The sequence below is a fragment of the Humulus lupulus genome, chromosome 5, assembly GCF_963169125.1.
Source record: "Humulus lupulus chromosome 5, drHumLupu1.1, whole genome shotgun sequence".
Taxonomy (NCBI): Eukaryota; Viridiplantae; Streptophyta; class Magnoliopsida; order Rosales; family Cannabaceae; genus Humulus; species Humulus lupulus.
In genome coordinates this window covers 142,897,209-142,969,297 of record NC_084797.1, presented here as the reverse complement: position 1 = coordinate 142,969,297, position 72,089 = coordinate 142,897,209, and the positions used below count along the sequence as shown (strand labels likewise).

General features: G+C 39.0%; 1 protein-coding gene, 1 long non-coding RNA gene and 1 other non-coding gene across 3 annotated transcripts; 1 reads left to right on the top strand and 2 right to left on the bottom strand.

Moving 5' to 3' along the window:
* Positions 1–45,012: 45,012 nt before the first annotated feature.
* On the bottom strand, positions 45,013–45,119 carry LOC133780954 (small nucleolar RNA R71). Its single transcript, XR_009869758.1, has one exon. It is a non-coding gene; the product is annotated as a small nucleolar RNA R71 (small nucleolar RNA).
* Positions 45,120–55,655: 10,536 nt separating this feature from the next.
* Positions 55,656–57,814, bottom strand: LOC133780643 (uncharacterized). The gene is made up of 3 exons (XR_009869469.1): positions 56,889–57,814; positions 56,404–56,486; positions 55,656–56,286 (listed from the first exon to the last, which is right to left on the bottom strand). It is a non-coding gene; the product is annotated as an uncharacterized LOC133780643 (long non-coding RNA).
* A 1,877-nt stretch (positions 57,815–59,691) lies between these two features.
* Positions 59,692–60,117, top strand: LOC133779546 (uncharacterized). The gene has a single exon (XM_062219498.1). It carries the CDS (start codon positions 59,692–59,694, stop codon positions 60,115–60,117), a length of 426 nt encoding a protein of 141 aa, XP_062075482.1.
* The last annotated feature ends 11,972 nt before the right edge of the window (positions 60,118–72,089 follow it).

Genomic DNA, 72,089 nt, shown 5'->3' with positions numbered 1-72,089 from the left:
CTCATGTCCTTTATGGACGCGTACTCAGGCTATAACCAGATCGCCATGAATCTGGTGGACCAGGAGCACACCAGCTTCATGACCCCGACTAACGTCTATTGTTACAAGGTCATGCCATTCGGGCTGAAGAACGCCGGTGCTACATACCAGAGGTTAGTAAATAGAATGTTCGCCAACCAGATCGGGAAGAACATGGAAGTGTACGTTGATGACATGCTGGTCAAGTCAAAGACTGCCGATAACCATGTTTCTGACCTGGAGGAATGCTTCAATATACTAAGAGAATACGGCATGAGGCTTAACCCTCAGAAGTGCACTTTCGGGGTCGCATCTGGAAAATTCTTAGGTTTCATCGTCAACACTAGAGGAATCAAGGCCAATCCCAATAAGATCAGGTCATTGCTCGAGCTTCCTTCACCCAGGTCGCGTAAAGACGTCCAAGGCCTGACAGGAAGGGTGGCAGCCCTAAATCAGTTTATTTCAAAATCCACCGACAAGTGCCTGCCATTCTACAACCTGCTCCGAGGAAATAAAAAGTTTGAGTGGACCAAGGAGTGCGAGGGCGCTTTCCTCGACCTGAAGGCACATCTGGCCGAGCCGCCCGTATTGTCCAAACCAAAGGCAGGGGAGCCCATTTTCCTCTACCTAGCTGTCACAGAGGATGCAACTAGTGCCGAATTGGTCCGAGAAGAAGACCGGGTTCAGAAACCGGTCTATTACATCAGTAAGAGACTTCTCAGGGCTGAATCCTGATATTCATTGATGGAGAAATTGGCGTTCTGTCTTATCACGGCCTCCCGAAAGCTCAGGTCGTATTTCCAATCCCACCCAATACACGTCATGACCGATCAGCCTCTAAGGCAGGTTTTGCAAAAACCTGATGCATCAGGACGCCTGTTAAAGTGGGCTATCGAACTCAGTCAGTTCGAGATTTTGTACACTCCACAGACTGCTATAAAAAGTCAGGCCCTGGCCAATTTTGTGGTCGAATGCACAGGGTTCAGGGAGGATCCTGTGGAAGACTCACCCTAGGTCACCTCGGCCCAGACGTCGTGGAAGATCTTTGTGGATGGCTCATCCAATGAGAATGGATTCGGGGCTGGAATCATTTTGATATCCCTTGAGGGACATAGATTCCACTCGGTGCTGAGATTCGGATTCAAGGCCTCCAACAACGAGGCCGAATACGAAGCTTTGCTGGCCGGGCTAAGAGTAGCCCAGGAGCTGAAGGCGAGCTCCGTTCAGTGCTTCTGTGACTCCCAGCTCATGGTAAACCAGGTGCTAGGTGAGTATCAAGCACAAGGAGCCAAGATGGCCTCTTACCTAGCCAAGGTAAAAGTTGAACTGTCTGCGTTCGGGTGAGGCTCAGTCGAGCAGATACTTCGAGAGCAGAACGCCAACGCAGAACCCCTCACCAAGATCGCTACCTCCGGGGAGACGGAGATGCTAGGGTTAGTATCGGTGGAGTTCCTAGAAAAACCAAGTATAGAAGAGGGTGGGGCGGAGGTCGAGATGATTGACGCCAGACCGACCTGGATGACTCCCATCCTCGAGTACCTCACCAAGGGGAAGTTACCCGAAGGACGTAATGACGCACGGCGGCAATTGTACCAGGCTCCAAGGTATACAATGGCAGATGGGGTGCTATACCGACGTGGGTACTACCTACCTCTCCTACGGTGTGTTCTGCCAGGTGAAGCAAAGGCCATCCTGCAGGAAGTGCACGAAGGTTTTTGTGGGGATCACATTGGGGGGCAAAGCCTGGCCCTAAAAGTTTTAAGGCAAGGGTATTACTGGCCCACTCTGTCAAAGGACTCTATCTCGTATGTCAAGAAGTGCGACAAGTGCCAGCGATTCGCCACAGTTGCCCGAGCTCCCCCCGTCGAGCTGAAGATGATCTCCTCCCCATGGCCATTTGCAGTTTGGGGAATCGACTTGGTTGGCGCCCTCCCTACTGGAAAGGGCGGGGTCCACTACGCCGTGGTGGCTATCGACTACTTCACAAAGTGGGCTGAGGCAGAGCCTTTGGCAACAATCACATCCAAGAAAGTCCCCGACTTCGTAGTCAAGAGCATTATCTGCCGATTCGGGCTGCCGAAGAAAATTGTATTCGACAACAGGACTCAGTTCGACAGTTACCTCTTCACCGAATTTTGTGAAAGATACGACATCATGAAAAGTTTCTCCTCCGTGGCCTATCCTCAGGCGAACGGCCAGGTCGAGGCTGTCAACAAGACGCTAAAGGCGAGCCTTAAGAAAAGACTAGACGAAGCCAAGGGGGTCTGGCCAGAGCAGCTCCCCTAGGTTCTGTGGGCATACCGGACCTCGCATTGGACCTCTATGGGTCATACTCCTTTCTCCCTGGCTTTTGGGAGCGAGGCGGTCCTTCCTGTTGAGTTAAAAGTATATTCTCATAGAGTCCAGGCATATGACCAGGATCGCAATCATGAACTGCTTTGCTCATCTCTCGACCTGATTGATGAAAGGCGAGAAGAGTCACAGCTCCAGCTCGCGCATTACCAACAAAAAATTACGCGTTATTTCAACTCAAAGGTTTGAAAACGCGCTTTTAGCATTGGCGACCTGGTCCTCAGGAGAGTTTTCTTAGCCAACAAGGATCCCAAAGACGGAGTACTGGGACCAAACTGGGAAGGACCTTATCAAATAGCCGAGGTCATAAAGGAAGGAACCTACAAGCTAGCCTGGCTTAGTGGAGAAGCGGTCCCACGGGCTTGGAACGCCACCCACTTGAAAAAGTATTATCAGTAACACCCTTGTAAGGCTTACTCAGAAAGGCCATGTTTTATATATTGAGCAATGAGAATGAACTTTTCGTTCATGATTGTATATATTTGCAAGTGTAATCTAAAGTAGCCACGAAAGACCCTTTCCTAGTTACTTGGGGGGCATATGGTGCCTGGATATAACCAGGTCGCCTTAAAGGCTTAGAAGTTAATCCAAATCGATTGATCGTTGTTTTTCTTAAAAAACATGAGATATTGATAAAGGATTAACGCGAACTAAGCTCTACCCTGGATATAACCATGTCCTAAAAACTTAGAAGTTAATTCAAAATTGATTGATCGTTGTTTTTCTTAAAAAACATGAGATATTGATAAAAATTAACGCGAACTAAGTTTTCAAACTAAGGTCCTGGACATAACCAGGTCATAAAGCTTAGAAGTTAATTCAAATTGATTGATCGTGTTTTTTCTAAAAAAACACGAGATATTGATAAAAATTAATGCGAACTAAGTTTTCAAACTAAGGTCCTGGACATAACCAGGTCATAAAGCTTAGAAGTTAATTCAAATTGATTGATCGTCGTTTTTCTTAAAAAGCACGAGATATTGATAAAAATTAATGTGAACTAAGTTTTCAAACTAAGGTCCTGGACATAACCAGGTCATAATGCTTAGAAGTTAATTCAAATTGATTAATCAGTGTTTTTCTTAAAAAGCACAAAATATTAGTCAAGAATTAACACGAACTAAGTTTTTCAAAGCAATGGCCAAAATGCATAGAGGCAAAAGGAAATAAACCAATTAAAAGTAAAAATGGATAAAACCAATTGTCTCGAGGTGGAAAAACCTCATGCCAAGTTACAAAAAAAAAAAAAAGAGAAACAAGGCAAGGCATGGTAATCAAAGATTATAAAAGGGTAAAGTCAGCTTACCATTAGAGCCATTCCCAATGAAGAATCCATTACATTCTCCGGGCTCCTTTTTTCGATGGTCCGCAGGTCTCTCTCGGTGGCGCGGTAGAAGTGGTCGACGGCGTAGCTCGCTGTCTCATACACCGTCCCCCGGAAGATGTCCAGAATCTTCTCCAAGGCCTGGGGATCCACGGGGATGCGCACATCCGGGACTACGGCCATCAGAGTCCCGGCCTCCGCCTCCATGTCCCGAGCAGGGGACATAACTCATGGAGGGGGCGGGGGCATCTTCTCCACTGGTGAAGGAGGAGGTACCTTGGCCAGGGCAGCCGGGCCCTGGTCTTTCCCCTTTGCAGGGGATTTGGATGTTGTCCCGACGGCTTTCTTTGCCATCCGGAGTTTCTTCACCATGGGCCCGGAAGCCCCAGCGGAGGAGCTCCCTCCGGCGAACTTAGCCCGCAAATCTTTGTTCCCAGGCTGAGACATCTCCTCTGGCAAAACAAAGACATTATTAGTACACAAGTTAGCATTTATGCAAACACAACAAAGATAAGGAGAACAGAATCCAAAAACATGTATCGTAAGGGATCCTACCCCCCGAGCTAGGAGAGGAATCTATGGTCACAACCATCGACCCCGGACCTTCTGTTGGGGAATCTAAGTCAATGATTACGCGAGCTGGCTCGGGCTCTGGGTCCGAATTTGGCTCAAGACTAGACTCTTCTACATACTGCCTAAGACCTCGAGCTACGGTACCCTCCCGGAGTGATGGCCATGACCGAAGGTTGGTCCCGTACTCCTCAAATAAGGCCAACCTAAATGCTAAGGTGCTGTCTACGACTACAGTACCCCTAGGGCGGCTACTTTCGTAATCTAGCACGAGCCGGTCGACACAATGAAGCAGGGTTATGTCAAGGTCAGGGTCGCTTTGGTGGCGCTGGACGGGCTGGTTGGGATTAAACCTAGCTAGCCGGGGGTCTGCAGTGGCCCTATCTAAGTTCCTAAACAGATATGGGTTACCTTGGCCGGAGGGACCCGCAGCTGCTCCGGACCGGATCCTCTCCTCATCCGTTCTTTGGGCGACCTCCAGCGCCCGCTTCCTCCTCATGAGGGGCACCTCGTCCTCCTCGTCCTCATCCCCCGCGGCCTCCTCCTCGGGGATGGGCCTCATCTCGCGAGCTGGGGGAGGCACCCGGGGTCTCCTCAGGGCCAAAGTCTGGCCTGGAGAGATCAGTTTGCATGCCAGCATCGTCTCGTCTGTCACGAGCTGGTGATAGTCCTTTTCACTGGGGGGCAAACCCGCCAGTGTCTCGTACTGACTCCCGAGGATCACATACTTGTCTGTCCTCGCGAAAATGGCGGCAGAGTTATTCTAAGTCAAAAACGGATAAAGGGGGAGCTAACCAATACTTAACTTATGAGCTAAGAGTGAAGGGAACTTACGAGGACGGTTGAAGTAGTGCAGTTCGCAGTTGCGAAACCCCTTGGACATAAAGGACTGGTCTTTGAAGTCGTTGGGGTGGCTAGGCAGCTCGATGACCGCAACCGTATTTGGAAACCGGGTCAAGTAATAGAACCTATCGCCTCGCCCCCGCTGCTCCGGGCTGGCCTTGAGGCAGAAAAAATATAGGATATCTGCTGGAGTGGGGACCTCCCACTCCTGTTTCAAGAACAGATATCTCAACCCCGCCAACAAGCGATAGGAGTTGGGGGGGGGGGGGGGAGATGGAAAGGAGCCAACCTCACGTAGTTGAGGAAGTTGGCAAAGTATTGTTCCAGTGGGAGGAAAGCCCCAGCCTTGAAGTGCTCGTCACTCCAGGCCGCAAACTCCTCGTCGAGCGGCGCGCAGCTCCGCTCACCCTCTACGGGAGGTCGGGCGATCAGAGCGGCCCTCCCCAGTTCGATGTTGTGGGAAAAGAATATCTTATTCACTTTCCCCTGGTTAGTGATCATCGAGATGATCCTCTCGGCCTCAAAGAAAGCATCGGGCGCCACCTCGAGCTCCTGCTCCACGACCGGCCCGAAGACAGGGATTGGGGAGTCTGTCATCACCTCTTTTCCTTTGGATCGTTGGGAGGACGAACTGCCTACGATCCTCTTAGGGGCGTTCTTCTTGGGTCCCATCTGGTCGCCTAGTGAACAAAAGAAGAAATTTAAGAAAAGGCGACCTAAGCATAAGGGGGAATTAGAAGAGGTGTTTCCTTTGCACGCACTGAGGTCATCTCAGCCCGTGGAGAGTGAGACCACGCGGTTCTATGAACACGTGCCTATGCTCCCAACAGATCCCCGATAACTCGAAATTCGTGTGTCAGGAGGGTCAGGATCAAATTTTCCTTGGAAGGAAAGTTTCAGTAGGCAAGAGGTGCAAAACCGCTTGTGAAGCGTGTCCCCTAAGCTACCTGGTTTTGCACCCAAAGTACGGGATATTTTAAACAAGCATACCAAAAATCCTACCCAGAAGAATTCCCCAGAAAATGTACCCAATAAGCCATGCTCCTTAATGGTTTTCTTCTACAATCGATGCCCTAAAGTAAAAACCTACGCCCTTCATACCCACAAAAAACCAACAGAATATTGCATGCATCTATAGGAACTATTTACATAGGCTACAGTGAAAGGAAAATTTAAAGCATGCACAGTCAGAGAATTTACGAAGTAGTTTGCTGTGGAAGTGATGAAGGGGTCGTCTGCGTTGGGGCCTCGGCGGAATGACTGGTTCCAAAACCTCAAAGGAACCCTTGCGCCTGACCTTCTAGAGTGCTGGGAACGGTGGCCGGGAGGAAGAGGGTTTTTCTTTTGAGGATGAGAGGAGAAAAGAAAATGGAAAGTTCAGAATATTTTCAAATAAACGGGTGGCCCATGCGTAAGGTGGCCACCCCTTTTATATACGAGAAAGGCCACGTGAGGAGGACCGTTGGATTGCCCTGATGTGGGATCCAAGGCTCTCCACTCGAAAGGCGAAACGACGACTGAGTATAGGCTAGGCCATTTAATGCGGTTCTTGGGAGACGTACCGTCACCAACCACGATGTTCCACGTATTCGGCGCCTGTGTAAAAGGTGGAATATGGAGAGTCCATGGAGAAGTCTAAAATCCTCTACTGTGGCCCAACACGACGTCGTGTACCACGAGCAGGGGCTTGGGGGGCAAATGTACACCCTAATTTTCCAACGGGCTATTAGCAAGCTGAGATATGGCCTAATTATATCAACCACGTGGATGCCTCATGACCGGAGCTGCTGTCGTCAGGTCCTACCTCGTTAGCTCGGGGTATCCAAAGGTTCGCCAAGATTACTTAAGGACTGAGTCAGGACTGTGAAGGCCGCAGGTCGAGGGGGCATCCAGCTCGTGGTACTAGCTGGAGTTGGAAACTATGACCTTTTATAAAGTCAACCACGTAAGGTAAACGTGCATATATCAGATATCACGTGTCTGATATATCCTTGACTTCTCGGACACGCAGCATGAACGTGCGTATTCAGGCGCCCACGACTGGGTTGGGCCGTGCGGCCCAATACCCCCCTTACCTATTGATTAGACCACACTTCATTTGTCAGGTTTTAGGAATTAATCATGAATGTCACAGAAGTGACATGATAGGTAAGAGGGTCATGGGATGACCCCCCTTTACCAATTCTCAAGTGCCCTCTCCTATAAATATGGAGACCCTGAGAGTTGGAGGGGTTGGATTCTATGATGTAAGGAAATACCCTGTAAAGAATACCGGGATATAGCAATAATATCGGCTGGTGGAGTAGAATGATTTTAACCTTTGAACCACCTAAAAACATAATTGTGTCACCAATCCTTCAAAAGATCATTCATCTATTTCGGTTCATTGTTAAGCACTAATTTCATCCTCTTATTCTCTTAATTACCTGTTGGCGAAGAACCGCGTCAACAGATCCTTTCCAGGATTTCAAAAGGTCCAATGAATCTAAGGCTTAGCTTGCACTTCTTGTAGGAAAAACTTATACAGGATCTTTATTTATTTTCATGTATATCTAATATTAAACAAATTAATACGAGATTGCCTAAAACATGTTTCTAAAATTGAATTCAAAGAGAAACAAAGAATAGAATACTTACAGTATACACAGCGGAATTAAGAGTCCTTCCTTCAGTTTCTCTAACTCTTGTATCCTTTCTGTCGCAGAGTATTATCAAGAAATTGAACCGATCTTCTATTTTCTTCACAATCTTCCAATGTATCCTTAGAACCACCTAGACTAGTGTGAGCGATTCTCAACACATGAGATAGATATAGAGAGAAGAAGATAAAATAACAAAGAGGCTTAGAAAAGGACTTGTGTTTAGAGAGAATCTAAAACTATCAGAAAACCTGACTTGTGACTTATCAAACTTCTTTTTGACTTCTCTCTAAGCACTCCTTTTATAGACTCAATTAGGCCATTTAATTTAATTAAAAAATCAATAAAATAACAACCATTTTGAAGCCCTAGGTCGAAATTATCATGGGCAATAGGCCCGTGAAATTTCCTATTTGATTATAAGCCTATTGGACTTAAAATCAAGGCCTGTATTATTTTCTATTGATTTAATTAATTAAATAATTATTTAAATCCTTTATCAAATTAATTATTTATAATTTGAACCTTGATTTAAACTTATTTATTAATTTAGATACCAATTTATCTTAATTAATAAATCTGCCATAATTTCTCTTTTCTTCTCAAAATTACACAACTCTATGAAACTATCCAAAATTGACCTGGTCAACTTTGATAGTTCTAATTGATGATTAAATCAATTAATTGAGACTATCTAGATGATTCTATCCAAGGTACAATGGGGACCATGGGCCTATGAAATCAAGCTCCAATAATTTATCATAAATCTAACAAATAAATTTACTAACTTATTAATTCCTCGTGACTCCACTATAGACTTGGAATTTCACTCTTGAATTCATAGAACGCTCTATAACAAATATAGATACGCTATTAATTATCCATTGTTACAACCATAATTGTCACTCAATCCTCTATAGACGGTCTACAATGAGATAGGACTAAAATACCGTTTTACCCCTCATTGTATTTTATCCTTAAAACACTTAGTTCCTTGTAAATGATATTTCAGTAAACTAATTTAATTACTGAAATGAGATCTCTATCAGTTAACACCTTGAACCAAACTAAAAGGAAACCATCGTTTCACTTCTTCATCAGAAGCTATAGATGTTCATATCTATGATTAACACTCCCACTCAATTATACTACCGAGTTCCCAAGATGTAAGTATGGGCTAGTCCGTAGGGTAAGCTGGTAACGAACAAGTCAAAGAACTTAAATAATACAATCAGTTAGAATACTAACCACTCAGAATTGAGATTGAATTGACCTGGTCAACTATATGATATGACTAGAATAGATAATAACGGTATGTTTACTTATCTTATCAACTGTCAATACCGGTCCTGTCCGATGTTACAAATACTTCCGATCTTATCTACTTTGCTAATGTTCTGGAAAGAACATAACACTGTAGTGTGTAAGTAGATCATATCGTAGATTGGCAAGTCAGTGTAAATCCAGTGCACTGACTAATCTTAGGACTAACTTATTTTGAACATATAATCATATTTATATTCCATTGTGATTACGTCACTATAAATAAGATTAGCTATATGCTCGAAATTTAATAGAAGTTTATATTAAACAAATAATCATTAAAATAAAACATGTGAGCAAAGTGATTGACCAAGTCAAAAAATGATTTCTATTCTTTTATTTATCATAAAATGAGATTACAAAGAATTTGGGTTTTAATTAGGGCATAAAACCCCAACACTTCTTTCCAAACCTCCTCACCCCTCGCAAAGGTGAGACTCAAAGAAACACGTGGTCCCCAACCTGGAACTCCACGTCCCTATGCTGTAACGCCCTACTTCCTTAGAGTCGTTACTAAGTGAGTTTTAAGACAAAACAGTGTGCACTGAACTCGCTAACCGAGGTTTTGAAACAAAAGTGTGACTAATTAAAAGTTAGGGCTGTAATCTTTGAAAATGCGACGTTTCATTAAAAAGCTTCTAGTATTAAACACTTGGGATCCCAAAATAAGGTTTGAAAACTATTTACATATTGAAATAAGTTTACAATTGTTTAATCATAAAATCATAGATTATTACAGCCATTTTCGAATAAACCCCCAACCAAAGCAGTCGGGCAGGCCAAACATGTACGCGTCGCTTCACGCTCTCCGTACTCATGGTTGGTTGACTCAGTCATTGCCTTTACCTGCAACACAGAGCACCCGTGAGCCGAAGCCCAGCAAGAAAACTCATGCAGAACATAACATATGCAATGTATACAGTTTATCATAACAGATAATCCACAAATAAACAAGTCAACCATTAGACTAAGCAAACACGGCCATGCCGCCCCAGAGACCTTACCAAAGCCTTGGGGTATCGGTTCTCACCGGGAGGATAACTCATGTATCCCTTGGGTCCCACCCTGAATATAGCATAACACATGTATCCACTGGGCCCCGCCCTGACTATAGCATCCCATGTGCTAGGTGTTACTTTCGGCCCACGGCCGCCCCGGCCTACGCCGTACTCGGCCCTTGCCGTTCATTTCATCATAATCACACATATAGTGCATTCGAAATAATCATTCACACACATCATGATTCATTTAAGGTTAAACATTTGCACATAATATAATCTGGGGCCACGCCCTACAATCACACAGTGGGGCCATGCCCTATTCTCGGGTGTTACGGTTTTCTTACCTGTATTCCGAGCCTCCTGATGCACTAAAGCCGCGAGCACGATCCACTAGCACGAGCCTCTCCAATAACCTCAAATGGGGAATCCACTTAGAAAGCTCCCTTGATCCTCCTCTTAGGTCTCAAAACTTCCGCCCCATCTACACCTCTTCTCCTTTCTTCTTCTTCTCTTCCAATTTTATCAAGGCATCAAATGACCCTAAATACCCAAACTGTGACCCACTAAAACCCAGCTGAAAATTGTATATTACCCTTGCCAAATGACCATGCTACCCCTCTAAATAATCCTTTCCCAACTAAGTTTGTTACTCACAGCAGTAACTAATGGTTACCCAGGTTACTCAATCACCAATAACCGTTACCCGCTAAATCTCAACTTAGCCATAAAATTCCCGAGGTACCCCTAGGCTCTTCCCGAGCCGGGTACAAAATCCCGTTGTGACTCTTAAGTTAATTTGCTCTCTAGGACCGTCTCGGCACGTGCATCACAACAATAACACCACAGTCACGTGGTACAAATCACGGAATACAATTATCACATATCAATGCAGTTATGCCCAACATGGCCAAAATTATAGTTATGCCCTTCTAACACGATCCGGGCCTACATGCATACTAATATACATAGTCATGCATCTCAAATAAATAAATAGTCAAATAACATGCTTTAGATCATAACCATACATTTAACTCAAAAAAATCACACACAAATCCCAACATGCCCTCCTGGCACACTAATCAAGGCCCTTAAGCCTTATTAGCGATTTTGGGTCGTTACATATGCTTAGGATCAGTGTAGCTTTTTTGTCTGCTCTAAGAAGTGAGCATCCTAGCTCGGATCTTCTCTATAGCTTCACTTGTTCTCTGAACCATATCTGGCCCCAAATACTTCCTCTCACCCATTTCATCCCAATGAATGGGTGATCTACACTTCCTCCCGTACAACATCTCGTAGGGAGCCACTCCAATTGTTGATTGATAACTATTGTTATACAAAAATTCAATCAACGGGAGATACTTACTCCATGAACCTTCAAAGTCAATCACACACGCTCTGAGCATATCCTCCAACACCTAAATCGTCCTCTCAGACTGTCCGTCAGTCTGAGGATGAAAGGTTGTACTGAACTTCAACTAAGTCCCCAAAGCCTTCTGCAAACCACCCCAAAACTTGGAAGTGAAGATAGGATCTCGATCTGACACTATAGACTTAGGAACCCCTTGGAGACGTACAATTGTTGAACCCAAAAGATGGTGTTTTAATATTTATACTCGCAAGTGCACAAATCGTTTCGGAATATAATGTTCATGTAAGTACGAGGTCGAACCCATGGAAGTTGACTAACATCAAAAGAAACTATTTCAAACAAAGCAAGAAGATCCTAACCTAGTTTCAAATATTTGATGAGATTTTGTTTTAGAAAAATAAAAGACAAGTAATAAAAAGATTTAAGATTAAATAGAAAAATGGTTTTCAAATGAGATATGTAAAATAAGATTATTAAGATATTAGAATCCACAAAATGCAAGTTCAATAATATTTATAAGTATATTGATTCCCAAGTTTAGATATATAGTTGAAATAAATCACACTATATTTTTTTTCAAAATACATTTTCTATTCAAGCACAAGTTACTTTAAAAAAGGTAGGTTTTTCTTCACTTATATAAGATATAATTTCTAAGCATTAATTGTGTTACAACCTAATGAAACTACAAAAAATCAAAGAGATTATATTTAGGCAAAATATGATACTTATGCTCTAAGAATTAGATGTGAACAATTTAATGAAAAACATTTAATCAAAGAATATCATATTTTTGCATAATGAAGAACTAAGTGTAATATGCTTTAACAATCAATAATAGATGAAAAATGCATATCTTTGATAGAAAAATCCATAAACAATGTTGCACAAATGGAAAATCAACATACAACAAAAAATACTATCTAGTTACATTTTGCTTCATCATCATCTTAATAATCTTGAAAAAGATTAGAAGCTCGTAACTAGATTGAAATAAAAATTACAAAATAACATACTTGACATGCTCTTCAAAAGATGAAAATGGTAGAGAGAAAATAGTGAAAAGAAGAGAGAAAAATATGAAGTGTAGAAGAGGTTGAAAAGATGAAGAAGAGCCCTCCAAATGGTCTTACAAGACTCTATTTATAGGCAAAATATGGAGATTAAATTAATCAAATTAAAATAAATAAATTGATTAATTTAATTGTGTGGGGAAGTGGTAGGATAAATAGATTAAGTGTAAGGGTATTGGAAAGATGAAATGTTTGGTTGGATGGAATATTAGTGAAAAACTAGGGTAAAAAAATGAATTAGGAATGTTTATTTAGGTAAGAAAAAATAGGGAAGAGTGAATTGATATTTGAGTGAAAAGAAGAAAAAAACATTGGGAAAAATATGATTTTTGGCCTTTTGTGGTTTTGACTATTTCAAAAAAAAAAAAAGAATAGTTTTTTTTCTTTTCAGGTGGCCCAACTGGGCAGGAATGGGTCTCAGATTGGGCTGGGAGACTGGGCTTCAAACGGGCTGGTCAACAGGCAGGTGGGCCTCGGGTGCTGGATGCGGTCTGGGCAAAGGGCCGGGTCAAGGGGCCAGGCGCGCGGGCTCGGGTGGGCATGCGGAGCAGGCTCAGGCTAGACCGTGTGAGAGACGTGGGCCTCGGGTGGAGTAGGCTGGGCAGGCGGGCCAGAGGACGGGCTGGCCCAGGTGGGCTTCATTCCTTCAAAAATAACACTTTTTTTCTCTTTATTTCTTTTTTCCTTTTCTTCACTCTTTCTTGGCTCTTCAAGAACAAAAAATAAAACCATTTCATACAAAATAAATATAAATTAAGTCATGATAAAATATATTTCAATTATAAATAATTCATATAAATTATTTGAAAATATTAATTATAACTTAATTTAACATTTAAGTTCAACAATACCCATTTATTTATTTATATAAAAAAATATATAATATTTTACAACAAAATAATTATAAAAATACATAAAAATCTATAAAAATTAAAATGAAGCTAATAAATTCAAAAAGTAATTAAAACTTAATAATTTAATTAAAAACTTAAGAACTGAATCATTTTTAGCTTAAAAAATGTGGTAAAATAACTCTAATTTCTAGAGTTATCAACAATCTCCCTCACATACAACTCAGCATACTGATCCACAGTATATGTCGACCTCACTGGAAGAAAATGGGCTGACTTGGTGTATCTGTCCACTATCACCCACACCGAGTCATGAAGCCCTACCGTCCTGGGTAAACCTCCCACAAAGTCCATCGTAATATCCTCCCATTTCCACTCGGGAATACCCAAAGGCTGAAGCAACCCTGCTGGTCGCTGATGCTCAGCCTTCACCTGCTGACAGGTTAAGCATCTGGCTACGTACTCCACCACATCCTTCTTCATCCCGGGCCACCAATATAACATTTGTAGATCCTGGTACATCTTCGTGGTACCCGGATGAAGTGAGTACGGCGTCGTATGAGACTCATCCAATATTTCTCATCTGATCCCATCATCAGCCGGAACACAAATTCATCCCTGATACCGAAGCAAACTAGCCTCAGAAATAGAATAGTCCTTAGGTACTCCCGCTAAGACATTCTCTCTAATCCCCTGTAACTGAGCGTCTGCCAACTGTCCTTCTTTGATCCGCTCTAGCAGGGTCGACTGCAGAGTAATATTGGCCAACCGGCCTACCACCAACTCAATCCCCGCCCTGACCATCTCATCAGCTAACTCCCTTGAGATCTGAATGGAACTATATAACTGACCTGGGCCTCTCCGGCTCAATGCATCTGCCACCACATTGGCTTTCCCCGGATGGTAGAGAATATCACAATCATAGTCCTTTACCAACTCCAGCCAATGCCTCTGTCTCATGTTCAGGTCCTTCTGTGTAAAGAAATACTCCAGACTCTTATGGTCAGTGTACACCTCGCACTTCTCCCCATACAAGTAATGTCGCCAAATCTTCAGTGCGAATACCACCGCTGCTAGCTCCAAATCATGGGTAGGATACTGCTGTTCATACTCCTTCAGCTGTCGTGATGCATAAGCTATAACCTTCTCATTCTGCATCAACACACAGCCTAAACCCAACCTCGATGCATCGCAGTAAACAACAAACTTCCCTTCCCCCGAAGGAAGACTCAATACAGGCGCAATAATAAGTCGTCGCTTCAGCTCTAGGAAATTGTCTTAACACTTGTCTGACCAAATAAACTTCAAATTCTTCCGTGTCAATTCTGTCATCGGTGCTGCTAACTTCGAGAAACCCTCTACAAACCGTCTGTAATAACCCACTAGACCAAGAAAACTCTGCACCTCTGAGGCGTTCCTTGGCCTCGGCCAATCCCTAACTGCCTCTACCTTAGATGGATCCACCTTAATCCCATCTGCATCCACGATATGTCCAAGGAATGTCACTTCTGGTAACCAAAATTCACATTTCTTAAACTTGGTGTACAACTGATGCTCCCTCAACCTCTGAAGAACCTGTCGAAGATGAAGCTCGTGCTTTGCCTCTGAACTGGAATACACTGCTTTTCCTTCCCCTTCTTTGTCTTTCCTTCGGACTTCTATTTCTTTCTACAAGTTCCACTGAGTGCAAAGCCTCAATTATACCTATCCTTTATAAGTCAAATGACCACAATACCCTCCCCTTTAATTCTAAGTCTTTTAATCCACCTAGGGGCATTTTGGTCATTTCACCCAATTCCCGCTAATTTCCTCGAGTGTCTCTAATATTTACCGCTTACTTCCCGACACTTAACTAATCACCAATTACGTTCCTCAATATCAAAATTAACCCCAATATATATATATATATCCTCCAAATTCCCAGAAATATCCCAAGCTCACCTCGAGCCGGGTATAAATTCCCGCCGTGACTTTTTCGCTAAACCGCTCACTAGGATTGTCTCGAATCACAGATTACAAATATATCCACATAATAATGTGGTCTCGACAATTTATCACATTAAAATACAGTTATGCCCTCAACGGGCCAAAATTACGATTATGCCCTTCTAACATAATCAGGGCCTACATGCTTACTAATACACATAGTCATGCATCTCAGATATTCAAATAGTCGTATAACATACTTTTTAATCATTAAATCATATATATTCCAATTATGCCCTCCTAACACACTAATCAAGGCCCTGAAGCATTATTATTAAATTTGGGTCATTACACTAACAATCCTAATAACTCCATTGGTCCTCCAGACCAATTCTAAACCACAATATTTCTTGTCTCTCATTTCATTACTCAGAACGAGTAATTCTCGCTCCCTATCTCACTGTATCTTATTCAGAGCCACCCTATTCGTTGATCGACATTCATTACCGTGACTATTCAATCAAGGGACCGTACTTTTCTCAATGCCTCAAAAAACTTACACATTCGAGGTAAAATTCTTAAAGTTTGAGTCATTCCTTCAGATTGTCAGTCTATCTGAAGGTAACCGATAATTCTAAATCCCAAACTTATACCCATCGCCCTCCACAAACCTTTTTAAGAACTTGGGAAATAAAGGGGTCTCAGTCTGACACTATCGACTTTGGTGTCCCTTGGAAACATGTGGTCTCCCTTCGCCCATACGCATTTTTGTGATACTCGTTAACACGAATCGAAGTGTACTAACCTAATTTGTTGAGTCACAACTTTTCGTACTCGCTCATCTTACCTGCAATTTAATGTGATCCACCCTTACGATCCACAACTATATCCCTTTGTACTAACTCTAGGATATCCTAGAGTCATAACAACCTTTTTGGCTTCTAGTTATCATCTCCCACTTGCTAGACGAATTAGGTAGTATGCCTCCCGCTATACAAATTTAGGTCCTAATACCCATTCAAACTTCCTAGATACAAAAATTATAAAAAGGTAGTACAAGACTCATCTAGAATCTCCACCTCAATGTAATTTTCCATCAGGTCACTCATCTGATCCTCATATCCTAACCCATTCATGCTAAAATAGTAGGATTCTTAACCATTCCTACAATATCTTCTCTCTATATTTCATTCTTCATAGAGGTATATCTGTCAACTATCAACTGCAAATTCTATTTTAATCCCGGTCATCACCTCGTCTAACTTTACTGTAATTCGTGGCGAATCATACTACTGGCATGGCCTTTTCCCACTTAAGTTGTTAACCTCCACATTAGTTTCACTACACCAAAAACTACTTTCCACAACACATAATTATAAGTCTTTGGAAAATGTATTATAATATATACTAGGTGAAAAGTGGTAAAGTAATAGAAATAAAATATAAAAAAAACTAGCCTACCCGATACCTTTTTTCCCTTTCTCCTTCTCCTCTCTCTCTTCCCTTCGCCCTAGTCGCACTCCCGTAACCACCATCATCCTCAGATCCGACCACCTAACCACCATCCTCACAACCATTTTTCTCTGAGCCAAGCTCCAAATCTCAGGCACCCGTGAACCCAACCCCCAAACCAAGTGACCCCAGGTGCGAGCCCACCTCTGCGTGCCTTCGACCTAGTGCGACTTCCATTCGCGGGCCACCACCAAGCATACGTCGTTGAGGAGAAGATGAAAGGTTCTTCTCATTTTCCTTACGGCATTTTGTTTGTGATTCATCGCTATCCCTCGTTTCCTTGAACTATGTTATATGATCATAGTGAAGGAATTTAAACTTTCTTAATAATAATAATAATTTAGGGATCTGTCCAAAATTTAAGCTAAAGCCCTTTGTCCATAGCCGATAAAAAGAAGAAGAAAAGATGCAGCAGAGAAAATCCACATATGGAAGGCCTACTGGAACGAACAGTTCCGATTTCTCCTACCACATGGCCGTTGAATCTAGTGAGTTTCATCTCCAATTTTGATTCAATTCAATTTTCATTTCAGTTTACTGTCTGATTTAATCTCTTTTGTTCTACCTCATTAGACCCGACTTTGGTTCTAATGTAAGTTTTTTTTTATTTGAATTTGAATTTTAGGGTATCAAAGAGTAGCTGAAGGAAAGTCCCACCTCTCTAAGGTAATTTTTGTTCAGGTATATTTGAATTGCTTGCTTGTAATTTCTGCAAATCATTACAGAAATTTCATCAAGTAGCTGCTTCATTTTACTTAGTGTAATTTGTATTTTAGATTTCATAAACCATTCATTTCTGTAAGTTTATTGACGATTTTATTCCACTTAAAACTCACGTCTTGTTAATGAGGAATGGGGTTTCTGTATGTAAATTTGGGTTTTTCTGAATGGTATAAGGCTTACGTCGTTGAGGGGAAGATGAAAGGTTCTTTTCGAAAAAGCTTCAGGTGGATCAATAGTACTTACACTCAAGTCATCTATGGCTGGCGTTGATCATTGGGTATTTTTCATTTTCTTTTCTTCTATAATATATATATCCTTCTGTTCTGGGTATGAGTTCTAGTTCATGTTAATTGTTATAAAACTGTCTAGTTCTATCTAATAGGTTTTTTTTTTGTTCTTTTGATTTTCAATTTGACAGAACTATTGAAAATCATATATTAGTTGTTGGATCCTAAAGCCAACTGATGAAGGTCTGCACAAATAATAATAATAATCATAGCAATTATATCACTCTTGATGTTTTTCCAGTTCAATTTTTTGGCCATTCTCTACTTTTTGTTTTGACCACAAAAATGCATAAAAGAAATAACATTCTTGAAAAGCCAAGTTTGGAAAAAACAGGTTTTGGTTTATTTATTATTCTTTTTAAAGGCATACAATGTGTAGCTCCTCAATCCATATCTCTTTCTCTTTCACTTGTCGTTTTTGTGATACTCATGGTGACTTATGCTCTGGTTTTGAACAATGTTGGGGTTAGGAGATTGGGTTCGTATGAGGCCTTGGCCACTGCTACTCCACTTGACCATAATCACATTCAGATGAAGTCCATGGCTGCCACCCAAACTTAGCCTTGGCCCCAGAAGTTGAAGAAGAAAGCTTAGAACTTTTTGTTCATTTCAAGTAAGTAAATAAGCTTCTTTTCCAAACTCTTTTCCTTTAGAACTCAAATTTTGTATATAATATAGATTTAGCATTTGCCTATGTTTTTGTCTTAGTTCTGAGTTTTTTGTTTTTGGATGATGATAGAAAATTGGCTGAGATTTCTGAACTTTCCATTTGCTATAGAACTCAATTTTTTTATATATTTATATATTGGCTGAGATTTCTGAACATTCCATTTACTTTTGGTTCGAGCTATAGATCTATGATAAATAAAGTTATAAAGGGCCGTCGATTTTAACAACAAATCTGATTTTATAACCATTTCTCAATGCTATGAACTAATGAAATGAATGCCTCAATAGCAAATGACTCATGATGGACCCAAAACAGGTATGTTTTAAATATTTATAAATCGCAAGCGCACAAATCGTTCATATAGAATAGTGATCGTGTAAGCAAGGATGTCGAACCCAAAGGAGTTGCCTAAAATTGAAAAGAGAACTATTTTAAACCAAAATTAATAAATTCTAACCTAGCTCCAAAGATTGTTGAGAATTTGTAACAATAAAAATAAATAAAAGATAATAATAAAGATATTAAAGACAATATATATAACTAAATTAATAATTGTAAACAAGAAGGTAAAATAAGATTATTAAGGATTAGAATCCACAAAATATAAGTTCAATAATATTTATAAGTACATTGATTCCCATGTTTTAGTGATAGTTAAAATAAATCAAACTATCATTTTCCAAATAGATTTATAATTTTAAGCACAAATTTCTTCTAAAAAGATAAGATTTTTCTTCACTTTTCAAAATTATAATTTCAAAGCATTTAGTGTAAATCAATCTAATGAAATAACAAATAAATCAATGAACATTATTTAAAAGGCAAAACATAATATTTTTATTCTAAGCATGGATGTGTACAATTTAATGACACATCTTACACAAAAAATATTATGTTTTTGCACTAATGAAGAACAAAGTGTAAATATGTGCTAACAATCCAAAATACATGATATTTAAGATGAAAGAAGAAATTTGAAGAAGAAAATTCCATAAACTTTGTTGCACAAAATGAGAAATCAACATACAAAGTAAATACTATCTAGTTACATATTGTTTCATCATCACTTTAATAATCTTAAAAAGATTAGAAACTCATAACTAGAATAGAAAATACAAACTAAAATTACAAGCATAAATAGGAAAATTTGGAGGATGAACCCCCAAATTGTTCCTCTAAAAATACATAGAAAAATAACAAAAAAGAAGAAGAAGATGAAGAGAATAGAGAGGTTTTGAAATGTGTAGAATTTGTGGTATGGTAACCTCCTCTAAAATTGACACCCAAAACCCTTATTTATAGCCAAAAAATGAGTTTAAAATAATCAATTTAAATTAATTAAATTGATTAAATTAATTATAATATGGTAAATAGGGGTAAATTATAGGGTGTAATGATGATGTTTTGGTGAAAAATGTAAGAAAGTGAGGTAAAAAGTTGATATTTTTGGGCAAAGGGGACAAGGGAACATATATGTTTTTGTTGCGCTCAAAAAATGGGAAAAAGTGCCTGTTGGCAGCTGTGGAAGGGTGCTGGGCTGAAGGTGGAGCAGCTGGGTCTGGGAGGCGTGGTGGGCCGTGGGGGGTGCAGGAGGCGTGGGCCTTGTGGCTTCAGCTGGTGGTTTGTTGCTGAGTTGATGGGAGCCTTGGGTTGATTGGATGCTGGCTGGAGGTGCACCTGGCTGAAGGGAGGCTTCGGTGAGGCACGGCGGGAGTAAGGGAACTTGGCTGGGCTGGTTGGTGATGTTGGGCCAATTTTGGGCCTTTTCTTTTAAAAAAATGTCACTTTGCTTTTCTTGTTATTTTCTTTCAAAACTACCATTTTTCTTTTCTTTTCTCTTCTTTTCAAGAGCAAAAGTGCCATAAATTCCCTACAAAATAAATATAAAATAAATCATAATAAAATATTTTCAACTATAAAATAAATCAATTTAATTCTTTGAAAATATTAATTATAACTTAATTTATATTTAACATTTAATTTCAATAATACAACATTTTTTACCTCAAATTAAACAACAATAATTCAATTAATTAACTACAACATTTTACAACAAAATAACTATAAAAACACATCAAAATATATAAAATCTAAATAAACCCAATAAATTCAAAATTACTTTAAAACTTAATAAATCAATTAAAATCTCAAGAATTAAGCAACAATTAGCACATAAAAAGTGGTAAAATAACTCTATTTTGTAGAGTTATCAACTCAGTAGATTTGTGTTGTTTATTATGTGTGTGATATATTGTTTTTTTCTTCATTATTTATATATTTGCATAAATTTATTTGTAAGACATGATATTTATTAATGAAATCAAAGCAATAAGTCTTGGGTGTAGGCTATATGCAATTAAATTCAAGTTAAATTTATATCTCATGTCATATATAGGCTATTCCATAGACTCTGTAGTTTCATTGAGTGAGGTATTTGCTCTTCAAGTTTGTTGATTTTGTTTACTTTTGAAACCTGCATCTTGCTTTCCATCTCCAAAATCAAGATATTCATCACATTCAATTAATGCCAATGTTTCTATAACTTTCATGGCTTTCATCACTTGTTTTAATAGGCTTTATGTGTATTGAACTCCACTAAATACAATTTGAGATAATGATGTAGCAAAGTTGCAAAGAAAACCCCTATTTTTGGTGGGAAAACTTGAGTTTATTCACAAGTTGATTGCCCAATTTGCACAAGCTTGATGTACCCCAATTCATCAGGTGTGTTGACAATTTGTAGTTTTGGCTCACAATGCTTAAATCTTGTTTATTTTTCTTTTACTAGTGATCTGAATAGAGATAGTTATTTTATCAGTTTATTGGAATTTAATAAAGCACTAATACAAATTAGGAAGCTTTTCTTGGTTGCAGAATACTTAAGCACAACCACCATGAGAGCTTGGACAAATGAGAGTCGTATAAATTCAGAATGGGAACCCAGGTTAGCAAGAATATATACAGAAAATTCAGATTGTATTTTACTGTTCAGAACATATATATTTCACATGGAAAAAGTAAACTATTTCTTAATTTTGAACTTGGGAGTGGTACAAAAATACACACATATGTTTAGACTGAGATGTCTGAGTATCAATGAGAGCATTTTCCTTTTTTTCAATATTGAGAAGCCCCTCTCCGGAGACTACTCTTTCACATATGCCTGTCCACCATGTATTTTTCTCATTCCTTATAGTTTGCATTTTATGGTTAATGTCTATACTTGATCTATCATGGCCCAAACTAGTACTATTTGTGGCATGGTACTTTAATTCAAGAGAAGTAAAAATTTAATACTTTTCCATGAAAACATGAATAAGTGCCATCAACATTGAAGAAGAAGAGGTTTAGTCGATAGTTAATTAATATTTTACCTGTTTTATTTGTCTCTGCTGAAATAGAAGCAGGTTCTTCATATTCTCTGGTTCCATTGGAGTCTATAGCACAATTTTTAGAGACGTTGATATGTTGCATTGAGTTTTTTTATGCACTTGGGTTGCACAGAGTTTGTTCTACATTATGCCAATAATATGCTATTGGGGTTGCTTTTCTGTGAAAATACATTAAGATATGTGGGATTGTGGCCTCTGTTTCAATGTGCAACATAAAGCTTCCTGCTCATATGTGCTAGAGATTATGAGCTCTTGATAATTGTAACTATAGTAGTAGATGAGTATTTTTCTTTATTTTATCGCTGTTAAAAAAGTTGAGAGGCAACCAGAATATTTGTATTTCAATACCATGTGAATAATAGTTTTATTATACAGAGAATAACTAAAAATTAATCATTTTCCTCTTATTCAATTTGCTAGGATGGTTCGTGCAATGGGCTACAACATTATGCTGCCATGGGAAGGGACAAGGTACCCAACATCTCTTTTATTCGAGTTAAATAAAAACGCATAGTGCAAAAGCTGTAATATAAAGGCTGTTTTCTTGGAATTTGTGATTCCTTCTTGTCTACCTAATTTGCAGCATGTTCTTTTTATTTTTTATTTTTGTACGAAAAATTATATTGAATATAATGCATCAAAGGAATCTGTACTCACTAAAATCGCATCTTATAAATTTTTTTTCTAATTAACTAAAAGTTTTCTTTTATTTGTCATTTTTCAGTTGGGAGCAGCTGCAGTAAATCTTGTTGCAAGAGACAAACCTGCTGATGTCTACTCCGGAATAGCTGCAAGGTATCTGCTACTTTCTGTGATTGTAATAACTATTTACAAGTTAGAGCTAATGATCTCCAACTTATAGTTGTCCCTATGATAAAGGCAAGTGATCCTCAAAGAACAATGATGAGCTGAAGAACAAACAAGAAAACATATATAAGAATTTAACTTAGATCATTGCGTTTGATTTAAATTAGGTTATATTTTTGTTGTTGTTTGTCTTCTTTGAGTCTCGTTAACGAAGATGTAGATAGATTTTTTTTCTTTCAAATCACGACTTATTGTTGTTAATCACAATTGAATTGATATGTTGCTCCTTTTAAACATAAAACTTTCTTTCTACAGTTTGGTTGCTGAGAGATGTGTTTAAAATGAAAGGAAATTTTATTCACCGTTGTTGTGATATTTTAGGGAATCACATATTTTGGATACCCTTTTGGTTAATATCAATGTTATAGTTGGTAACTAATTATTTGAAATGATAAATCATTTTGGAGATTTGGGTTGAGCATTTTATTTTATTTTTTTATAGTAAACACTGAATTTGATCACCAACACTCTTGATATTTGAGTCTCATAACTTAAATCATACCAATGTATAATTTGACTCTGATTCTAGTAGTGTCATCATGCCAATGCATGATTTGATTTTGATTATAGCTTTATAGAACTAGTAGTAGCCATTTTCATGGCTCATATTCTGAGGGATATTTTTTAAGAGCTTTGCTTTCCTTTTAGTCATTACAGAGATAACAAAACTAGGAAAGTTTAAAGATTGATGAGATGTGCAAAGTATTTCCAAAACAGGGGAAATAAAACTTGTATTACTAGGAAATAGAGCCATCATTACTTAGTATGCGTGGCTCATATATACATACACATAGAATTACATGGGTATGCATAGATTAGAATGCTTTACAGCTTATGTAGCTGAATTAGTACATACTTATGGGAGGAAACTCTGGTATTTCCATAGCCAGAACTGTATATCAATCTATTACAATAGATATATTTTAATTCCCAAAAGTTCTCATGTTTAAGCTTAACTAAACTAGAAAACATAGGTATTTGAAAACTCTTGCTTATTAAATGAGTAGGACTTTCAAGTAGTTAATAGATCATATATATTAACACAGTCACAACAGTAACTTAAAATTGCCGGGAATGGGTTTTTTTCTTTCTTATATAAATGATTTCTAAACATGAGCTAGCTAGCTTTGGCAGAGAAACCAGTTATGATCAGATCAGACCACCAAAGAGATAATGGGGTTGAAGTTGGTGTTTTTTTTTAGTTTTTTTTTAGTATTATATGAAAGGGGTCTAATATTCTGTTTCCTTGCACTGTTTGTTTATTTTATAGGTTAGACGACTTGGACTCTAGATTATCATCACCATCTGACACAGGAGGGAGAAAGTCAATTGGTCGATCACTTCGATTTGGAGTTGCTCGTGCAGTGTTCCCCAAAGATCTTAAAGTACCAGACAAAAAGATATTTGATCCTCAAGACCAATTTCTCTTACTATGGAATAGACTGTTTGTGATATCATGTATTCTAGCAATATTTGTGGATCCTTTGTTCTTTTATCTTCCAGTTATATATAGTTCATCACATTGTCTTGGTATTGATAGAAGGTTAGCGATCACAGCGACAACATTGCGAAAAATCGTTGATGCTTTCTTTCTTATCCACATAGCTCTCCAGTTCCGAACAACTTATATTGCTCCATCATCTCGGGTATTTGGACAAGGTGAACTTGTGATAGATTCTGCACAAATAGCTAAGCGATACCTACGAGGATATTTCATTGTTGATTTTTTAGCTGTGCTACCCTTACCACAGGTTTGGAGATCACTTCTATTTTTTTGGACCTATTTTGCTCTTAGTTGTTGCCTTTTATTGTTCATTTTGCATCTAATTTTGTTATCTATTTTCTGTATATTGCTGCAGAGTTCCTTATGTGTTTGCTACCAGTCTTCATGTCTAAATTTTATTAAGTCATTTCTCTTGTACATGTGTTTCTGTGTATAAAATAAAAATCTATAGTTCTTGCTAGTTCTAGAGCCAAAGTTCTGTGTAATTTTTGATTGCCAAGCTCTATTACTGGAAAAGAAAACATGAATTCTAATATAAGAACCAATACGAGTTTTTTTCTCTAAAATAGTTTAGTATATGGGCTTCTCTGTTGGCATTTTTAGGGATGAGGCTGCATTTTATTGCCTTTAGTATGGCCTTTTAACAAATTTAGCCCATAATCATTTCATGCTTGCACTTGAAAAGAAAGAAAAAAACTATGTTTTGCCAATAATTATGAGATCAAGTAGAATCCATATCATCATCATCATCATCATCATCATCATTATCATCATCATCATCATCTTCATAGATTTTCCCCCCTTTTTAGATATTGTCTCCATCTGTAGATTGTTGTAAAGTTTTAAATTGATCAATTATTTGGAAAAGGGGCATCAAATTTAATTCTGGAGAATTTTTATGAAAGAACTACTAGAGCAGTTAATTTTTTTTAGCTAAATGTCATTGTTAATAGTACATGCATCTGAAATATGTAATCAATTACACGCACACATATCGAATTTTATTTGTCTAGTAAAGAAGTTTCTGTCATTTTTGCAAGTATGCTTAGTTCTTATTACTTGAGTTACATTACTTAGCTGTCATCATCTTTGCAAGTACTTATATTTTTATGTAAAATTATATTTTTTTTTAGTACTCATTATTTTCCTAGCTAAATAGTAATCTCGGTATGGAGAAGTTTCTGCATTCAATTGATGTTAAATTTTCTTTCCACCTCTGTCAATCTAACTTCATGGATCCTTCAACTATTATTTTATTAAAACTTTGCATTGTTGATAATTCTTTAATTGTTAAGATTTTTCTATTATAAAATGACTACGAAGGTGGAGGTCTTAATTTCTGACACCTTATCTATTTTTAATCTCTGCAGATAGTGGTCTTGAGATATCTTCAGCAGTCTGACGGGTCAAATGTTCTTCCTACAAAACAAGCATTGTTTTTCATTGTCTTACTCCAATATGTTAACAAATTGCTTCGAGTGTTACCGTTAACTTCAGAATTGAATCGAACAGCCGGTTTATTTGGTGAAACTGCTTGAGCAGGTGCTGCATACTATCTGCTATTGTACATGCTAGCCAGTCATGTGAGTACCCATTTAGTTTTGTAGCCTTTGCTTTTCTCTTTGAATTTATTTTGATTCTTCAATTCCTTGTTTACTTTTAATCTAATACTTGTGTTTCTTATGTTTTGGGCATGAAAACTATGGTATTTCCCTTTTTTGGCGCCTATACTCATGTTACAGGAAATTCAATATTATATGTCAAGTTGTCATGGGATCAGTACATTTCTCACTTAGTATAGATCTCTCAGTTTTCATCGTATTCTTTAATTTTTATTGTAAAATATATATATTTATATACGATACCACACAAGCCTGTATAGCTATGATACTTGTAAAAGCCTGTATAGTATAGATCTATTCATGATGTTTCTTTTTTCTATTCTTGGTTTTTCATGTATATGAGGATTTTAATGCTTTGTTATATATAGACCTTGTTTAGAGTTTGTCTGATTTTTTTATTTATTTTGGTTTGATAGAACTACCTGGTGCAACATCAGTAGATGCTTAAGGTGAGGCCCAATATTTAACCAAGGAGATGTTCAAGAAACCATTTCTGAGATTTTCAACAACTTTCTTTTGATTGGAAAATTGGAGGTCAGTTTATTGAACTACGATTATCTTTCTATGATGGTTTAAGATTCTCTTAATGTATATAAGGTCCAAACTCCAATTTAGTTGGGTCTTTTTTTTCCTAGTTATTTTTCTATGCACATGAAGAGAGAAACATGCAAAAAAAAGATATCAACAGGTGAAAGATGACTTTTCTTATAAATTATAATGAACAGTATATGAGATGCTTTTAAAGGTTGTAGTTATGTTTCTAATGGTCCCCTAATTGTGATTTCATTGATAGTTATTTAATTTTACTTGCTTTTCAGTTCCTTCTTGACTTTTTCTCAAACACCATAGGTGTTTGATGATTTCAACATGTGAATAACAAAAAAAAAAAAAAAAAAAAAAAAGAAAGGAAAAAAAAAAGCTTAGTTTTAGCTTCAGAAAAACAGAAAGAAGTGGACACTCACTTAGAGAGCAATTCCCAGAAAATGAAGACCACTGTTTTGGCCAATGATGGTTATTGTAGAAATACATTGAACAAGAAAGTTGGGCAGACCCACATACCATTTTTGGTCTCACTATTGCCCACATCCCATTTTCTATCTTTTTTTTTTTCCATTTCATTGTCTGGGTACTGTTTGATTAAACTTTGGGAGTTTCTTATGTAATTCTGAACCATTCTTTATGTTCCCTCCTCCACTCTATACCATAACAAAACCTCTATTTTTGACATAAACCACCCTCTTTGCAAAAACTAATTGTTTTAATGCCCCAGTATTCAGCACCATGAATATTAATTGTTTTAATGCTCAATATTCTAGATATCACACAAGTGTAATTTGATCTACGTAATCACCATGCTTGGGTTGCTATTCTTTACGACTTCGAGACGGCTACTGCAGTTTACAGAAATAGAATTAGTCCGCAAGTATAATTTTGAAGGCTTTGTGTTGGGCAGCTGTAGAATCTTTTGTGCTGAAAGTAGTAACTTTTCAATATGTTGAATATTTAAGACTACTTGAATACTTAAAGAACATTTTGTTGTTGATGACAGTGTTGAATGTTTTAAACTAATTTGTGGATTGTTAATACAATGTTGAATGTTTTTACTTTTTGTTATTTGAAAATCAAGTTCATTTGATGATGCTAGCATATATTAGAAAGCTAATTTTAATTATATAAATAAAAAAATATAATAGAATAAATTAGTGTTACATAAATGAATATATAATGAGAATTTAAACTTATCTAAATTTAAAATAATATGAAAAATGTGTTATAATATCTATTACAATAACACTTTTTATAAGTAAAGAATTTTGTTATGCAAACTTCATTATATAACACAAAAAATATGTTATACTAAAGTGTAGTATAACACAAATTTATACGTATTGAAATGTGTTATATAATCGACTATAAATAATATAATTAAACACTTATCTATTTATTAAAATAACACAAAAAGTGTGTTATCGTTGACAGTATAATAACACATCTGTATAACAATGATAAAGTGTTATGTAAAGTACCCTGACCTACGATAACATAGTCGGTCTTAACACGTCAAAAAGTGTTATGGTATGTTTTGATAACACATTTTTGGTCTTATTAAAAGCATTTTTTCTTGTAGTGTTTCCTCTAAGTAATAAGGATTTACTAGTTCCCACTAGTGCCTTTGTCTCATGGTCATTCCCCTATGGGTGACAAAACGCTTTAACTCTTTATACTAGTGCACGCACTTCTATTCCATAGGTGTCGTCACCGAACCTTAACCGTGGCTATCTGGCATTACCGTCAACTTAATACCTCGTGTAGAACATTTGTGTTCTTATCCCTTCACCTACCGTGAAGCATGAACAACCACCATTTTCAGTCTATACGCCGGCGCACCCCAGTCTTCGACGCACCACACTATAGTTTCCTGTCTTAAGCAAGGAGAATGTGCATCATGTTGTCCTCCTGTATCAGTCAATCACACACATATTCTAATACCATGTCGTGCTAACCAATCTTTATTCTATCTTCTGAAAACCAGGTACGCGACTATCCATTCAAACAAACTTTAGGTTCTTACGTTACTTCAGTCAAGGTATGGTTGTCCTCAAAGATGCTTCAAGTGTAGCCGATGTGTCTTACTAGTCTCACTGTACTTCTCACCCTTAAGGCATTCCTTTAACAATTTCCTCATAGTTTCTATCTTAATTACCTCATACATGATCCCATCACTTCCCATAACGTGACCTCGAATATCATCTAGAGAAATTAGAACTTATCCCTTCTAGAACCTTACCTGTAACCCGGCTTCCTTAGCCTTGGTACCATCAGTGAAGTGGTTATTCGCGTTCTGCTTCTAACCGGGAGTAGTCTGAAACATCCTTAATCAATCTGAAAATGACTTGTCCATACTATTCCTGTACTCTCTGCTTGTCGAACTTACCTGGGTTGTTGAAGCATTCGTCAGTTAAGAACCTTCATTGATAATCCATCACATCCTACTTAGTGCAAGAAATAAGTCTTGAAATGTTTCTTTCCTTGATCCTTAGTTGTTAATACTAGATCGAAGGTCAATTCCTGAGAGCATGGTCCTACCTTGCAACCAGGCAATTGAATCCTTCATTCTTGGCAAACAGTGTTGACGTGTCCCACGATGAGATGCTCTGTTTGATCTACCCACAAATCAAATACTTCTTCAACTGAACCTTTAATTCTTTCTGCTTAGCTAATGTCGTTCTTCATGATGTCCCTGATACACGTTCTATCCCTTCCTTGATCTTGTTGCATACTCAATTCCTTAACGCAACAACGATCCCAATGATTCCATGTGAACCCATCTAAACCCTTACTAGCCGATCCAGTTTTCACCCAGTCTAACTGATATATCCCTAGTGGTACCTAACAAAATATCTTGGGATCTCGTAGACGCAATAAGGTCCTTTTCTTTTAAACCCAGTAGTCACCATCATTTCTTACAATCCATGGTTGGTCCTTATTTGGCAGACTAATCCATACTCAGGATCATATCAAAATCCTCATGATATGACAAACTCATTCAATTCAACTGTCAACCTTCTACCAATAGTACTCTAACCCTTCTCCTTGAGGTTACAAATATTCCCAGTAGGCACTAAAATCTCAAGCCCCATGTCGTAATAATCATTCAATATGTGCCCCTTATCTATGTATCTTCTAAGGGGTACGTAGCACAAAACTTAACCAGCTCAATTTATGAAAAGAAACAAGAACTGGAAAACCAACTGGTCACTTCCAAGGGATTAGCCTCGGGCTCTGAGTGTATCAAGGCGGACACTCAAAATGGGGTCGAGTAATCTGTACTCCTTGGTTATTTCATCTTCGATTTCAAAAAATCCTTCTTGACATGCCCCGTTATTCCACATATAAGAACATGCCTTCGCTCGACATTCCCCCAGATGGCGTCGCCTGCAACTAGCGCATACTGGATAACTTCTCCAGACCTCATTGTTGCCTTAAATACTATGACCCCTCTTGTCAAGACCAGGAGAAGTAAAAGTATCAGGGATCTTTTTCAATTCTAGTTACTGGGCCTCTGCCCCTTGCCTGATCCCGTAAGTCGGGATACCATTGCCTGAGCTTTCTACCTTACGACACTCTCACTCCATGTCTCATCTCCTACGTCCTCTATAACACGGGCCCTCCCTACTGCCCGAGCGTAGGTACAAATCTCATGTACTAGAGCGATCCTAACACTTTGGGCCATCCTAGAGTTCAATCCTCGAATGAATCACTCCTTCTAGCCCACACTTGTTGGTAAAAAATCCAAATCAAAAGAGAATTTGGTCAACCCATAAAATTCGCTGACATACTCTGTCACTGCCTTACCACCCTGGACCGAGTTCATAAACTCATCGGTCCTCGCAGTTCTAACTGCGTTACCATAGTATCTTTCGTTGAAAAATTGTATGAATTCTTAACAACCCATCATGACAACATTTTGGGTCTGGGATAACACTTCCCACCACATGCGGGCATCGTCTCGCAACATATATGTGGTCCAAACCATTCTATCATTGCCTACCACTCCCATACAGTCAAGGATGGAACTAATCATGTCCATCCACTATTCAGCTCTGAACAGATCCAAACCTCCCACAAAAAGCTGGAGGATAATGCTTCTGAAATATTTCATACAATAATTCCCATCTGTTTCCACCCTCAGGTTGAACCTTAACTAGTGCCATTTCCATCAAAACATATGGAGCAGCGTTCCCTAACGGAACCCATTGTCTCAACCATCTAATCTCTTCCTCCTAATTTTGCACTCTTGCTTGCATGCCACCAACCATCTGCTGCCAATCCTAGGGGCAGATGTGGGGTTCTATCCTCGACTATCATCTGCAACTCCCATACTAACAATGCCTAGTCCAATTGACTACCTTGAATACATAATTTCCAAATCGGTCCGTAGTCAATGACTTAACCTATCAGCCCTGATACTCATATTCCAAACTATCCTACGAGCAGGGCTAAACAACATAATAGCCACACACACACAATATGCATATCAAAACACAAATCTATATTGTTCATGCATCAATTATCAAGTTCTATTTCCACTAAATACGTTTATACTTCTCATCCTCGCTATTCTAGCATGTAGATAAGGAACATAGGTTCAATTTAAATAATTAACCTCATAATCATGTCATTAGATACCAAACCGTGAGTCGATCTTATCTTTAGCGGCAAGTGTACATGCCCAGCCAGTCTTTAGGAACCTTTAAATCTAGACTGCTCTGATACTAAGTTGTAACGCCATGGTTAACCGAGACTGTTACACTGCGTGTTTAAAATAGTGCTTAACTCGCTAAGCGAGTCATTTGGACTTAAGTTTGTAATAAAAGACCTAGTCAAGGTTATGTATTAAAAGGTTTGGTCAACAAAACGATTATTTTTCATTAAAATATTAAGTGTATACACGGGATCCCAAAAATCAATTATAGACTTATAAAAAACAAATGGAATACAAATTAGTCATCATAAGTAGCAAAATATGGTTCAACCCTAGTTCCTCCCAGGCTATCTCGACCATGGAGGTTGAGTAGGCTGCATATCTACACACTGCCCCTGAAGCTCTCCAACTCTTGGCTAGTCCCGCTACCCCTTTCCCTTAACTGCACCACGTAGGAACCGTGAGCCAAGGCTTAGTAAGAAAACTTAAATCAACATGCACAACTGAGCAACAGTATATAAACAGTAAACTTAAATCAATAAATTCAATCAATAACAAGATGTAAGAAACCATCTTAAAACTAATATTCAACTTAATCAAATGTATACACCAAGCTCATCAATCAATACAAATAGTTAAGTGCCAACAACACTCCTGTTTATTGTATAATGTTTAGGCCCGACACCATTAGGTCGGGTCCTCTTTTATTATTGCCGATCCTGGCATGCTTAGGCCGGGCTGTGTTCCACACGATTGCTACTGGCCCCTGGCGCCTTTAGACCGACCTTTAAAACAAATATAATCACAAATACACATTGCACAACAAGCAATCGAAGGCAGCATATGCAAGCATGCCTATCCAGCTATTCTCATATACATATATATTAACAATCATAATGTATTCATTAACATGGGTCTAAGCCCCATTCACCCCGGGTGCAGTTTTCTTACCTCAAGTCCCGAGCAGCTAGCATATGGCAGCCCCGAGCACGATCCCTCTCCTTGTGCCCTAGCGGTAAAACCTAGTCGCAACGTAATAATAAATAACCATTAAAACCTAAACCAATTACAAACTTCCAAATAACATAATAGCCTCCGGGACATCGAATTCTACTAAACCGTGTAGTAGGATCCTTCCCAAGCCCTTAAATTTGGGTTCCCAAGCTTAAAAATTTGTTTTGGCTATTTTATTCAATTAGAGCTACGGCCCAGCCCCCTAGGGTCTCGGCGTGCTACAAGGCAGAGCTTAGGGCTCTCTCTCTTGGGGGACACGGGCCGTGACACACCCCTACCTGCGTCGTGGATCCTAGGCAACATCAAGGACCCCTTAGGCCCTTCTCACGCACATAGGCTGTGGTACCTAAAGAACAGGGTCACAGCTAGAGCCCAAAAAATAAGAATTCCCCAGCATTTCTCCTGAGTTTCTCCAAACGAATTTGAATTCACCCTAAATATTAATTAAAGCCAGAGTTGAACCTCTTAAGCATTCCCAAACACTATAAACAATATATGAATACTCAAAAATCAAGCCAACAAGCTACCAAAGCCTAAAATCCAAACCTTGAGTTCAAAACTCAAGAACACCAAAACCAAGCTTAAAATTCAATAAGAACAGAGGAATTTACTTACCCATACTACAGATTGTGGCCCTGAGCTAAACCTCCTCCAATCCTAGCTATCTCCTTCAATTTCCCTAGCATCCTCCTCAAAAAACCTCAAGAGCCCACAAGCACACCAAGGGGAAGAAGAGAACCGACAAGAGTTGTTTGCCTCTGTTTTCCTTCTACAGACTTCTAGTGGATGTGGTATCCCAAGGGTAATATGATCCTCTTGACCCTAAAAGATTTAACTGCCTCTAGACAAAATCTTAGTCCTTAATGCCCCAAGGGCACACCTGCCATTTACCACCTTTCCCGCTAATCCTCAAATAGCACTATAAATTCCCAATTAATCCTGACATACCCAAATAATTGTCTGTTACCTGGTAAATCCCAAATATATGATAAGTTCCCAAAGTACCTCGAGGTTCACCCCAAGCCGAGCATTTGACCCCGTTGTGACTATTTTGCTAGTTCGCTCCCAAGGATCGCCTCGGACCACACATCTCAAATATATCCATATAATAATGTGGCCTCAATCATTTAACATGCATAATCACATTTATACCCTCAGCGGGTAAAAATTACAAATATGTGTGTCTTGACAAGAACGGGCCCACATGCATAATTAATACACATAAACATGCACATATAATCATATCACCATATAAATCACGTATGCAATGTAGTCACACATTTATTCAACTAATTCTGTATATAATCCATCTATGCCTTCCAGGCATAGTAATCAAGGCACTCAGCCTTAATAACTAATTAAGGACATTACACACACTCTCTCTCTCTTAGAATTTGGGGAGATTTTGGAGGAATAAGAGCTCATAAATTGGAAGGTTGAAGCTAGAATTTTGGCTAAGGGGCAGCTTAGGATTGCAATTTAACTGATTTAGGTAAGAATTCTCTTGGTTTTTTTGTGAATTGCTTATGTTCTTGAGGTGTTCTTGAGCTTTGAATCTCATGTTTGGGTTTTGAGTTTTAGTGGAAGTTTGGGTGAGCTTTTGGTGTCCCTGTGTTGCTTAGGTAGAATTATACTAGTTTTGAAACTCATTCTGGTTGGGGTTGGAAATTGGGTTGGATTTTTGATTGCTTGAATTCGGAGAAAACGCAGGAGGAAAACTTTGAAATTTTGGGGTACGCAGGGTACTGCCCCTGCCCTTGTCATTGGGCACCCCTGTGCTATGCAGGGGAGGGATTGGGGCTCTCTATTTGGGTAAGGGCACCCCTACCTTTGTGGTTGGGCACCCCTATGCTATGCATGGGGAGTCCTAGGGCGCTCTCTGACTTGGTTGGGCACTCTTGCACTATACCAACTTCAACAAGACCCATTTTTAGCGCTTGGGAAGAATTTGGGGGCTTAGAGGATGGTTCCACCGCCCCGTTGGGTGGGATTGGAAGTCTTGATAGCACGGGATTGGTCCCAGAGTTTGTTTATGGGATTAAATCTTAATGAGGATATTACTTATGGTTGTGACTAGGTTACCACTAGGGCTTGGAGTAGGATTGTGCTCGATGGTCATTTTATCTATTTAGTGCTTGGACCAGAGGTAAGAAAACTACACCCAATACATGATGTATGTGATTAGGGCTTGGCCCAATCGTTAGATATAGTTATGGTTAGGGCTCGAGACCCTGTAAATGTGCATGATTATGATTATGCCTGTGATTGTTTGATTAAGCATGCTTGAATGCTCTATATCTGGATAATAGTTAAATGGTGTATGCTTATTTGCATTATCTAATTGAAAAGCATTTACTTATAAGTCAACGACGACAATAGCACGATGATCGCTGGTCTTTATGGTTAGGCCTAATCAAGAGTGTGACATACGCTTGTCTGACCCAATGGTCGTTGGAAAATTAAAGTGCCAGGTACGCTGGGCTAGGTCCAATGCTGGTTATACAGAGGGTATGGCAATGGGCGCCAGAGTGACTCCATGCTCCCATATCCTGGTGCAGTGGGCCCTAATATGACTTATTCGTTAGTTAATTAGGGCAGTGGGCCTTGACATGACATTGTAGTCATTTATGTGAATAGGATGCATGGATAAGTAACGTTATTACTGTTAGGAATGCCTATTATGATTCTGTAATATGTTAGTAAATGCTTATTAGCATGTTTAAAATTTCTTGTTGGGTCTTGGGTTGGGTGCTATGTGGTGCAGATAAGGGGAAACGGGAGCTAGACCAGCCATAAGTTGGAGAGCTTCGGTGGTGACATGCATATGCAGCTGCTCGACCCCGACGTTGAGGGGTCAAACCCTAGTTTGCCTCTTAGGTCAGCTGTTTGTAATTTTTGAGTTGTAATTACCCTTTTGGAACTCTAAATGACTTTGTTAATCTTCATCTTGGCATCCCATGTACGAACTTAACGTTTTAATAAAATGACTATTCCTTTTGTCCAAAAAATTTAACCCTAAGCTGTTAATCACGTTTAGTTACACGTTTATGGCCAAATGACTCATTTAGCGAGCCTAGCACTATTTAAATACATAGTGTAACGGTCTTGGCTATCCAGAGCATTACAACTTGGTATCAAAGCATGCCAAGGTTAAGGGTTCCTGAAGATAGGCTGGGCATGTACACTTGCCATTAAAGACAATCTAGACTCAAGGTTTAGTGATTATTTATGTGGTTATGTGTTCAACTACTTAAATAGGTTATGAATGCCTTATGTGCCTTCCTCATTAGGGAGCGTGAGATGTTCTGATAGGGTCTGGCCCTTGACTGTTGTATGATTTATAAAGACATGCTTATTAGCATTGATGTTGCTTATGAATGCAAAGGAAATGCTTATTAGTGATGTTATATGTGTATGTAGGCCAAGAAATGCTTATTAGCACTGTTAATACTGGTAAATGTTAAAGAAAACTCTTATTAGCATCACTATTTGTCTATAAATGCCAAAAAAATGCTTATTAGCATTGTTATTTGGTTATGAATATCAGGAAGTTCTTATTAGCACAATGTTTGAGTAAGAATATGAAACCACATGCTTATTCGCCTTATTCTTGCGTGTGAACACTTGTTTGTTCGGTCTTGGACTGTAAGGCGGCAAGAGGTATAGTTATTACTACCTAACTGGTCGAATTGATTATTGCAACAAGGTATAAGTTTTGAAGTATGCTTCCAGGGGAGTAGCCGAAAGTGGTAATCAGGGTAAGACCCCTTCGCCAGCTCTTGAGAGCTGGCAACAAGTGCTTGCTGATATGCAAGCCAGTTAACAGAGGCGAAAAGAAGATATTCACCTCTTGAGACAGGAACAGGTTCCTGAAGGGAACGTTCAGGCAGAGGTACCAGGTGGTGGTGCCGATAGTAGTATAGCCGTCATAGGCTGGGAACAGATGGTAACCTCTCTATGAAAGGTTCAGGAAGTAGCACCCTCTAGTGTTTTAGGGCAGTGCAGAACTGGCTAAGGCTGAACAGTGGATGAGCATGGTTACCACTATCCTAGATTTTATGAAAGCTAGTTGGTAATGAATGGGTGGCATGTGCCACATACATGTTTTAGGAGCATGCTCGAATTTTGTGGGATGTTATATCCCATACTAGGAACGTTAATACCCTAGATTGGGAAGAGTTTAGTACTATGTTCAAAGAGAAGTGTTACAACGATGCAGTTAGGGCTGCAAAGGCAAAAGAATTAAGTAATCTACTATAGGGAAATATGTCAGTGTTAGAGTATGCATTGAGATTCGATAGAATGGCCATGTTTTTTGCAGACTTGGTACCCACTGATGGGACAAGGAAGGAAAGGTTCCTTCATGGGCTACAACATATGATAGCACGGGATGTTCGCATTACCATCGTGCCTGGGCTGACAACATATGCACAGGTGGTGGAGAAAGCCTTTACTACAGAGAGCACAGAGAACAAAATCTGGTGCGGGAACGCAGCCAGAAGAGACACTAGGAAGATGGGACCTCCATGTATAGGTTCAGGTAGGGGCGGAGGCCCCACTAATCAGAAAAGGAAGACTCCAGATGCCTTTTTCAGCTCCAGGCCCTGATAGGAGGCCACATGGTATACAGACAGGCCTCCAGGGTGATAATGAGGGCTAAAGGACTTACCTAGAGTGTGCCAGATGTAAGAGGTGCCATGTGGGAGAGTGTCGGGCAAAGACCTACTTTCTGTACGGGACAGTGGGTCACTTAAAGAAAGATTGCCCAAGAGTAAGAAAAGAAGAACCAAGGAAGGTAGACAGCTTGACTCCAGCTCGAGTGTTCGCATTGACACAGGCTGTGGTTGAGGCTAGTCCTTCAGTAATGACAGGTCAACTTTCTAGTGTTGGATCCTCTTATACTGTTTTGATTGATTCTGGTACTACACACTCTTTTGTTTCTAGTAAGATAATTGATAGACTGTGTAGGGCATGTGATTATTATGATGTGGGGTTCAGAAACTTATTGCCCATTGGGGAGTTAGTAGTTTCCAAGAGAAGGGTCAGATCACTGCCAATGATAGTGGATGGCAGAGAGTTGTTAGTTGACTTGATAGTGTTCATTATGAACGACTTCAACATGATTCTAGGCATGGACTGGTTAGTAAACTATGGGACAACCGTAGACTGCAAGAAGAATATTGTAACCTTCAAGCTTGAGGGTGAGGACCCCTTTGTATTTGTTGGAACTGTGCATGGACCCCGTGTACCCATGATATGAACATTGAGGGCTAGAGACCTACAGCGAGATGATTGGATAGGATTCATAGCCAGTGTGGTAGATACTACTCAGGTCATGCCAATGGGACTAGAAGAGACTAGATTAGTCTATGAGTTGCTAGATGTGTTTCCAGAGGATCTATCAGGGTTCCCGCCAGACAGAGAGATATAGTTTGTTATTGAACTGGCGTCAGGTATAGACCAAGTGTCTAGGGCACTGTACCGAATGGCCCCACTGGAGTTGAAGGAACTGAAAGTACAGTTACATGAGCTATTAGACATAGGTTTTATTAGATCTAGTTTCTCTCCATGGGGTGCGCTAGTCCTGTTTGTAAAGAAGAAAGATGGTTCTCTAAGGATGTGTATTAACTACAGTGAACTGAACAAGTTAACCATTAAGAATAAGTATCATTTGCCAAGGATAGATGACCTCTTTGATTAGTTCTAGGGTAAGTCGATATTCTTAAAGATAGATCTTAGATATGGTTATCACTAGTTGAGGATCAAGGAGGGAGATATACTGAAGATTGCTTTTTATACCAGATACATGGATTATGAGTTTCTAGGCATGTCGTTCGGTTTTACTAATGCCCAACAACTTTTATGGATCTGATGAACAGGGTGTTCAAAGATTATCTAGATTGGTTTGTGATTGTCTTCATCGACGTTATTCTAGTTTATTCTCAGTCAGAGGCAGAGCACGAGCAACATCTCAGATTGGTTCTCCAAAGGCTGAGTGTACACAAATTGTATGCGATGTTCAAGAAGTGTGAGTTTTTGCTACCACAGATTACTTTCCTTGGTCACATTTTCAATAGAGATGGGAACAAGATGGACCCAGCTGAGGTTGAGGAAGTAGAGATTGGCCAAGGCCAAGGAACACCTTAGAGATTAGAAGCTTCCTTGGATTGGTATGTTATTACAGATGTTTTGTTGAAGGGTTCTCAAGGATTGCTACCCCATTGACAGAACTGACATGCAAGAACCAAAAGTTTGCATGGTTAGATAGGTGTGAGAACAACTTCCAAGTGTTAAAGTAGCGGTTGATTACAACTCTAGTACTGAGCCTTCTGAAATATTTGGAGAAGCTTATAGTGTATTGTGATGCCTAAAGGCAAGAGTTAGGTTGTGTTCTTATGCAGACATGGAATGTGATTGCCTACGCATCACGTCAGTTAAAGGATTATGAGTAGAGATACCCTACTCATTTCCTGGAGTTAGTGGATGTGGTCTTTGCATTAAAGATATGGAGGCATTATCTTTATGGGGAGAAGTGTGAGATATACACTGACCACAAGAGCTTGAAGTACTTCTTCAAGCAAAAGACTTGAACATGAGACAAAGGCGTTGGCTGGAGTTGGTGAAGGATTATGACTGTGAAATCCTGTATCACCTAGGGAAGGCCAACTTGGTGGCAGATGCCTTAAGCTGGAAAGCTCTGGGACAATTGTACAGTGTGAGATAGATATCCAAGGAATTGGCAGAGGATATGACCAGAGTTGGTATAGAGTTGGTGGTGGGCCAGTTATCCAATATTACACTCCAGTCTACTCTTTTGGAGAGGATAAAGGAAAGCCAATTGTGTGATCCACAACTGATGAGGATTAGAGGGGACGTCATAGCTAGAGTTGCTAGGGACTATACAGTGTTAGATATGAGTTTGTTGAGAAACAAGGGTCGGTTACGTGTTCCAATGGATACTGTTATCAGACAGGAGATTCTGAATGAATCTTATACCACCCCTTACTCTTTGCATCCAGGTACCACGTAGATGTATCAGGATTTGAGATTGCTATATTGGTGGCCTGGGATGAAAAGGAATGTGACCGAATATGTGGCTAAGTGCCTGACTTGTCAGCATGTCAAGGCTCTAGATATCCCAGAGTGGAAATGGGAGGATATCACAATGGATTTTGTGGTTGGGTTACCCAGGACCGTGGTTCAATACAAAAAATTAGCTCACTTCTTACCAATGAGGAAGACCTATACAGTTGATCAGTACTCATATCTCTATGTTAGAGAGATAGTGCACCTTCATGGGGCTCTGGGGTTGATTGTGTCAGATCAAGACCCCACATTTACTTCCAAGTTTTGGGGAAGTTTATAGAAGGCTATGGGTACACAACTAAAGTTCAGTACCGCTTCTCACCCTCAAACAGATGGACAATCTGAGAGAATGATTCAGATATTAGAGGACATGCTGCGAGCATGTGGGTTGGACTTTGAAGGGTCCTGAAATAAGTATTTGCCGTTGATAGAGTTTTCCTACAATAACAACTATCAATCGACCATTGGAGTAGCCCCTTAAGAAATGTTGTATGGTAGGAAATATAGATCACCCATTCACTGAGATGAGATGGGGGAAAGGAGATACTTGGGTCCTGAGGAAGTTCAGAGGATCAATGCGGCTATTGAGATGATTAGAGCTCAGATGCTCACTTATCAAAGTAGACAGAAAAGTTATGCAGACTCGAAGCGCAGGAATTTGGTGTTCCAAGTTGGAGACTATGTCTTCCTTAGAGTCTCATCATGGAAAGGGGTGAGGAGATTTAGGAGGAAGGGCAAGTTGAGCCCTAGATTTGTAGGACCGTTTGAGATCTTGGAGAGGATTGGTCAGGTGGCCTATAGATTGGCCTTACCTCTAACATTGTCGGCCATACACAATGTGTTTCATATCTCGACGCTTTGGAAGTATGTATCTGATGTAACTAATGTGTTGAGTTACGAAGATCCGGAGTTGCAGGCAGATCATTCTTATGAAGAACAACCAGCCCAGATACCAGACAGGAAGAACAAGGCCCTGAGGAACAAAACTATACCTTTAGTTAAGGTATTATGGAGGAACAACAAGGTCGAGGAGGCGACATGGGAATTAGAGTCCATCATGCGGGATCAGTATCCTGACCTGTTCAGGTAAAATTTTGAGGACCAAATTCCTATAAGGAGGGGATACTTGTAACATCCAAAATTTCCCGAATAAGGCTTAGTGCCTGGATAAGGGGTCCAGGAGGGAATTAATTGATTTAATTGCATTATTATGTGATGATAAGCATGATTATATGAATTATGTGAGTTATATTATAATATGACTATATTTGCATGTTTAGGTGTATTAAGCATGCATAGGGGCCTGTTTCTTATTAGAAGGGCACTTTTGTAATTTTGGCCCGTTGATGGCATATTTGAATATATATATATATATGTGATTGAGACCACATTATTATGTGGATATATTTGAGTTGTTCGGCATGGGGCGATCTTAGCGAGCAAGTTAGCGGTTTAGTCATAACGGGGTCAAATACCCGGCTCGGGGAAAGCCTAGAGGTATTTTGGTAATTTAGTGCATTTTAGAATTTATCGGGTAATGGGAAAATTATTTGATGAGTGTTTGGGATATTAGAATTAATTGGGAAATTAAGAGATAATTTGGAGATTAGTGAAAAGTGGTGGTAAAGGATCACTTTGCCCTTGAGGGCACTAAATGTTCTAAGCTTGACCAGGGGTAGTTTGGTCTTTTTTGGGTTTCAAGGTGACAGAATTAAGTGGAAACTCTAAGAAATAGATAGAAACACTTTCTCTCTCTCTCTCTTAGCACTTGGGGAGTTTTTGGATTTTGGAGGAAGAAGAGCTCAAAAATTGGAAGGTTGAAGCTAGAATTTGGGCTAAGGGTCAGCTTAGGATTGCAACTTAACATATTAAGGTAAGAATTCTCTTGGTTTTTCTATGAATCGCTTATGTTCTTGAGGTGTTCTTGAGCTTCGAAGCTCAAGTTTATGTTTTGAGTTTTAGTGGAAGTTTGGGTGAGTTTTTGGTGTCCCTGTGTTGCTTAGGTTGAATTATACTAGTTTTGAACCTTATTTCTAGTTGGGATTGGCGATTGGGGTGGATTTTTCTTGGCTCGAATTCAGAGAAAATGCAAGACGAAAACCCATAAATGTCCGGGTTCACAGGGTAGCGCCCCTGCCCTTGTGATTGGGCACCCCTGTACTATGCATGGGAGGGCTTGGGGCTCTTGTTTTGTGTTAGGGCGCCCCTGCCCTCGTGGTTGGGCGCCCCTACGCTATGCAGGGGGAGTCCTAAGGGGCTATCTGACTTGGTTGGGCACCCTTGCTATACCAACTTTAGCAAGACCCAATTTTCAAGCTTGGCAAGAATTTGGGGGCTCAAGGGATGGTTCCACCACCACGTTGGGTGGGATTGGAAGTCCTGAGATCACGGGATTGGTCCTGGAGTTTGTTTTTGGGATTGAATCTTATTGAGGATATTACTTATTGTTGTGCTAGGGCTCAACGTAGGATCATGCTCGATGGTCATTTTATCTATCCATTGCTTGGACCAGAGGTAAGAAAACTACACCCATACGTGATGTATGTGATTAGGGTTTGACCTGATTGATAAATATAGTTATGGTTAGGGCTCGAGCCCCTATGGTTGTGCATCATTATGATTATGCCTGTGATTATTTGATTAAGCATGCTTGAATGCTTTGTATCTGGATAATTGCTAAATGGTGTATGCATATTTGCATTATTTTATTGAAAAGCATTGAATTATAAGTCAAGTGCGCTAATGAAGAGCGTGACGTACGCTTATCTGACCGAATGGTCGTTGGAAAATTAAAGTGCCAAGTATGCTGGGCCAGCTCCAAGACTGGTTATACAGAGGATAGGGCAATGGGCCCCAGGGTGACTCTTGTGTCCCATATCCTAGGGCACTGGGCCCCAATATGACTTATTAGTCAATTAATTAGGGCAATGAGCCCCGACATGATGCTTTGTAGTCATTTATCTTAATAGGATGCATGCATGAGTACAATTATTACTGCCAGGCATGCCTATTATGATTTTGTAGTATGTTATTAACTGCTTATGAGCGTGTTTAAGTTTTCTTGCTAGGCCTTGGCTCACAGGTGCTATGTGGTGCAGGTAGGGGAAAAGGAAGCTGGACTAGCCATGAGTTGGAGAGCTTCGGTAGCAACATGTACATAGATGGTGGCTTGACCACCACGACCAGGGTTTCTCAGATGAACTAGGGTCAAACCCTATTTCGCCGCTTACGTCGACTTTTTGTAACTTTTAAGTTGTAATTACTCTTTTTGAACTGTAAACGACTTTGTAAATGTTCATTTTGGGATCCCATGTACGAACATAACGTTTGAATAAAATTAATATTCCTTTCATTCAAATTTTTTAACCCTTAGCCATTAATCACGTTTAGTTAAACATTTATGGACAAATGACTCGTTTAGCGAGTCTAACACTGTTTAAATACATAGTGTTATGGTCTTGGCTATCAAGGGCGTTACAATCCACAAAGCTTACTGCCCGCGGTTGAGGTCGAGGAGTTGGATTATTAGAGCGAGATTGCGGGGAATATGTGTCTTCTACAGGTATAGAATGTCTCATTTCATTTTCGCGCCCTGGAGCATTCCTCTGTGGGTGTGGTAGTGTTGGATGATGAATAGGTGAGGGAAGATGTCTTATCGATGGAGCAATCTGTGTCCCATCTGGACGGACCAGATTAGCATGCCCATTGTCTACTACAATATCTCAACTTGGCGACAACATTGAGTTATTACGTCGTACGTAAGCGGCTGGCTGAGGTGTTGGAAGATTCGTAGGGACCTCTGATAAACGAGTTTTAGGCTCGTTTATGGTTCTAGTTTTTAGGTTATTTTTCTTTAGTTAGGATTGTTTTATTTCGGATTTATGCTCGTTTGTTCTTGTTTCAGGGGTAATTGACGTTAAGTGTTGCAAATATTGAAAAGGAGCGAAAATGGAATGAAATCGAGACGGATTTGTGACTTTTGGGTGTTTCTGTAAGTAGCGCTACAGTGCTACCTTGGGAGCGCCGTAGCGCTAGGAAGAATTCTTGAAGAGCTTCAGCAATGACTTAAGCGCTACAGCGCTAAAACATCAGCGCTACAGCGCTGGGAAGCAGTTTTCAGGAAGATAGTTACTGACTTTAGCGCTATAGCGCTACCAAAAGAGCGCTACAGCGCTGGTGCCTAGTTTTTCCCCGTTTTTTTTCTGAGTTTAGCGCTACAGCGCTACAATGGTAGCGCTATAGCGCTGGGGTCGCGATTTCTGGCATAATTGGTTATTTTTGATGGGCAATTCAGTCTTTTCCAGAGGGAATTTTCAGTAGGGTTTTTGGGAATCATATATGCGACTGAAAGAGGGCTAAAGAGACGACGACGGCTGGAGTAAGAACACCATATTGGAGGATTCGTCCCTGAGTTTTCATCATCTTTTTCTGTCAATTTTCATGTTTGTAATTGAATTATCTTATTGCTAGAATGAAGATCATAGGCTAAATTTTCTTTTAGGGCTTTTATGTGAATCTTTTGGAAACCCTTGTTATGATTTAATGCAAAATTGATATTCTTCTTCATCTCTTTCAATTCCTTGCAATCTATGTTAATTGTGCGATTATTGATTGATCACCTCTAATTGCTATTTTATGAATCAAATTGAAATCTGAAAAGTGAAATTTGATATGCTTTGATTGTTTGGATGCAAATTTAATTTAGAACGAAAGTATCTAGGTTATTTGCTTATTTTCAGAGTTGTGTGGCTAATGCCCTCTACATGATTCAACTTACCATAGAAATATAGGAAGTTGTCATTTAGATTGAATTTCATAAGTCTTGACCAGATTATGAATTATTGTTGCAACTTATTCTTGAATAGGGAGAAGGGGATATAGATGCTTGCATTGGGAAATAACAGGGTGGAAAAATAGAGAATCATAATTGTCCTAATTGTATTTTCTTTGTTAATTTGTTTAATTCTTCACTGCGCTTTGTTAGTATTTTTCTTAGTTTAAAATCTCTGATAATTGTTTAATCAAATAGAATTAAGGGATTAATTGATTGGTAATTGATAAATCAGTCCTTGAGGACGATACTTGGTTTTACCATTTTATTACAAGTTTGCGACTGTGTGCACTTGCATAGCTTTAAATTTCGCAACAAGTTTTTGGCGCCGTTGCCGGGGACTGAAAATTATCAATATCAGTCTAATTAATTTTTATTCTAATTTGATTTTTATTTCTCTCGTTTCTAATCTGTTTAGTTGCTTAATGTGTCTATCTCAGGTGAATTTTGATATATGCGTGGCAGAAAAGGAAAAGCCACACTTGTTCCTCTGAATCCCGAGATCGAAAAGTCTTGCAATCAAATCAGAAAGAATAAGAGAGAGACCCAGAATTCTGTGAAGATGGCACAGAATGATGGGGATGGCAGGAATGGTATAAATCCAGGAGTTGTCCAAGGGGTTCAGGCTCAGACCAACGCTGAGAGGAGTCTGAGAGATTATGTGCTACCCACTCTGACGGGAGTACAAAATAGTATACGCCCACCAGCTGTAGAGGCCAACAACTTCGAAATCAAGCCTGCTATTTTACAAATGGTGCAGTCCTCTGTGCAATTCAATGGGTTGCCCTCTGAAGATCCTCACACCCATTTGTCCAACTTCCTGGAGTTGTGTGGAACCTTCAAATATAATGGGGTGAGTGATGACGCAATCAAGCTTAGGCTCTTCCCATTTTCTCTAAGGGACAGAGCTAAGAGTTGGCTGAATTCTCTGCAGCCAAACTCCATTGTCACTTGGCAAGATCTGGCTCAGAAATTTTTATCCAAATTCTTCCCTCCGTCAAAGGCTGCTAAACTGAGGGGAGAGATAAATAACTTTTGCCAGAATGACGGGGAGTCACTGTATGAAGCTTGGGAACGGTTTAAGGAACTCCTGAGAAGATGTCCTCATCATGGCATTGAACAGTGGATGCTAGTACAGAATTTCTACAATGGTTTATGTCCAACAACCAGAACTATTATAGATGCTGCAGCAGGAGGTACTTTTATGAGCAAGAGTGCAGCTGGTGCTTATGAGCTGCTGGAGGACATGGCTACAAACAACCATCAGTGGTCAGAGGAAAGACCATCAGGAGTTAGAAAGATAGCTGGGGTGCATGAGCTAGATGCGATTACTGCTTTAACAGCGCAAGTAGCCTCTTTGACCAAGCAGTTGCAACAGAGTAGTATGTCTGCTAATGCGGTTCAGATGGCAGTGAGGTGTGAAATGTGTGGTGGTGCTCATTCTTTCGATCAGTGCCCTATCTGTAATAATAACACCCCAATGGATCATGCCCAAGTTCAAGCAGTGGGAAATTTTCAGAGGCCACTCAATAACCCATTCTCCAACAACTACAATCCAGGGTGGCGAAATCATCCAAATTTTTCGTGGAAGAATAATCAAGGCCAACAACCTCCGTTTCAGGGCCAGTTTCAGAATAACATGTCTCAGCCACCTATGAATCAAGCTTCGTCATCACTGCAGCCTAGGCCTCAACAACCAATGCCTCAACCTGAGAGACCTAATGAACTGCAAGCTGCCCTGTTGACTCTTACTAACACTCAGACTCAATTTATGACTGAGACCAGATCCTCCATTCGAAACCTTGAGACACAGGTTGGGCAGTTGGCCAATATGCTCAATAACAGACCTCAGGGAAACTTGCCTAGTAATACTGAAGTCAACCCCAAGGAGCAAGTTCAGGCAATTACTCTGAGGAGTGGGAAGCAAACAGAGCAGCCTAGACCTCCACAGGCAGTAGTTCAGAAAAAAGAGATGGGTGCACAGTCTGATTCAGAAAGGGTTACTGAAGACCATCAGAAGTCAGATCAGAGTCCCCCAGTTGTCATTGAGCAGCCAGTTAGAGTTCCATACCCTCAGAGGCTTAGAAAGACTACCCTTGATAAACAGTTTTCTAAGTTTCTTGAGGTGTTTAAAAAGCAGCACATAAACATTCCTTTTGCGGAGGCCTTGGAGTAGATGCCCAGTTATGTTAAGTTCATGAAGGAGATTCTGTCAAAGAAAAGGAGAATGGAGGACTATGAGACTGTAGCACTCACTGAAGAGTGCAGCGCTATTTTACAAAGGAAGTTACCCCAAAAGCTAAGAGATCCGGGGAGTTTCACCATACCTTGCACCATTGGCAAGTTTGAATGTAAGCACGCCTTATGTGATCTGGGGGCAAGTATCAATCTGATGCCCTTATCTGTGTTTAAAAGACTTGGTTTGGGGGAGGCAAAACCAACAACTGTCACTTTACAGCTCGCAGACCGATCGTTAACACATCCACGAGGTATTATTGAGGATGTTCTTGTGAAAGTGGATAAGTTCATATTTCCCGCTGACTTTATTGTTCTGGACATGGAGGAGGACACAGATGTCCCTATTATTCTTGGTAGGCCATTTCTAGCCACAGGCCAAGCTCTTATTGATGTTCAAAAAGGAGAGCTTAAGCTTAGAGTTCAAGGAGATGAGGTGGTCTTTAATGTCTTCAAGTCTATGAAGTATCCGGTGGCTAGTGACAGTTGCTTTAGTGTGGATGTGATAGAAAAGGCAGTCTCCAAGAGAAGGATGAGCATTGATGCCTTAGAGGCAGTATTATTGGGTGATGAAGGCGATGATGATGAGGACGCTGAGATCAGAGAATGTGTCAACTGGATCAATTCTTTCTTACCATATTGGAAAAAGTTCCAAGAATTAGCGGATGTGACTGAAAAACCGCTAACCTCCATTCAGCAGCCACCACCGTTGGAATTAAAGGTTCTCCCAGATCACCTGCAATATGCTTATTTGGGCGAGAATGAAACCTTACCGGTCATTGTGTCAGCTGACCTGTCAAAGGTAGAATTGGAGAAACTGTTGAGGGTTTTAAGGGAGCATAAATTGGCCATTGGGTGGACCTTGGCAGATATTAGAGGAATAAGCCCAGCGACAGTGATGCATAAAATCTTATTGGAGGAGAATAGAAAGCCAACCATAGAGGCCCAGAGAAGACTCAATCCAGCCATGAAGGATGTAGTATTGGACCAGATTCTTAAATGGTTGGACGTTGGGGTGATCTACCCAATTTCTGATAGTGCATGGGTGAGCCCTGTGCAAGTGGTACCTAAGAAGGGTGGAATGACTGTGGTGAAAAATGAGAACAATGAACTCATTCCAACAAGGACTGTAACGGGGTGGCGGATTTGTATAGACTACCGCAAGCTCAATAAGGCAACAAGGAAGGATCATTTTCCTTTGCCTTTTCTTGATCAGATGCTTGACAGATTGGCAGGCCACAGCTACTACTGTTTCTTGGATGGGTATTCTGGGTATCATCAGATCGCTATTGCACCAGAGGATCAAGAGAAAACAACCTTCACATGTCCTTATGGCACATTTTCTTTCAGGAGAATGCCATTTTGACTATGCAATGCCCCTGCAACATTTCAACGGTGCATGATGGCCATATTTTCAGACATGGTAGACCGGTGTATTGAAATTTTCATGGATGACTTCTCTGTTTTTGGCTCATCATTTGACCTCTGTTTGGGTAATTTGAAGAACGTGCTGCGTCGTTGTGAGATGGCTAATCTGGTGTTGAATTGGGAGAAATGCCATTTTATGGTAAAAGAGGGGATCGTTCTTAGCCATAAAATTTCAAGTGAGGGAATTGAGGTAGATAGAGCGAAAATTTCTACCATTGAAAGGCTGCCTCCACCAGTTTCAGTAAAAGGAGTTAGAAGTTTTCTTGGTCACGCTGGGTTCTATCGAAGATTCATCAAGGATTTCTCAAAGGTGTCTAAGCCTCTTTTGAATCTGCTTATGAATGGAGTTGTCTTTGATTTTAATGACGAATGTTTGAGGGCGTTCAATTTCTTGAAAGAAAAGCTTATTTCTGCTCCAATTGTGATAGCTCCGAGATGGGAATTGCCTTTTGAGTTGATGTGTGATGCCAGTGATTACGCAATGGGGGCAGTTCTGGGACAGCGGATTGACAAGGTATTCAGGTCTATTTACTATGCTAGTCGGACTCTGAATGATGCTCAGCTTAATTATGCCACTACAGAAAAAGAGTTGCTAGCTATTGTGTTTGCTTGCGACAAATTTAGACCATATCTGATTGGCAACAAGGTGATTGTCTACACTGATCACTCTGCCATTAAATATTTGATGTCAAAGAAAGATGCCAAGCCCCGCCTGATTAGATGGATTCTGTTGCTTCAAGAATTTGACATGGAGATTCGTGACAAAAAGGGCAGCGAGAATGTGGTAGCTGATCATCTCTCTAGACTTGAGGCGGAGGAGACTGAAAATAAGAAAGCAGTGCAAATCAATGATCATTTTCCTGACGAGCAGTTGTTTGGGGTAAGTGAAACCTTAGCTGTCCCTTGGTTTGCAGACATAGTGAACTTCTTAGTTGCCAAGATTGTGCCTCCTGAAATGTCAAAGCAGCAATTAAAGAAATTCTTTTCTGAGGTGAAACACTACTATTGGGAGGAACCTATTCTCTATAGGCACTGTGTTGATCAGATTATCAGAAGGTGTGTTCCTGAAGAAGAGATGCAGTCCATTCTTAATCACTGTCATACTCAACAATGCAGAGGGCATTTTGGAGCATCAAGAACGGCGGCTAAGGTATTACAAAGCGGTTTCTATTGGCCTTCATTATTCAAGGATGCCAATGTTTTTGTCAAGGCTTGTGATAGATGTCAGAGAACTGGCAATATCTCGAGGAGAAACGAAATGCCTCTACAAGGGATTCTTGAGGTGGAACTGTTTGACGTATGGGGCATCGATTTCATGGGGCCTTTTCCACCATCTTACAACAATGAATACATTCTATTGGCAGTGCATTATGTATCCAAATGGGTGGAGGCTGCAGCAACTAGATCCAATGATGGTAAAACTGTCCTTAATTTTCTGCAGAAACATATTTTTACTAGATTTGGTACTCCCCGAGCTCTGATTAGTGATGAAGGGAAACACTTTGTGAATAAGCAACTGGATGCATTGCTGGCTCGTTATGGAGTTTATCACCGAAAAGTGTTGCCTTACCATCCTCAATCAAATGGGCAAGCTAAAGTTTCGAACAGAGAAATCAAGAGCATCCTGGAGAAGACCGTTGACAGTTCGAGGAAGAATTGGTCGAAAAAGTTAGATGATGCGATTTGGGCATACAGAACTGCATTCAAAACACCGATAGGCATGTCTCCTTACAGGTTGGTGTTTGGTAAAGCGTGTCATCTACCAGTTGAATTGGAGCACAAGGCATTCTGGGCTATGAAAAAGTTGAATTTTGATTGGAATGCTGCTAGTGAACGAAGGCTGTTGCAACTGAATGAACTTGACGAGTTCAGAAATGAGGCTTATGAGAATGCCAAGATTTATAAAGAAAGAACAAAGGCTTGGCATGACAAGAACTTAATCAGAAGGGAGTTCCAACCAGGGCAGCAGGTACTTCTGTTCAATTCAAGACTTCGACTGTTTCCTGGCATATTGAAGTCAAGATGGTCAGGACCCTTCACTGTTGTTCAAGCTTTTCCATATGGCTCTGTAGAAGTTCGGGGCAATTCAGGTGATTCCTTTAAAGTCAATGGCCAGAGATTGAAACCTTACTTGGGCGGTACTGTTGATCAAACAAAGTCTGTCCTCTTTCTGAAGCCCCTTTGAAGAGGGATCCAACGTCCGGCTAAATGACGTTAAAGACAGCGCTTTGAGAAGGCAGTTCTCAGTTGTGAATTTTATTTGGTTTTGAACAATGATGGGATTTTGTATTTAGTTGTTATTTTTATTTATATATTTTTTTATGTATTTTTGAACCGTGAAAAAAATAATAATAATAATAATAAAAAAAAAAAAAGTGGTGATTTCAGGAGCTATAGCGCTACAGCGCTGCACTTGCAGCGCTATAGCACTCTTCTCAGAGAGGAACAGGAGATTCGAGGGTCAACAAGCGCTACAACGCTCTTACACCAGCGCTATAGCGCTGGTTCCAGAGGAAAAACCCAAAAATCGTGTCTGAGCGCTATAGCGCTACCCATATAGCGCTATAGCGCTATGCCCAGAAAGCTTATTTAAAACCAGATAAGTGCGATTTTTTAACCTCATTTCCTCATTTCTTTTTTTTTTTCTTCATCTCTATTTTTTTCCTATCCTCTCCATAACCTCCATATCCTTTCCATTACAGCCTTTTTCCCAGAAATTTCCCCACGCACCCTCCATCTTTCCTTCATTCTTCATCTTATTTCCTTCTTTCTTCCCTTCCATTCCAACCTCTTTCAATTTTGCCCCAAATCTGTTTTGCAACCCTAAGAATTCATTGATCTAATGTCTTGAAAAAAGTGGTAATTCTGAAGGGGGTATTCACATTCAAGTGTAAGGGAATCTATTGCAAAGGTTTGGTAAGTGTTTTTCTTCCCTACTCTCTTACGATTTGTGTTGCTGTGATATTTGGGATTGGCTGGCCTTGTTTGATTGAAGAGGGTAAATCCTTTCTGTGGTTTGGGTTTGGGGATTTTAGTTGATTTGCTTGAAAGGTTGAATATTGCTACTGTTTGTGAAGAGGAAAAAGGTCCATTAATAGGGGAGGTGCTGTAAAATTTTTGTCTTGTGGTGGTGATACTAGAGATAATGGCACCCAAGCAAAGAGCAGGTAGAAACAAGGGAAAGGGGCAAGCTTCTGCGTCTCAATCCAGGGAAGAAAGTTCTGAGCATGAGTATGATGAGACTCGATTTATCAATTTCCAGGCTCAGGAGCGGTATGAGAAATTTGTCAGGAAACCTTTGATCTCCGAGAGAGAAGTGGAATTTCAGTCTGAACCGTTTGCTCATCCGATCTTTGAACGGGTTCGGGTGAATCTCATGAATAGGAAATGGGGCGATTTTGTAACAAGGCTGGCTCAGGCTAATGTGTCGTTGGTGTATGAGTTTTATGCCAACCTACGAGATAAACACAATGACACAGTCTTTGTTCGAGGGAAACGTGTGCCCTTCACTGCTGAAGCGATTAATAGGGTGTTCAAGGTCCCGCATATCAAACAAGAGGAGGAGGAATATGCCCAATTCTTGGGAGGTTCTATAGATTTTGCGGCCGTGGCTGATAAACTGTGTTTTGAAGGCGCCCCTTGGAATTTATCTGGCAGCCTCCCTAAAAGTATAGCATCATGCCAGCTTAACAGGGAGGCGAGATTTTGGGCGTTCCTTGTTTGTGCTCGATTCATGCCTGTTAGTCATGTATCTGATATGACTAAGGATCGATGCTTATTAATGTACGCATTGATGCAGGGGATGAGTGTTAATCCGGGTATTTGGATTAAGGCCAACATCAATTTCATTGAAAAAGGGCACACTACTGGTGGTTTGGCCCATGGATCAGTCATCACAATGTTATGCTGTAAGGCTGGCGTCCCAGAGTTCGTTACTGATATCTATCATTCGCTGCAGCAACCATTATCCATTAATCTGATGAATGACTATCCCGAGCCTTCTTTATATGTGCCACAAGCAAGAAAAAAGGGAAAGCGCCGTATGGAAGCTGCTGTGGAGGAGGACGATGAACCAGCTTTAGTGGGTAGCGATAGCAATTCAAGCTTGCAGCAAGTTAATGAGAAGTTGGATTATCTAATCCAACAGAATCAATATGTGGTTCAGCAGCAGCATATGGTGAATCAGTATTTAGGCCAGTGTTATGATTATGAAGTGAGTCATGTGGCTCAACTAAACAATTTGGTGAACCGCTGGTCGCTAGATGATTCAGATCGCACGTATTTTGCTCCACCTCCACCTTATCCACCGTACTCTCCGTTTTACCCTCCGCCTCCACCACCGTCTTTTGCTGGTTTTCCTGCACCTGAACCTCCGCAATCTCAGCCTTTCGAAGGCCCTTCGTTCCATCCACCACCACCGCCATACTGATGTGGCTGGTCAGGTAAGTTCTCTTCCTCTGTTTTTATTTTTTATCACATTGGGGACAATGTGCATCTTTAGTTTGGGGGGGGGGGGGGGGCTTATTCTGTTTTTATTTTTCTGTCTCTGTTTTTATTTTTCTATTTTTATTTGTTTTTGAGTTGTAGTGTAATTGTTAAACCATCATTCGTGTCTGTTGCTGCTTTGTTTTTGCTCATGAAAAGGAAATTGAATTCAACTGTGTGCTTGGTTCAATTGGTTTAGCGTTTAATTTAAAGGTTTTGTGGGAAATTTTTAATATGTTTTGAAAATGCAACATTTTGGAGTTTATTATATATGTTGGACTAGGGTTGGTGGTATGACAATTTGAATTCGATAGAACTTGCATTGTTTGGCTTTTGAGGCGAAATCCTTGATGACATGTGTTTAGAAAAGTGATTTAGGCAATTTTATTGGATCGATTGTGCCTTTCAAGCCAACCTTGATTATTATCCTTAGTCACCCTTTTTGAACCTTAAACTTTGTTTTTGTTCTTGATCATACTATTTGAGCCTAAATTTCTTAACTTCTTTATTTTTGTTTTCTTTTCCTTTTGTTATCATAAGCATATAATCTGTGGGAAAGAAGAAGGAAAAAATAGTAAGAAGTTGGTATGATGGGAATACAGTATGATTGTACAAAAAAAAAAGAAAAAGAGAGAGAGAGAAGTCTTTGAAAAAAAAAATATATATATATATTATCACTTTGTCACACTCCTTGATCATATATATGTATAGAAAATAATAAGTTTGGGGGAGTGTGATTTGAAAAAAAAAAAAGTGATAAGTCTAGAAAAAGAAAAGAAGAAAAATAATGAAAAGTGTTGTCATCTCTCTCTCTAATTGTATAAAAGGGTGATTTTTGGTGTGGCAAAGAAAAATTTGGTTGGTTTTAAGGTTTTATGCTTATGGTAACGACTGAGCTTAAATGACAATTTTATCTACCCCTGCCTAAGCCAAGCTATAACCTGTGAAAGTCCTCTTGATTTCAAAACACATGTTATTGACATTAGTGGAGAAGGTCAAGTGATGCAAGCGTATTGAAAATTTGGTTTGTGGAATTGTCTGAAAGGAGTTGAGCATATATGATAGAGTCCAATTGTTGCAGTAATTTTCATGATATATTTGTGATTTCCCTAATTGAACTTTACAAATCGGACTTTAAGGCAATTGAGCTGAAATTCTGGTTATTGTTATTGCAATTGAGAGTTCATGAGTTTTGGCAAAGTAGTATAGATAGTAATGATGGTTTAATGTGTTCGTTTTGTGTTTTGTTTCGTTTTGTTAGTTTAACTTAGGATTTACTCGAGGGCGAGTAAAGATTTAGTTTGGGGGAGTTTGATAAACGAGTTTTAGGCTCGTTTATGGTTCTAGTTTTTAGGTTATTTTTCTTTAGTTAGGATTGTTTTATTTCGGATTTATGCTCCTTTGTTCTTGTTTCAGGGGTAATTGACGTTAAGTGTTGCAAATATTGAAAAGGAGCGAAAATGGAATGAAATCGAGACGGATTTGTGACTTTTGGGTGTTTCTGTAAGTAGCGCTACAGTGCTACCTTGGGAGCGCCGTAGCGCTAGGAAGAATTCTTGAAGAGCTTCAGCAATGACTTAAGCGCTACAGCGCTAAAACATCAGCGCTACAGCGCTGGGAAGCAGTTTTCAGGAAGATAGTTACTGACTTTAGCGCTATAGCGCTACCAAAAGAGCGCTACAGCGCTGGTGCCTAGTTTTTCCCCGTTTTGTTTCTGAGTTTAGCGCTACAGCGCTACAATGGTAGCGCTACAGCGCTACAATGGTAGCGCTACAGCGCTACAATGGTAGCGCTACAGCGCTACAATGGTAGCGCTATAGCGCTGGGGTCGCGATTTCTGGCATAATTGGTTATTTTTGATGGGCAATTCAGTCTTTTCCAGAGGGAATTTTCAGTAGGGTTTTTGGGAATCATATATGCGACTGAAAGAGGGCTAAAGAGACGACGACGGCTGGAGTAAGAACACCATATTGGAGGATTCGTCCCTGAGTTTTCATCATCTTTTTCTGTCAATTTTCATGTTTGTAATTGAATTATCTTATTGCTAGAATGAAGATCATAGGCTAAATTTTCTTTTAGGGCTTTTATGTGAATCTTTTGGAAACCCTTGTTATGATTTAATGCAAAATTGATATTCTTCTTCATCTCTTTCAATTCCTTGCAATCTATGTTAATTGTGCGATTATTGATTGATCACCTCTAATTGCTATTTTATGAATCAAATTGAAATCTGAAAAGTGAAATTTGATATGCTTTGATTGTTTGGATGCAAATTTAATTTAGAACGAAAGTATCTAGGTTATTTGCTTATTTTCAGAGTTGTGTGGCTAATGCCCTCTACATGATTCAACTTACCATAGAAATATAGGAAGTTGTCATTTAGATTGAATTTCATAAGTCTTGACCAGATTATGAATTATTGTTGCAACTTATTCTTGAATAGGGAGAAGGGGATATAGATGCTTGCATTGGGAAATAACAGGGTGGAAAAATAGAGAATCATAATTGTCCTAATTGTATTTTCTTTGTTAATTTGTTTAATTCTTCACTGCGCTTTGTTAGTATTTTTCTTAGTTTAAAATCTCTGATAATTGTTTAATCAAATAGAATTAAGGGATTAATTGATTGGTAATTGATAAATCAGTCATTGAGGACGATACTTGGTTTTACCATTTTATTACAAGTTTGCGACTGTGTGCACTTGCATAGCTTTAAATTTCGCAACAACCTACATCCTTCTCGTTGTTGTCTGAGCTCACCTGTCATGGTTAGATCGATTTCTATGAGTATGAGTCATTTGTCTATTCATACAGTTATTAGTAGGAGGGTTGTTCCCTGGAGTCTACTTAGAAGGCATGGAGCTTGTTGTTTTTGTTCTGCCAGAACGACTTATATTATGTCGATTGTTTTGGTGGGATCGAGATATGTGGGACCCACTTTGCCTCCTTTCGACATTCTTATTGGTTATAGGAGGAGGTAGTCGATCCATGATCTCATCTATTCGCCTATTGGCTTGGGCAAGGTGGCTCCACAACTGAGCATTCTCCATTTCAATGGCGGTCAAGTACCCAGGATGTGGATTCGGTGGGCATGAGGCCTAACTTCCAGCATCATCCTAGTCCACAAGCTTTTTTCCAGGACGAAGTTGTGCGGATGTAACTTCTCTAGTAGGGATGGCCATACGGTGACCTCCCTGATAAAAAAATTGCTCCATTTCATTGTTGCGCATGGAACGAGTGACCACTATGATGATTGCTGGGTTGGATATCGTGCGAAAATTCAAGCTTACTCTTCTCTCAATGAAAGCACCAATCTACTGACACGGTTTTTCATCAACAAGGGATTTAGAAATCCGAGACAGAGACATTAAGCTTTTTGTAAACCGAATGTATAAGAATATAAAAATCCCACAATTTACACAATTGAGTAGTTAAAATCCACCTAGTCCATGAGTTATTGCTATTGATTTGTATATGAACTTTTTGACAAAATTATTTATAGTAATTTTGGTAGAGTTTTTGCATACAGAATGTCAGTCCTTTTTATAGTCCATTCCCTTTATATTTATAGGGAAAATATCATGAAGAGTATTGGGTAAACGTACATTAATATGGTAACAAACCAATTTGGGTAACTTCCCCTTTACATAAATACACGATTTCCTATTAATTATATATCTGCTATATCGGGTAATAAATACATAATAAAATTTGGGCATTTATTAGACATAGAAGGAATCTCCGAGTCTTTTGGGATTCTTCACTGTGTGTCATAGTCAGGCTTTCGCGAGCTGAACACACTTCACAAGTTGGAGGTTGTAAGACTAATGCGAACTAACGCATGTCATGTCCGGAGTTTCACGAGGACGGTTTGGCGTTATGTACATCAAACTAATTTTTTGGCGTAAAAGGGGATTTGGAAACCTAGGTTGTCACAGACTGTCAAGTAAGCTTGAGCTACTCATTCCAAAGTTAACAAAATACTTTATATGTATATTTTCTTCATGCGCTTGTATGCCAGTTGTACCTCGTTCTGAGTAATTAAATGCAAATGCGATCGTTCTCGATAACTCACACTACTACTGCTCCTCATCACATCCAACATCTTCCTTATACTTTATCTTTACCTTTGTTATCTGCACATGCAAAACAATTATAAGCGAATTCTTAGTAAGACACTCTTAGTCTCACTAAAACCATATCATATAACATTCAAGTATAAATACAAATATCATATACCATATATCCATTACCATTATTATCTTTTCAATATGGCCTCTGAGCAATGTACTGGTGTGTGCAAGCAAGGCAAGACACATGGAAGTGACCCATTGAGCTTACACATGACATCAATAACTTTTTATCAATACAGCCAATAATGACCAACAATATGGCATACCAAGATACCCAAAACAATATGGTACATGCTCTCTAGTTACATTTTATGTTTGTCGTATTATGTCCATAACTATGCTGTGAGTTTTAACAAATAACAAGTATCCATAATGGCTTATCAAATGATAGCACCTATTCAATATCAATATAAAAAATAATACCATTAGACTCCTAGTATTCCAATTAATTTCATATACTCAATATCAATATCATATCATTCAAATATCATATTCTCAATAAAAACTTATCTCATATCACAATATACACATATTTGCAGATAACACAATCAATTGTACAATTGCAACTTTTAAACTAATATGTACACGTAAGACAGTGTACTTACCTCTATTGAAGCTCTTACTAACTGGATAACATGTGATGGTGACTAGATGATATAAAAATACCAATATGCTGACTTTTTATTATTGGACATGAGTGACAAGCAAAAATCAACCAGAGTCAAATAATATTCAAAATTATACAAATGCACAAATCTGTCCAACAAAAACAGATTTGACATGTTGTCGTAGAAAATTCATAACAATTCAAAGATAAAAAGAAAATATATGAAACTTGCTCCATTTGAAACTAGACTCAATTGCCTTTATTTTAATCTATTATAAAACTTAATTTAATATATGTTTGTGTACCAAAGAAATCCCATAATCGGGTTAAATAACAATTCCCGTTACAAAACGACAGCTTTACTTTCTGAAATTTTAAAAATCATATAAAATTGAAAACTTAACGTTTTTGAGTGATTCTAAAACCTATAAAACCCTTAAGACATCTTGTTTATGCATACAAAATATGAAGACATGATTCAAGCTACAAAATTCCAGAATGGATAAATAGTTCAGATAGTGCAGCAAAATTATTTCCAGAAAGTTGAATAAATTTAGTTTTTCATATAAAATCATAAACATTATAGATCTTCTCAACTAATGTCGTTTTAGAAAGATACAAGAATTAAATTTAATATATACCATAGCCCAAAAATACCAATTATAATATAAATTCATTTACAATCACATAACATTCAATTATAAAATCTTAAATTTCTCCAATGACATAATAACAACATATAGGTATAGATTTTAGAAAACAATTACCTTGATCTAGGAAAGAAAAGAATGAAATAAATCAAATTTGAACTTCTAGACATGCACTTTCTTGATTCCTAGAAATTACCTCTTGGTTGAAGAAGACGAAGAGTGTAGAATAGATTTATCTCAAAATCTAAAAGAATGAGACTTTAAGTACATTCACTATGTTTAAATAGGATAAATTAGGGCAAAATAAAAACTAAGGGTTAGAATTAGAAATAAATAATTAAAGGGAAATCTACAAAAATGTACTAAAAGTTAAAAAAAATCTGAAAAATACGGTGCATTACAAAAATACGGAATTTTTGGATAAAAACACGGAATGACAAAATTGTAAATACGGAGTGGCAAAATCATAAATAAAAGTTGTAAAATACAATTTTTTGTGAACAACGTTTACAAACTAGTAAATATCTGTTACGTGTTTGTAAATAATATTTACAAAATCTGTTATAGAATTGTAGATTTTTTTTTGTTTTTTTGTAGATAAAACTTTCAAACAAATTTGTAACTAAATTTTTTATTTTTGTAACAATAGTTTACAAATCTAGTTTTATAACTAAGAAATATATTTTTGTAATTAACATTTACGAAAATATTTTATAGTTAAGAAATCATAACCAAAATATACATAAAAATATTATATTTTTTCCATATTGTTACAATATTGTACCAAATAATTATAGGAACCTTCATATTTATGTTATACAACTTAAAAATATAAATTTAAGATATTCATTATTTATAAAACATTTTAATGAATATATATATAGTGGTGAAATACAATATTTTTTTTAAACAAATTTTACATTTTGTAACAACGATTTACGAAACTAATTTCACAATCAAAAAATTTATTTTTGTAACTAACATTTACATAAATATTTATAAAATTTATTTAACATGATTGTTACAAAAATTTATAAAATTAACTTGTGAATTTAGTACATGTTTGTAAAAAAAATTATAAGTAACAAATATTAGAAAAAATATATAACTACTAGTATAGAAATAGATTATATTTATTAAAAATATTATAATTTATGCCAGCATAAATATTTATTTAATATTAATAATACATTCATTTTAAATAAATAAAAATACAAAAATTGAAAAGAAAATGATTGAATATTATTATATCACATCAACAAAATTAAATTACATCAATTAATGATGTTACTTTTTTTATGAGTAAACGACAAAATAAAATTTCATCATACTGACATAAAAAAAAGTTATTCATTACTCATTAAAGACCAAATTGATACATTAATGAATTGTATTCTTGTTTTATTTCCTTTTACTAATCTCCGTATATTTTTTTGAAAGCACCGTATACATGTAATTATTTGTATTCACCGTATATTTCAAACTTTTTTTAAACATACAGTGCTTCATGTAATTAATCCATAATTAAATGGATGGTTAAGATTAGACTTAATTTTTAAATTTAAGTGGTTGGGCTTAATTATTTAGATTAGCCATTGGGCTTAAGACCTAATTCCCGCAATAATTCATTAAGGCCCAATATCAACATATTTTAGTAAAATTAACATAATTTTTGACTCACAATTTGGAATCGACTAATTTTTAATGCGTTAGAAAGATACTGAAATTATCTACAATAATATGTGAAATAATTCTCAAAATTATAAAGTTATTATACCCAAATTTAAAGCTCAAAATAATATTGTGTGCAACTTACATATATTGCAACATATCATAGACATACTATACTTCAAAATTTATAAATTATTATATATTTTCATGTAATATAATACTGTCATATCAATACTCAACTAAAATATAAATTCATCAATACAACAGTTACATTCATACTTAACCTTTAGGAAAATAAAATAGTATTGGTGCCTCTGTCATTGCCACTTGCATATAACCTCAAATCTATTGTTAGTAAGACATAATTAATCATGTATAACACCTATAACATATAACATGCAAAACTTAGATAGGCGATGCATTACATGTAGTTTTGCTCATAATTGTTGGGGTTATACTATTTTTTCAAGGCTTTTTGGTATGCATTCAATTTTTAGGGAGTGGCTACAAGAAAATTTTGATACTGGTAGTGTTGAGACAATTGCGGAGGCAGGGGTGTTGCGTTGGGAAATTTGGAGGGCCCGTAATAATCTGGTTTGGAACCAGAATCTTTCTTCTGTGTTGGTGGTTGTTTTTTGTGCAAAACCTCACCTTAATCATTGGTTATATGCTCAATTATCTTTGGCTCCATCTCCGAGTATGCTGCAAGAAGAGGTGCATGAGCATTGGAGTCAATATGCTGTTAATAGTATTAAGATTAATGTGGATACTACAATCTTTGATGACATTAGGAAGCATGGGCTTGGGGATGTAGCACGCGACTGTGATGGTCATTTTTTAGAAGCCTTTTCAGTGTTGAAGGAGGGCAAAGAACAAACAGCGGTGGCTGAAGCTATTTCAGTCTAAAAAGTGTTAAGTTGGATTCACCAAAATGGATGGAAATCAGTTACCATTGAGACCGATTGCTTGAATGTTGTTCAAGCTCTTCGAAGTCCTGCTATAATGTCTTCTTATTTTGTCCTTATAATTTCAGATTGTAAGTTTTTTTCGAGTAGTTTACCTAATGTTGATGTCATTTTTGTAAAACATTCCGCTAACAGAGTTTCTCATTACGTTGCTCAGGCTTCTTGTTAGCATGTTGATCGTATTATTAGAGGTTGTGATGTTACTTCTTATTTTTTGTCTCTCTTATTGGTGGACAATCATGGTTAATGAAGTTGAATCTATGTTTAAAAGAAAAAAATAAGGTTGTTAGATTAAGTTCCACAACCAATTTAGTTTGGGTTTTTTTTTAGGAAATTACACATTACACCACCTTTTCTAGAAATTATTGAAATATACAGTGAATTAAACAAATTATAAATATACATTATCATTTCTTTTTATTTTTTGTCTCTTTTTCAAGAGATCTCCCAAATCACCAACAATAGGAATTAGTTACATAACCATGACCATCGACATTTGCAACACTCTAGTGCTTGCTAGCTTGTTGTACCTAAAAAACACGAGCTAGCGTGTCTTGTTCGCGGTATAGCTGGCAAGAAATTAATGAAGGTTATTTAGCCCTAAGAACGCAGTACAAGTTCCAATATAAATAGCTCGAGTAAAGTCCAGCCGAGATTAGACATCAAGGAGATCGCCTATCGAGTCGACTAGTTATCATGGAGGTTGCTTAGCTGAATCCTTAGATCGCATATATCACTTCTCGAGCATCTCGGTGTTTAGGTCCCTGTAGCCTATAAACCTCTAGCTCACGAGGGGTGCATTAAGCTCGCTGTAAACGCTTGGAAAACACAAGCTTGAATCCCTGGAGACCTGGAGACGTTACACGAATAAAGGCATCGACATTCATAGACTTTTGAGTCTAACGTTACTTGACTCCTGGTGCGAGAGCTTCAGAAATGATCTTCCTTTTATTTAGGAGGAAGACTAATCATGTTAGGATACTATTCCAGCTAGTGGTACTTTTATCATGTGTTGATTGGAGTAGTTCTTCAGCCACGTAATAGAGTGAGAATGTTGTCTTGGGCTGAAGAATAAGTGAAGGCCTAGGTTTGATCCTTAGTAGTTGGGCCATGGCTCAATTCGTAATAGGATTTCAATGCTTACTAGGAGTGTTCGTGTTGCTGGTGGTGCGGTTTTTTTTCCAATTTATTGAACCGCATTGCATATGTGATTTGCGCAATTTTTCAAACCGCAACCTGCGCCGCATAGACCTCAAACCGCACCGCAAAAATGCGGTGCGGTGATTGCGGTTTGCACCTATCGCCAAATAATTTAACAATTAAACATTATAATTAATTAAGATTCATAATAAAGCTCACAACAAAAGAGTGTTTAACAAAACAATAATTATACATCAAACTGATAAACCTCTAGCAAAACAATAAAAATACAACAAATTAATAACAGAAAAAATATGATATAGAAGTAAAGATTTTAATTCAAGAGTAATATCTTTAGGTTAAAGTAGAATATGTGTTAGCATCCTATGAAACATAATATTTTTTCTTTGATATTGTATATATTATAATATATATGCATTAAGTTTAAATGTAGTAAAATTGAAAAAATATATATACATACAAAAGTTAATATATTTATATATATATAACGATGTGGTGCAGTGCAGTTTGAACCGCATTTATAAAATTTAAAACTGTAAACCGCATCGCACTATGCTGTTTGGCAAAAATGAAATTCATAACCACACCACAAAGGGTTCCAAATTACATATTACAGTAAGGTGTGGTGTGGTGTGGGCGGTTTGATGAACACCCCTAATGCAAACTGCTCATCTGAGTGGGCCACGTACCTCCTTGGGTAGCATTGTATTGAAACTCAAAGTGTGTTGTGATTTAGGCCTTGTGCTTGGGTCTGGTATGATTTTTGGCCACTACACATGCCATGTCAAATTTTTAGCATGATCGATATTTCGATAAATCGAATCAAATGGGGAATATGCCAAATATACATCAAAACCTTTGCAAGTACTCCTTCCTATATTTTTTAGGTTTTTTTTTTGCCATCTTGACTCACCACAACTAGGCTCACTACTATAAGGTTATTTTGGAATAATATGCATTCATTAAGATAAGCATGTATTTTTTTTTCATATTACAAATCTAATGAACTCATACTTTTTTTTTGCCTCATAAAATGATACCGATGTCTCATTTTCTTCAGGCCACAAATCATTAAAAAAGTGTCTAAATCTGAGAAACTTTTATCACTCCAATCATGCTTAGCTTTCAAATTATACATTCTAAGAAACACTGACATCCTTGTAAATTTAGTGCAATTAGGGAAAATTGATTTTTCAGTGTCATTTAGAAGTTTTTTTAACTTAGTGGTGTTGATGCAGTTTTTCACCAACAATAGATTAAGAAATCCAATAAGATAGATGTTAGTGCTCTTTTCGAAACCGTAATGAATTATATGAACAATTTCTCACATTCACAATTATATATGGTTCAGTGGTTAAAATCTACCTAGTCCATGAGACAATATTATTAATCTCTTACAATTTCTGCAGAGTTTCTGTATTACAATAAGTCATCCCTTTTCCTGTCCATTATCCTTGATATTTATAGAGGACATCCATTGACAGGTTTGGGTAACCGTGTGCAGAAATATGGTAAACAATCAATCAAGATGATTCCTATTTACATAGGTATATGATTTCCTATGGAAATTACTTCCATTATCTCGGACCATAAATGTGTAATACAGTGTTGTACCCTATTTTTAGCACGAGTTCATTCACTTAGCTCGGGTACATCTGGAAAATAAATACATGGAAAAATAACCAAGTAGAATATTTATTTATTATCCATGTGGACAGCTCGAGATTCATAATGGTGAGACACGATGTTAGGCATCCTGAGTTTATCACGAACTAAGAATACGATGGCTGTTAAGCATGAGCTCGGAATCAGATAACTGTCGAAGCACGAGCTTGGAGGAGATATCCAGCTAGTGATGATTCTAATATAATGCATATTCAGGGATCCCCAGACACTCGGGATTTGTTTATACGTTTATTTATGACCAGGCTGTCATATTTATTATTCGAGATGGCAGAAACATATTTATTCTATTATCAAATCATGTCCCAATATAAATGGGAATTATTTGTATTGAATATAAGCATTATGTAAATGCGTGATTGAATCACGCGGTTACCCAAACCTGTCCATGAAATTCCCCTAATGTTGGGAAGGAAAAGGGGCGATGATTTTGTAATACCGAAACTCTGCCAAAATAGAGAGAGACACAGTAATAATACTTACTCGTGGACTAGGTGGATTTTAACCACTGAACCACGTAAAAGTTCTATGTTCTTGAGTGAATTCTTGTTATTTTCATTATGGTTTACCATTAAGCACTAATCTACCCTTATTATTTCTTAATACACTGTTGGCGAAAAACTGCGTCAACAGATTGATGCTTTCATTAAGATCAAATTAATGCTTCACTAAAATCCCACTTGATTCCCATCATGGTGCTCACTCGCTCAATGCATGATAATGAAATAGAACAGCCCAATGGGCAGGAGGCCCATCATACCGTTATTCCAAATGAACGTGGCCCTGAGATTCAACAACGTTTGAGAAAACAACCGGCGGTTCAAGGCGACACTGGGAGTTCAGCGTCATTACCGCGAAACCCAAACCCACCAAGATGGAGAATATGCAATGAAGGATCCATCTCGCAAGGGAAAACATGAAGATTGAAGAGATTTTGGCTCGGTTACCCCATCTTACAACCGACTTTAATGTCAAAATGAGGAAAAGTGGGTCTCATAAGTCCCATAGGAATAATCGATCCAAACCGAGTCCATCAGTCAGAACCACACTCCAAGTTCTGTACCTGCAAGGCAAGATTACCAGAATGTTCAACCTAGCAACCATCACAGGGGTCGTCAGAATGTCAGTCGGTCGGTTAGGACTGGAACCCCAAGTTCGGTGCCTTCTTCACTGGTTCCCAGGGTTGCCCATGATAATCCACGAGGAGGGGCTGGGACAGGCTCACGAAGACAAAATGCTCTAACAAATCCTCCTACGGTACGGTCGGATCACCATGCACAGAGTACTAGAGACATTGGAGTAGAACAGAGGAGGGCTAATTTAGTCCGTTCTAATGGAATGAGGATAGCCTCACCAATAAGGCATCCCCCGTCACCTATAAGACATCCAACACCACCTCGTCCTCAATAGGATATTCCTGCTCATGGAGACAGTAAAATAAATTCTCCCCCATTTGCCAATACTCATGTCCCACGAACACGTGTCGAGAATCCAAGTCCTCGGCCCCAACCGCAAGCTGTAAGCTTCACAAATGGGAGTTATTAGACCGAAAGCCAACGTAGCGGCAGGTCCGAGAGTGACCTAAGGAATCATTTGAGTTCAGTGAAGAGCCCTCGGTATGACCCACAACCCGATTTGTGCGATCATCTGAACTCGCATAGTAGATATCCAACTCGAGAGGAAGATATTAGCTATACACGACAAGAGGGAGGCCCGTCCATAGTACGTGATAATGGGAATGCCCCGCAAAACCAAGCTCGAGCATGGAGGGACAATAACCCATCGAATGCATATGATAGGATGGGAGCTGTTGAACATCCCCCAGTTAACCTAAGGACTAGGGAACAAACCCTTGAAAGACTAGTTTTGATGGAAGAGCAAATGAAGAAGATTTTGTTTGGAAAACAATAGGATGATTGCGACTCAGATGAGGAGCTCGAACCTTTCCCTCCAAATGTTGTGGAGGCCATGTATTCGGTAGGCTTTAAAATGCCACATTTGTCAAAATTTGATGGAGACAGGGATCCGTTAGATCACCTTGGAATGTTTAACACCATGATGATGGCTCACAATGTCATGCTCGATTTAAGGTGCATTTTTTTCCCTACAACTCTGGTCAAGCCAGCTAGGCAGTGGTTTAAACAATACAAGAGGCATTCCATAAGCTTGTGGAAGAAGTTTTCTTCTAATTTCAAAAAAGCATTCCGAGCTTTTGATTTCAAAAAAATACCCTACTGTGTAGGTCTGAAAATGATGACATCAAACACGAGCATGAGCTTAGGGGGCAAATGTTGTACCCTATTTTTATCACGAGTTCATTCACTCAGCTCGGGTACAGCTGGCAGATAAATACGTGGAAAAATAACCAAGTAGAATATTTATTTATTATCCATGTGGACAACTTGAGATTCATAATGGTCAGACATGATCTTAGGCATCCTAAGTTTATCACGAACTAAGAATACGATGGCTATTAAGCACGAGCTCAGAATCAGATGACTGTCAAAGCACGAGCTTGGAGAAGATATCCAGCTAGTGACGATTCAAATATGATGCATATTCAGGATCCCCATAGACTCGGGATTTGTTTATACATTTATTTATGACTAGGCTATCATATTTATTATCTGAGATGGCAGGAACATATTTATTGAATATAAACATTATGTAAATGTGTGATTGAATCACGCGGTTACCCAAACTTTTCCATGGAATTCCCCTATAAATACTGGGAATGTTGGGCAGGAAAAAGGGACGATGATTTTATAATACTGAAACTCTGCCAAAATATAGAGAGAAACAGTAATAATACTGACTCGTGGACTAGGTGGATTTTAACCACTGAACCATGTAAAAGTTCTATGTTCTTGAGTGAATTCTTGTTATTTTCATTACGGTTTACCATTAAGCACTAATCTTCCCTTATTATTTCGTAATACACTGTTGGCAAAAAACTGCGTCAACATACAACCTGGGCATTAATGAGCGTATATGGGACCTCCAAGTCTTTTGGGATCCTTCACTGTGCGTCATGACTAGGTTTCCAGGAGTTGAACATCTTCATCGAGCTGTTGATCGAAGAGTGTACGAACTTTAGTTCGGATTAAATTCATAGCATCCTAAAGGCAATCTGGCCATTACATGTCTCGAACTAGATTATTTTCCTAAGAGCCGATCTAGATATTATCCCATGTCACCTTGCCAAGTCCTAACTCGAGCTGCTCACATCAACGATAGCTAGATGTTCTACTCGCTTGCTTTTTCCATGTGTTTATCTGACAACTGTACCCCTAGCTGAATGATTGAGTCCACGCATATTTGGAGTACAAAATTTGTCCCCCAAGTTCCTGCTCATGCTTGACGTCATGATAAAAAGGTCTAGAGTGACAAAGAAACATGACTCAAAGACTGGAACTTCCACCGAGTCTCCTATCAAAGATAAAGGTGCAAGCTCCACCCGGAAGAAGCAATAGCAGACTCAGCCCCCAGCTTCAGTAATGATAGTCACCGTCCTTGAGGCTCCTCCTCCTCTTCCTCAACATGCACCTGCCCCGGTTCCTCAGGTGATTCAAGGCAAAGCACCCTCAGTTCAGATCCCCTTCGTTAAGGTCCCGGTAAAGCCACTTGAGCTGCCAAGGATCCCAGAAGCCTTATGAGGAACTATGTATGAGATTGCAAGCCTTATGGTGGACCATGCATATAGAGCCAATGTTAAGGACCTGAGGGCCATGGAGGAGTGTTCTCCCGAAGATGTTCTCGAGTCCGCCATGGGAATGAACCTCACTGTGAGCCACCTCCATTCCTCCTATAGTACTTGTTTTCTTTTTCTTTTCCTTTCTCTTTTTTTTTTTAACTAACCTTAACTTGCCTTTTCCCTTTGTAGTCTATCTTGGCTCAACTCTGCATTATTGCTCGGGTTCGAGCTAGGAATAAGCTCCAAGTCGCTCTGGCCGCTTCCAAAGAGAACGAGCAGATTTCCAAGGCCCCCCTAGCCACCTCCCAAGAGAACGAGCGAGTTGCCAAGGTTGCCTTGGCCACTTCCCAGGAGAATGAGCAGATCGCCAAAGACCAGGTCATGGAAGTGAGCCAACGACGGGACCAGCTACAAGCCGAGACTGATAGCCTCAAAAAGAAACTTGACGAGGTCGAGATCAGAGCCAAGGAGGAGATCAAGAAGGCGAGGCTGGAGATTTCAGACTTGAAAAATTCTCTGGAAGAGATGCTCTACCGGTGCTGGGATTTCAACCAGGATGGAGATTTTTCCTTCATTGAGGTGGCATTTTGGGAACCTTATCTTGCCAAGTTCAAGGTTTGATTCTCATATGAACCTTTTGAGACCGTCAATGCTTCAGAAGCTAGTGATGGGGATGTCGTGGAGGTGACGTCACTTAAGCAAGTTGATGGAGCTCAGTGATGCTTTTTTTTTACTTTTTATTATGTAATTAAGTCTTTAAGGTTTGAAACAATCGCCTTTAGGCTCAGATCAATGTTTTTTCCTCCTTGAGATAACTATATACTCTTTAGTACATGTATGATTGTGTGTGATCTATTTGTGTTCCCCTCAATCTATTATTTTCTTGTGTTTATAAATCTTGAATTCTTGTACACTCAAAATCATAGGGGTTGTCTTTAGATTAGGATAGGTTCTTGATGGCTCGACTAAATAATTTTAGTCGATATACTGGTTGTACCCAAGAATTTTCCTGCCTAATTGCATTATACCTGTTAGGAATCAGGCCTCAGACTTGGTTGCATCCAGGAGTTTTGTCTGCTTAATAGCATTGTGCCCATTAAGAATTAGGTCTCAGACCTAGTTATATCCAGGGTTTCCTAGTTGTCTTCTAGGTTTTGTTTTTAGAAATTTCCCAACTTAGTTCGTATTCAGAATTATTTTGAAAATCCAAGCTTTAAAAAGTCGTTGAATAATCAATTTTTCCAAACATTGAGTTCTTCCAAATTCTAAGTTTCAAACTTTATCCGAATATGCTAAACTCTTTTAAAATCTCTCTTCGGTTATGTGCCCCCCAAGCGACCAGAGCTTATACATGTTCTAGGTCGCTTTCATAAAATCAGCACGTGACACTTCACAATAATAAGATGAAAATATTAACTACATAAAAAATCCAATGTTATTAAGATGAAATTACTTTTATAAATAAGCCTTATATGGAATAGTACAAAAACAATAAAAGAAAAAAGTAATTATGCCATCTACTATTGATAGTACTTTTTAAGGTGCAAGGCATTCCAAGTCTGTGGGATTATTTCTCCATTCAACTAAGCTAGTTTAAAGGTCCCTTCTCGTAGGATTTCCACGATATGGTACGACCCTTCCCAGTTCAGTCCTAACACACTATCCTTGGGATCTTTACTTGCCAAAAACACCCTACGGAGAACTAAATCACTGAGTTCGATTCTTCGATCTTTCCCCTTCGAAATGAAGTAACGAGTGATTCTCTGTCGATAATGGGTGAGCTACTATTGTGATGCTTCTCATTTTTCCTCGACTAGATCCAAGGATGCTTTGAGTAGCTTGTGGTTTTGATCTTTATTAAATGTTTTTTGTCTATGGGTCGTCACCAGTGCCTCAATCGGGAGCACAACCTCATTTCCAAAGGTCAGAGAGAAGGGTGTATGTCCTGTGGAGGTGCGATGTGAGGTTCTATAGGCCCAGAATACTTGTGGGAGTTGCTCGGGCCATAATTCCTTGGCTTCATCCAACTGCTTCTTTAAGCTCACCTTTAGGGTTTTATTTATAGCCTCGACCTGCCCATTAGTCTGTGGGTACGCTACCGACGAGAAATTCTTGGTTATGCCGTATTTTTCACAAAAGTTTGTGAAGAGATCACTATTGAACTGAGTTTCGTTGTCATAAATGATCTTCTTTGGGAGCCCAAATCAACATATGATGTTCTTTAAGATGAAATGTAGGAGTCTCTTCGAGGTTATGGTCGCTAAAGGCTCAACCTTAACCCACTTTGTGAAGTAGTCGATGGAGACAACAGCATAGCAAAATCCTCCTTTTCCTATTGGTAAAGAACCAATCAAGTCGATCCCCCATACTGCAAATGGAAAAGGGGATGAGACCATGATTAACTCAATGGGCACTGCTCAAGAAATTGTGGCAAAGAGTTGACACTTGTCACATTTATACACATACGAGACTGAGTCCTTTGTCACCGTAGGCCATAAATAGCCCTATCTCAATACCTTTAGAGCCAAGTTTTGCCCCCAGCATGGTCTCCACAGAAACCCTCATGAATCTCTTGCAAGATAGTTTGCGCTTCCTCGGGTAGAACACATCACAAGAGAGGTAGCAAATGTCCTCATCGATATAGAGTCCCTTCAACCATAACATATCGCAGATCTTGATATAGCAACTTTCTTGCGCCCTTTCGATCGCAAGGTAACTTACTTCTTGTGAGGTACTCCACTACGGGGGTCATCCAGGTCGGTTTTATGTCAATCATTCTGCCCTCTATTGATTTTGCTACTATACTCGGTTTTTCCAAGAACTCCACTGGAACTACGTTCAGTGTATCCGTGTCCTTGGTGGTAGCAAGTCGAGCCAAAGCATCATCATTAGAATTTTGTTCACGGGGTACTTGTTCAATAGAGCTGAACTCAAATTCAGAAAACTCACCCTTAACCTTTGCTAAGTAAGCTGCCATCTTGATACCATGAGCTTGATACTTCCCCAATAGTGGATTAAACAAGAGATGGGAATCACTATAAGATTGGATCGCCTTTGCTTATTCCTACCAATAGGGCATCGTACTCGTCTTCATTGTTGGAAGCGTCGAATCCAAACCTGAGAGAAGTATGGAATTGATGCCCCTTAGGTGAGATCAGAAATATCCCAGCTCTTGACCCATTCTCGTTAAAGGATCTATCAACAAAGATTTTCCATAACTCCTGCATCAGTTCTCTTATCGGCTTGTCCTGAAAACCTGTGCACTCAACCACGAAGTCAGTGAGGGCTTGACTTTTGATTGTTGTGTGTGGCATGTACAGTATCTCAAATTGGCTGAGTTTGATGGCCCACTTTAGTAGACATCCCAATTTTTTAGGCTTTTGTAAGACCTGCCTTAAAGGTTGATCGATAAATACGTGGATGGAGTGGGACTGATAGTACACTTTGAGCTTTCTTGAAGCCAAAATAAGACAGAACACGAGCTTTTCTATTAATGGATATCGAGACTCAGCTCCGAGAAGTCCTTTACTTATGTAGAACACTTGTTCTTGTGCCCGATTATCCTCTCAAACTAACACAGTGTTGATCGCATTTTCCATCACAGTCAGACAAAGGAGCAAACATTCTCCAGATGTCGGTTTCGATAGTACGGGGGGTCCAGCCAGGTGAGTTTTCAGGTCGTGAAATGCCTGTTCAAATTCTTCGGTCCACTCAAACTTATTTTTCCTCTAAACAAGTTGTAAAATGGGAGACACTTGTTAGTGGATTTTGAAACGAAGCAGTTTAGAGCTGCCACTTTTCCAGTTAAACTCCGTACTTCCTTATGCGACCTAGGTGAAGGCATTTCCAATAAGGATTAGATTCTAGATTCGCCTCTATCCCTTTTGTGTTGACTATAAACCCTAGAAAAATTCTCAATGAGATTCCAAAAGTGCACTTCTGGGGATTTAACTTCATGTCGTACCTCCTTACTACGCCAAAACACTCCTCTAGACCGAACACATGGTTACTGGCAGTCTTTGATTTAACGAGCATATCATCGACATACACCTCCATGTTTTTCCCAATTTGGTTAATGAACATTTTGTTGACTAACCATTGATATGTTGCACTGACATTCTTTAGCCCGAATGGCATAAATTTGTAGTAGTATACGTTATGCTCGGTCATAAAGCTTGTATCCAAAATATGCATCCATGAAAGACATGAGCTTGTGACTAGCTGTTGTGTCTACAAACTGATCAATTCTAGGTAATGGGAAACAATCCTTAGGACATGCTTTGTTGAGATCGGAGAAGTCAATGCAAGTTCTCTACTTCCCATTTGGCTTCAGGACCAGAACAGGGTTAGCAACCCAGGTCAGATATTTTGCTTCCCTGATAATCATGTCAAGGTTCAAAGTATGCATTATTACACTCAGATTGATTCCCACTATATCTTCATGTGACCAGGAAAAGACGTTCAGGTTCTTTCTCAAGAATTCAACCAACTCCTTCTTCCTTCCAGCCCCAAGAGTCTTCCCAACTTTTACAGCTCTTGAAGGTGTCTCTAGGTCAATACTGATTTCCTTGAGGTCCTCCACAACTTGGAGCTCAGACCTATCCTCACCTAATTGTGGATCAATGTCGTCCTGTTTAGCAACCTCATTATCTCCTTCTTAAGGTTCTTCCACCCCATGGGTAACTTCCATTACCCGGGGCTCCTCTCGTCCTCGACTATGACCATTGCCTGCTGCCTGGGTTGTGATTTTTCCTTCATGGAAACGATATATCATTCTCTTGTAGCGAGTTGATCTCCTCTTACGGTATATATACATGAAGTTGAGGGAAGTTGTTGGATCGAGGTGATGGCCACAAAAACCATCAACGCAGGTTGTCCCAAAATCACGTTATGTGCAGCTGGAGCATCGATTATGACAAACTCGAGTATTTAAATAGCTCGTGTATCATCCCCTAGCGTAACTACTAGTCCAATTTTCCCTATGACTGCTGTTCCTTCTCCTGAGAATCCATATAGTGTCATTGAGGTCGCCTTAAGATCTGTTACGGACAATCCCATCTTTTCTAGGGTGGACTTGAATAGCACATTTACTGAACTCCAATTATCAATCAATATCCTACGTACCCTTCAGTTGGCGAGCTGAATGGTTACAACCAGCGGGTCATTATGTGGGAACTGAACGTGGCTGGCGTCCTCTTCCGTGAAAATGATTGTTTGTTTCTCCAACCGTTGTTCTTTTGATAATTGTTTCTCCAGGATAAATTTAGAGCCGGTGTGGGCTTTCAGCTCCTGTAAATATCCATTTTGGGCTCTGTTGCTTGTACCGACCAAATGGGGTCCTCCAGCAATAGTGGTTATTTCTCCTCCTACTATTA

Coding starts and splice junctions, on each gene's coding strand:
- LOC133779546 (XM_062219498.1), top strand. CDS start 59,692: ATGCATTCAATTTTTAGGGAGTGGCTACAAGAAAATTTTGATACTGGT.